The following is a 72,089-nucleotide window of genomic DNA, read 5'->3' as shown; positions in this document are numbered from 1 at the left end:
TAGTTTTGACAGAAATTATTGTAGACAACCTCTTGTTTTTCAGCATTTAAGGACACTTTTATTCTCCGTCTCGCATAGTAGGGAAAATCATAGTAATCCACCAGCGGTAAAAGTTCATATAACCACTTTCAGCTGAGAATTGTAGTGTACATAACGTTACTATATATTTAGATAGTACCATATCTTGCCTGCTATATTCGTATGTATTCTATTAGAGCAGAATTATAGTACTAATAATAATCTGTCTAAGCATTTAGTTTTGTTGGTAATGTTTGAGTACAGTAGTTATGCAAATTTCAAACTTGCAATTTTCATTTCTGTTTGTGCTTAGTAGTGACATACGGTAGCGGTATTGTAATTAGGATACGTCTGAACGTATTTTAAAATTATTAGTTTACTGTACAGTAGTATACGAGTAATATCTCCTTAGAATCTATTGTGGTTATTTTATTATTGTAGAATATTTGTGTAGTATCGGTATAGTAGAGGCAGGACGAATAGAAGTACATAGTGTGACGACTTCTGCTGTTTGATATGTTCCTACACTACGCGGCGCTGGTGTAGGTAAACAGGGATCAGCTGTCCCTGAACATGTCATTTTAAATGAGATCTGATGTGAATTAATTCGGAATTTATCGTTTAAATAAATTATTTAAAATCGCGTGTTTATTATTGTTATGTTTCAGGAATGTGCATTCTCTTTACTGACCGATGACTGTGTTTATGTGCGATCTGTGTTTCGTGCAAATTTCGATTATAATGTCCTTGTTTTGAAAGTAATATGTGACAAATTCGTAGGAAATATTTTACATTTAGTAATGATTTCATGACATTACTTTTGAAATTGGTTCGTCAGTTTCTTAACGAATATGTCAAACGGGTATGTGTGTATAGAGCTATTTCATTAATACACCACGAAATCAAACTCAGTTGCAATTATCAGCTATAACCTATAAAAAAACACATGTTCGACTGTTGGTGTACATGCTGCGTAATATAAACACATTAAAACTCTGCAGGTACCCTCATGATGTTACGTACCGGTATGTCATACATATGTAATTCGTACATAAAAAAGTTAAATTATATATTAACATGCTCAAATTAATGAATCTTATCATCACTTCACCACATCAGTCAGTTAACTGGACACCTTGGACATTTTCCGGGTATGTTTTGCGGTCGTACAAGCTTGCATTTCTTTCCGTACTTCTTTTGTTCGGAAATAAAATCGGCATCGTATGTAATGAAAAATTAATTTTGGTACCAAGTCCTGGGCATGTTCAGTACAGCACCCAAGTCTATAAGAAACAGTAATTGAAGGTAAACTATCCAGGCATTCTTGAATTATTTCACCCCATATGCTTCTTGTACACTAATATTTCTCACAACAACTTCCTCTACATGAGAAGACATCAATAATAATTCACTCGATGGATAAATAAGATAGTTGGATGCGTTAAAATATTCGTCTAGACTTGTTGGTTCCTCCTCTGTATAGTTTCGCATAGAACCAATACATGCTGTACAGCCTATCACTTCGCTTGCATCTTTAACAATATACCCACAGAAATGATGAATGACATTAATCTTTGAACTGGTGAAAGGAGCTATTTGTTCATCTTCCCAACTTGATAATGGTGGACCGAGTTAGTTGGCCGTGCGGTTAGGGGCACGCGGCTGTGAGCTTGCATCCAGGAGATAGTGGGTTCGAATCCCACTGTCGGGAGCCCTGAAGATGGTTTCCCGTGGTTTCCCATTTTCACACCAGGCAAATTCTGGAGCTGTACCTTAATTAAGGCCACGGCCGCTTCCTTCCAACTCCTAGGCCTGTCCTATCCTATCGTTGCTATAAGACCTATCTGTGTCGGTGCGACTTAAAGCACCTAGCAAAAGAAATGTGGCTGATCAAAGGTAAGCGTGCTGTATTTTTTTTCCTGAGCTGTACTTGTGATTTTGGCATTCTCTTTGAAAACCAGCTTTTGCCATGGTTCTAATCTGACTGAAAAATTATGTTAAGGGCACTATCATTTTAAGGCCACTTTAAGGCAGATGTTGACGTGGGATAGCCTTCGACCACTTTGAGAATAGAGTGGGATCTTTTGGGGGTGAAACAAAATTGACGCTTATCATTCGAATGTTTATTGTAATGCGAATTACAACCCGGGACATTGCAAGTTGTAGGCATATTCACACGCGTTAGTAAATTGAAACATATGTCAAAGTATACGTCCTACATCTCAAATGCATAATCTTTTTCACTTTTCAGTTCATGAAAAGTTAATGCCAGCTATTTTGAACTTATACAACTGGAGAATGTATAAAACTACTGAAAAAGACCACAAACTGTTTGCACACTTCCACAGTAAGCCGACGAAAAGCGCGCGTACTTGGCCCTTTTATCGACAGCAGCGCTGCAGGTGGCGGAGAACATGTACACTGTGTCTGTTAACATGTGATTCAGAGGGAGTCGTCACACTATTCATTTCTATTCGTCCTGGTAGAGGTATCCGTATATAATCTCTTACTAAAATTATGTTGTTGTTATTAGTATAGGGTTAATTGCAGTTTAGAATTGTGTAATTCTTGTGTATTGCTTACGGTATTCAATAATTAACAAGAGTTTTTATCCTGTTAGCGTGTTGTTGTACAAAAATAGATTACGACGAAGTAGTATTTTAGTGTAGTCGTATATTAATTATCTTATTTTCGTGTGATCTTTGAGTACTATCCCAGAAAATATATACCTCAGTTAATTTTTTGCACATAAGTTATTTTATCTTATTTTCATTTTTTCCGTAAAGAATGGCTAAGGAGTGTAAGTGCAGGAGCTGTGGGTGTGACGAGGCATTGAGGGGTATGAGGGAGGAGTTGGAGAGTTTGAGAGAGATCATTAGGATTCTCACGGAAGACAGGAAGGAAGATAGGCCTCCCTCAAACAATGTACAGGTTACAGTAGATGTACAAGAGGGAGATGAAGGAAAGGGTTGAGTTGTAGAAGACAGGTGGTCTCATGTTCAAAGGGGAAGTAGATTGCAGGCTAAGGCTAAGGGCTCTATTCAGGATCAGATTCAGGCCAGGTGTCTGTGCTAAATCGGTACGAGTCACTCCAGGTAGAACAACAGAGGGAAGATAAGGAACAGGGAACTGTTGCTGAGATGTGTGGAAGCAGGAGGAAGGGAATAGGAAGGAAAGGGAAATGTCGAGTAGAGGATGAAAAAGACAGGTGGAACAGGGTCATGGGAAGGAGGAAAGGGAGGAGGAAGTAGACTCTGCAGCCATAAGGAAAGATATGGCAGGAGGGGAGGGGATCAAATGAGGTGGGTAGGGTTGAGGCTCTGGTCATGGGGGATGCCATCGTTAGACATGTGGGGAAAGTGTGTGGAGGAAAGGGAACCAGGGTAGAGTGATATCTAGGAATTAGGTTGAGGCAGATGTTGAGGAAAGTAGAAAGAGTGAGGAGGAGAAGGACAAGGTGGTAGTGTTTCACGTTGGTACTAACAACGTAAGGAGAGCTGACATAAGTACCAACATAGTTGGGGATGTGTGGGATCTGTAAACGCAGCACGGGTGAATTTTAAGGAAGAATACGGTGTAGGTGGGATACTGACTGGAGGGTGATTGGGGATTTTAATGGAAGTATGAAGTGGGTATGTGGGAAACTGGAAGTAAAATTTCTAGATCCTAATGGGTGGGTAGGAGATAGGGATCTGTGCTCAGATGGCCTTCACTTAAACCGCAGTGGTACGTATAAGTTAGGAAATTTGTTTGGAAGGCTAATAGGGAGGTACATTCTGGGAAACGGGCTGGCCTAGGGAGCGGTGATAAGGGAACAGGGAACTGGAAATCAAGTAGGGACGACATGAAAGTGTTAGTGTTGAACTGTAGAAGTATTGAAAGAAAGGAATAGAATTGAGTAATTTAATATATATATATATATATATATATATATATATATATACCAGATATTGTAATAGGAGTTGAATCATGGCTGTGAAATGATATAATGGATGCAGAATTTTTCTCACGGTACTGGAGTGTGTATCGTAGAGATAGGATAGGAATGGTGGGTGGGGGGTATTCATTCTGGCGAAAGAAGAATTTGTAAGCTACGAAAAAGTTAAAGATGAAAAACATGAAAGTTTAGATGTAAGGCTCATTTCTAAAGATAATAGGCAACTTGACGGTTCGAGACGGCTCTGGACTAATTCCGGACACACCCTTTCATTTTTATTGGATAGTTTTAAAAGTTACAAGAAGCGCATTATTGGCTGAAAAAACAAATACAAAAATTTCTGATTGGCCTGATTAAAAACTTAGTCAAGGCGGAAGGGAATTTTGAAATTACCTAGGCAATAATGGTCTTCTTCGTTACACACCGAACACACTTGAAACATGACGCCTTACCACAAAACTAAGATATATTTTAAAATCACAAAGGTTACACGCACGATCATATAACAAATTTACACAAGTGAGACAAAAATATGTGCACAAGGAAATGATAAAGGCGTACTTACATTAATTCATACATGCCTAGGTAAGGCAACCGTGTTTCGAACTATAACTACAACTCACCAGTAAGAAATAAAATTTACATATTCACATTATTACAACTACATATTTACACTAGAATAACTATAGTACAACTACAGTACGTTAATAAAAGCATAATTCCCGAGGTGGGGAGGTTTTTTAGGGCGTCACCCTATACCAGTCTGCAGATGCATTGTATTTGCATTGGTAACGTAAGCCATTGGTCGAGACAACGTCTGCCTTCGAAACCTGAAAGCGTAGACTGACGCACTTCCAAGTTTCCCGCTAGGAGCGACACGGACTAGTCCCGATACTCGCCCTGGTGGGCGCTGTCTAAACACACACAGCAGTAGCTATATACACTCATAGATGGCGTAGAATTTCGTGTAGCTGTCCACAATACCGTAATACCATTAGGGTTAATAACATGCAGAATTACTATGTGACGAAAGGTCCAATTCGCCAAATATAGACAGAGTAGGCTAACAGTTCAAAGCGCTCCTGCACTAAATTAGCAGAGTCCACCAGATACAAAGTTCATAGTAGAATTCCAGTCTCATATCATCGTGGTAATATCACAGCTCCGTTTAGGCCGCGAATACAAGGTCCATTGAAGAATGCAATAATTCACCAAAATTTATAAGTACCGATAAGAGACACAATTTAAAAATACGCCGCATAGACAGTTGATTGTCCAAAGTATATCACATAACAAGCGTATTTTGTTAAATAACGCTTCATGTGTTAGGAATTAATGTTATAAATTTCCGCTTCTGAATTGACCAATGCCACACCCGAAGTGTAGGGGTAGCATGCCTGCCTCTTACCCGGAGGCCCCGGGTTCGATTCCCTGCCAGGTCAGGGATTTCACCTGGACCTGAGGGCTGGTTCGAGGTCCACTCAGCCTACGTGATTAGGAGTTATCTGACGGTGAGATAGCAGCCCCGGTCTAGACAGCCAAGAATAACGGCCGGGAGGATTCGTGGTGCTGACCACACGACACCTCGTAATCTGCAGGCCTTCGCGCTGAACACCGGTCGCTTGGTAGGCCAAGGCACTTCAAGGGGTGTAGTGCCATGGGGTTATGAATTGATCAATAATAATAATAATAATAATAATAATAATAATAATAATAATAATAATAATAATAATAATAATAATAATAATAATAATATCGGCAGTCATCTATTCAACATACGATGATTTAATTCATCCATTATTCAATAGCAGGGTGCTCTAATTTCTCTAGTGGTATATTAGCTTTAAGACAAGACCTCTTGGCAAAATTATCCCTCGCAATAACTCTTATGTTTGCAGCAAAATTACGAGGGAGAATCGAAAAGTAAGTTACACTTCCAAGTTATGGCTATTTATGAAACCACCCACACACAGGCACCACGGCTATGACAACATACAATGTAAATTCACTTTTCCACATAATCCCCAAGATACTCTAAACATTTATCGGAACGGTCAACCAACGTTTCGATTCCGGATGGGTAGAAATCACGTCCAGTGCTTTGTAACCACCTGGAAACAGCTACTTTCTCCTTTTCAGCGTTTCGGAATCGTCGTCCATCGAGATCCTTTTTCAGCTTACCGAGCACATGCAAATCGCATGGCCCTAAGTCTGGACTGTATGGATGATCTTGCCATACCTGCCACTTGAATCGCTGCAGTAGTTCGGACATTTGGCGGGTCGTGTGAGGTGTGCGTTATCGTGTATCAAAACCAAACCGGTGCTCAATTTCCCCCGCCGCTCTTCTTTCACTGCCTTAGGTAACTGGTTCAACGTTTGACAATACGAGGCCGAATTGATTTTCATGCCTTTCGTCATAAATTCCGCGTGAAGCACATCCTCCATGTCAAAGCACACTGTCGCTATTACCTTTCCTGCTAAAGGTTGGACCTTGGCCTTCTTTCGTGGTGGTGATGTGGTGCGATGTGGTGTTCACCCATTCCATCGATGTTCGCTTTATTTCGTTTCGGGGTAAAGTTGTGGGCCCACGTTCCATCACCTGTGATGATTCACCGTAGAAATTCTTTGCACTCCAGAGAATACCGTTACAAAATTGCCAGTGATGTTTGGAAACTTTGCCCTTTAGAACATCGATGAGCAGCGTGGGACCCATCTTTGACACAGTTTACAAAATCGAAGGTGCTGGTGAACAATGGACAATAACCTGCCATACGAAATGTTCAGCATGTTGGCAAATTTCTGCAGTGTTATGCGCCGATTCTTTCTAATGATACCATCCACAGGTCAACATTTGCAATGGTAATGAACGTTGTGGGCCTTCCTTAGCGAAATTCGTCCGTGAGATTCGTGCGTCCGCGTCAAATTGCTTACACCACATTACAGAACCTCGATGGGAAATTGCACGCTCACCATATACACCAGTGATTTTACAATGAATGTCCCTGAAAATGAGGCGTTTAGTCCATCGCAATCTGATCGTTGCACGCTCCTCCAATTTGGCGTGAACATCCAGTTGACGCGCCATTGAGTCTAGCCCGCTCTGCACACAAAACACGTCGGGACACCACACTAATCTTCCTATCGGACGTGTTAGCAGTTACTGTAGATTGCTCCACATTGGCCACGGTCACAACACACAGCGTGCTCTCGCGGCGAGCTAGTGTAACTTATTTTTGATTCGCCCTCGTACACTGCACTATACTCTTCCACGCCTTGTATATCACGTAAGGTACACAATGGTTTAAAGAATTAAATCATGAATAGTACGGTGTAATATTTCCATTAGGAGCATCATCAAGTCACTGAGGCCGTCGCTAACGCTACTAAAGTAGTGGTGACCACCTGACAGTGCATTTTCATATGCACTGTGTGTGTGTGTGTGTGTGTGTGTGTATGTGTAAGCGTGAGATGTCGCGAGTTTCTCACTAAACGTGGAGGTGCCATATCACCCTGCCTATTCACACGACCTAGCTTCCTGTGACTTTCACATCTTTCCAAGAATGATTTCGTTTTCCTGGAAGACAACTTTGAATTAATAAATTAAATAAATGCAGCTTAGCAAGAGGCACCCGTTCGAGGAGGGATCCTCGTTTGGACTATGTGTATGTAAAGGTAGCATCCTGCTTCACAGAATTTTCACCGAGAACGCTCAGAATGTTTTGAGCAAGCCTCGGACCTATAGGAGCATCGGAGGCGCACGCCCATTTCCCAGCCGTTGCGGGAAACAACTTGGCGTACGAAATCGAAGTCAATGGGGAGCTATCAATATTAATGGGGCTTATGGAAAAAAGTAGATCCGGTTGAGTCAGCAAAGATGATGCACCTGGATGTATTAGCAGTTAATGACATTCGGGTAAGGGGAGATGATCAGGAAAAGATAGAGATTATGAAGTGTACTTGACAGGTATTAAAAAGGGAAGTGCAGAGTGTGGTATATGACCGTTTATCGGGAATACTATTGCACGCAACATATTTTATTTTACGCACATAAATGAGCGAATGATGTGGGTAGATTTTGCAGTTGGAAGACTTAGGACGAGAATTATCTCAGTTTATTTAAAATGTGAGGATGCAGATGAGGATGACTTTGACAAGTTTTATTAAACATTGATCGACATCGTAGTCAGGGTCAACAGCAAGGATAGGACAGTGCTAATGGGCGATTTCAATGCGAGATTTGGAAATAGAACTGAAGGATACGACGGGGTGATTGATAAATGTGGTTAAGATATGGAAGCTAATAGAAATGGGAAGCGTTTGTTGGACTTCTGTGCTAGAACGGGTTTAGCACTGATGAATACATTCTTCAAGCATAAGGCTATTCACCACTACACATGGGAGGGTAGGGGCACCAAATCCATAATAGATTATAGAATAATATATTTAGTTCGGAAAGTCTTGCAATGCCTAAACATTGATCACATTGACATTTACAACCGAGATAAGTTCAGAAAGTTAATCAAAACATCTGACTCTCTCCAGTCACTAACAGCTAAATCATTGCGTCCAGGAATAGGAGTGAAATGGACTCAAGAAAGAAAAGACATCCATGGCGCTAGAATGAAGGAATACTGAGCTAAGAGGAAGAAAAAAGCTCACCGGAGTTAAGAATCACGTGGTCCATCGTAGGCTTAACCGAAGAAGAAGATAAAGAATCGACTTAGAATTCAGGAAATCTGTTAAGAATTTAAGATGAAAATAATAATAATAATAATAATAATAATAATAATAATAATAATTGTACCAGCTGGTACACCTCTACGCCGCACATTTGAATTTTCCGCCTTAAAGTCCTCCTCTACAGGAGAAACTCTGAACTTTAAAAACTGGATCAACTCATAAGTTTCTCAGATGTCACTACCGTAACTTTTGTGATTATGAAGTTGTCAATACTGTGTGGATTTGAATTTGTTTTGTTTTCCATTTGATCAAGAAGTGTTGACATTCTCTTATAGATGTCTCTACCAAAAAAACTATGATCTTGCATCCTGGGGCGAAGTGAAGGAACTTTTTTGAAGATATTTTGTACTCATAACTTTCCTTATTACTAAATTTCGTTCTTTCACTTGTGGGTTGGCAATATTAATCTTTTCTTTCCGCCAGTTTTGAAGTTAGCCAATCAATTATTTCTGTAATTAATTTTTGACCAATCGTGTCTTTCTTCTTCGATTTTGTGTGTGAGTGTGGACTTAAGCCAATAAACGCCTGTGGGTGTGTCTTAATTATTCATGAATGGTCTCTAATCTTCCCCGAGGATATAAAAACTGCTGATTTTCTTGCCTCTTGCCACATCATCAATATTTAACTTAGTGTATGGACATGTAACAGGAGGCAGGAAGGGCCTCTTTCTTCAGGCAGCAGTTCTTCAGTAAGGTAATGGCCGCTTAACATCTTTATTTCTTGCTAGCTCAGCAGTTTAACCCTCGAGGAAGGTCCGAAACCCTTACTATGTAACCTAACTTCAAACAAGTAATTCTCCGTCGCTTTGGTAAAAATTTCATATATCTTTAACCGTAATGCGGGGATAGGGAGTGCTTTACCCTCTCGAGCTCCTCTCCATTTTGATTTGAGGTGACTACGTTTTCGTAACCGATTTTCTACCCTTCCTTAATGTGTTAAATTTATTCTGTATACGAGTCACCTCCCTAGTTTGGGAATAGCCCCTGTTTCATCGGCCGAGTGCCTCTTAGGTTTTAAGAAGTTTCATGTAGGAGTGCAAATTCACGCCACCATTCATTTTGCATTTTGGGCCATTAACTTAACCTGTTATTTTTCTACTAAGGCCCAGTAGGTTGGGTACAAGATACCCCTGTTTCTTTGTAAGTGTGCCTTGAGGACAGTTAATGGTAAAGTCTGTTGTGGCCTTTGATAGGCTCAGAAAATTGAGAGCGGGTCAGCTCTTTTATATGCGGCAAAAGTGCCTCTAGGAGGCATGATATGGTTTTTTGAGCAAAGGCTCCTTGAATGAAGGGGTTTTCTGCACTTTGAACAAAAATATGCCTTGGTAAAGTTGAGCGGAGAGCTCAGAAATGGTAAAAAGTGGGGCTTGAAGCCCAGATTGTTACCGTGGATTAGAGGTCGAGTTGGATTCGAATTATGAACCTGTCCGAACTGAAACAATTAGGCCTAAAAACTGTGGACGATGGGAATCGGTGCCGGTAAAATACGCGGGCTTCAGAAAGCAGATAAAGGACGATTGTCACTTTCCTGTTTTAAAGAATAGGTTTGAACCCCTTGCAAGTGGCACTCATGAATCTGTAGATAACACCTCTGGAATGAATTTGTTGGATGTTCGAAGTGAAAGTAACAAGAATTTTGTAAAACCAAGTTGCAAAACCTCGCGGAGATCTGTGAAGATAAAACTTTTTGCCGATAGTCAGAGGAGGAATATTGCTACAGAACTAATTAGAAACAGTATGCATGATGTTTCTGCTGTGATTAAGCCTGGTGCAAATTTTAATGATAAAACTTCAGAGAGTAAAAAATACTGTAAACATTTAGGAGCTACGGGGATTGCTGTTTATCTAGCAGGGACTAACGACGTGGGAAGAAATAATGCAAGAGGAATGATCTCTTTCCTCAGATCAAGACTACAGGAGTTGCATCACACCAATGTTGCAGTATTTTCGGTTCCTCATAGACACGATCTTCCGGCATGGTCTTGTGTTAACAAGGAGGTAATCAAGGTTAATTAAGAACTTTTGAAAATATGCAGGCACTTCAAGAATGTAAAATATGTAGATATAAGTAATTTAGGAAAAAGATTTTGTACCTGAAATGGCCTGCACCTAAATAGGTTGGGAAAAAGGTATATTGTAAATAGTATATTAGAGTTTGCTAATGCAATTAAAGATGTAGAGTGTAAAACTTTTCCCATTCCTCTAAAAAACTAGAGAAAGTGACCGATGTCGGTCGGTCTGTTGTGTTAGAGTCAAGGAATTATATTAATGCTTATGGTAGTCTAGACGGGTTTTATTGGGGAATAGTATTAATGTGCAAGGTAGACAGACAAGGTTAGGTTCTCATCAGTTCACTAAAATCAATGAACCTGTAGAAACAAAACTAGAAACAATCATGATCAACATTAACTTACAGTCAATTAGAAATAAACTGGATGAATTAGACGTAATACTCAATAAAACGCCTACTGATATTTTGTGTGTAAATGAGCACTGGATGACTAAAGATGAGACCAATCTATATATACCTCACGATATTCAATTAGGAAGTATTTTTAATAGAGACTTCCCCCTAACACATGGTGGAGCTGCAATATATGTTAAGAAATCACTTAAATTTGAAGTAATATATTTTTTTCTTTTGCATTAATAACCTATGTGAATCAGTAGCTATTAGATTGTGTGAATATGATTTTGTTTTAGGATCTGTGGATCGTGCCCCTAACAGCAACGTAGATTATTTATATCACAGTTAGAGAGGTTGATTTATTTAACTTGTAAATATGATCAAAAGATTGCTATAGCTGGTGACTTCAATATAAATATCTTAGATGTATCACAAAATACTCAAAACTTCCTTAATATTTTAAGATCGCATGACTTATATTGTACACATGGTGAACCCACAAGAAATAATGCATGCCTAGATAATGTTGTGACCAATGTACACAAATCATTTTATAAATGTTTGTTTCTAGGACAAGATTTATTGTCAGACCATGGTCGTATTTGGGTTGAATTTAAAAGTAACTGTAAGATAAGGGTTTTTGATTCATTAAAAGAATTAAAATGCATCAGACATGTCATATCAGTTAAAGGGGTTAATGAATTCGAAGACAAATTAATAAGAACAGACTGAACTAGCCTTTATGCCATGAGTGATGTCAACTTTGCATTTTCTTATTTCATTAACATGATAATTATATATTTTAATTCAGCCTTCCCTGAAAAATTGTAACTATTAAGGGCAACAGCTCTAAGCGAAGAAATAGGGTTAAAACTGATTTACGCCTGATTTGGGTAAAATGCGTAGCATTATGTTAGCTTATTATAATAAGTATAAACTAAATAATAATTTAGAGGATAAAGACATTTTCAATAACTACAGGAAATTATATCAAAAACATATACATGAGGCTAAACCTGCAGCAAATGGCAGGTATATCTAAAGTGCGAACAATAAATGCAAAGCTGCATGGTCTATCATAAGAAGTGCTAGTCAAACTTCACATAACAAAGATTTGATTCCTCTAGAACCTGATCAGTGTAATAGGTATTCGAACATTAGACAATAGTGCATTTAACAGGGTACTGTCACAATGTTTAAGGAAAAAGGCATTGTATAGTGTGGAAGAGTATCTAGAATGTGGTACCGGTATTTCAAAACTGACCTAATATAGGTAGCTAAAATATTTTTTTCTAATGACTGTAATGGCTAAGATATTGTCTGTAGATTATTTTTATTATTACTGACAATATCTAGTTTACATTTTCTGTACTTGATGGTAGAAGCAATAAAATATCTAAGGATATCTAAAAAATACCCAAAAACCCCAGAATCCAAAAGCTTGCTGACGTTCTTGACAACGGTGGATTGTTTACTACCTGGGGTAGTGCCAATGATTGATCATTCCATCATGCTTTAATCGAATGATTCGGTTTGGGGCCGATGCCTAGATATCGACGAGAAGTAGCCCTATTATTTGTGTAGGCCTAAATTTTATTGTACTTTGTCTTATACTTTACCTTATTCTTTTTTATTAGAATGCAAGTAACGTTTGCATGATATATCACAAAACAACTACTTAAAACGCAAACTACCGGGCGAGTAGGCCGTGCAGTTAGGAGCACGCAGCCGGGAGATAATGGGTTCGAACCACCCTGTCGGCAGCCCTGAAGATGGTTTTCCGTGGTTCCCATTTTCACACCAGGCAAATGCCGGGGCTGTACCTTAATTAAGGCCACGGCCGCTTCCTTCCCATTCCTAGGCCTTTCCTCTCCTATCGTCGCCATAAAACCTATCTGTGTCGGTGCGACGTAAAACAAATAGCCAAAAAACGCAATCTCATATCTGTACAGATATAAAATCTGTATTTGAATTCTGAAATTTGGCGTATGTGCTTGAGGTATGTTAAAGAAATTTTATTTTATAATTCACAAGTTATCGCTTTTTGTTGTTTGTCCAACCGTGGTCCCTTTTCTCTACTGGGTCGGGTATGAGGTGTGATGAATCTGTCGTGCCGGGTTTTTATGATCGGATGCTCTTCCTGACATCAGCCTCATCAGAGGAGTTAATGAGATGAAACGGATGACGTGATATATATATTTATGATAGTAGGGAGAGGGTGAAACCCGGTGCCGGCACATCACCTATTCCTCTCCAATAGCACCAAGGGGTCTGCTCACGGCTTAACGTCTCCATCCGACGGAAGAATCCCCATCAACAGCGTCATATGCCCTTACTCCATATGAGCACTGCGGAGAAGTTTGGAATTTAATCCAGGCTTTTGGCACGCAATCTAGTGATTAGAAATTGTATACCACCACCTCTCCTACCCTGCCGGCCAACATTCTGATGGTGAACATTTTTTCGACCAACGGGACTTGAACCGGCTAACCACGGTGTCAGACCGTTTACACTTCAGTGCCTTAACGATCACGGCCACCAGGCGGGCTCGATCAGCAAAATCTGGCATAAACACTTTCCAATTTATAAGATTGTATTCCATCTGGCAGCACAAAGTATTCAGTAAAGGCTTCTCTGATCTTTTCTCTTGATAGCGGCTTGAGGAAGTTCACCTCTCCCTCAGTTTCAAGTTCATCTGTCCGTCACAAACATTCCTCGCTTATCAAAAAATTATGTTAACAAGCTTTTAGTCAGTATAACGTTATCAGTACTCTTCGGCAGAACATTGTATGTTATATAATACCAATTACATTTTAGGTAAGCAAATATAACGTGTTTTCCACAACACTTCGAGTCCAACATGGTCTGTATAAGTTAACTTTTTATAGCCGCATTGTTCGCCATTTCTGCTCAGGTTATGACGTCATAACAGTACTACGAATACAACAACGTCTGTTTTATTACTCTAATTTATTTCAGGATGACACAATAAACGCACCCACCATTCTGTACACTCATGAATGACCAATCACTAATTGCTGACTATTTACAAGTCTCTGTTCTATTCACACAGCAGGCGGTCCGGCTCATTGATATTATCTGGGGATGGTTTAAATCCTATTGAGAGGCTCGCCTTTACTTTCACTTCTCCTATAGCCGGTTTCTGGTACACCACAGTTACCTGTGAGTTACCTAAATGCGCTTGTAACTTTAAATGCGCTGTTAAATTTAATGAGTTTCCGGAAACTTAAATCGAGATTTATAAGTCCTGGTAATAAACAGTGCAGTTATCGTCATGTTTAGTATCTGTCGTCCTCCAATAGATGTCTCTACGCAAATGTTTTTAGGGTTATTTTGGTAATATCTAGTTACTTTTACTAGCAGAAGTTTTCTACAATGAAAAATGGTTAGCAAATATGTACACAGTCATCTCAATCAATCTGATTAGCATGTAATAATCTCTCATAATATGAATATACAGTATGTATGATGAAATAATACAAACATTATATATATTTCCCGTTCTTTCTTATTCACAGTACGCAGTCATCGTCTAAATTGCACCTTCATCGTTGTCGTCAGTAAAATTATAAAAATACACAGCAATTTCCAAACAGATCACTTTTCACTGATTCAGAACACAACAAGCGTAAACGAAAAAATCCATACAAGAAAACGTGCAGCACACTTTGGAACCTATCATTCCGGTACTGTAGTTCTGCACTAATTGTGCGATATCCATTTGTTCCCGCTGCAACTGTTGCAGATTTTTTGTAGATTGCAAACAAACCGAAAAATCCTACTTAAAACGCGCATATGCCGTATCTGGACGCCGAGTCTTACGTACAAAATGTTGCTTATTCCCGTTCGTATCTCTCTGGGAACTCACTCATTTATCATTCTTCTTTGACATGTAATTTCACCTGATCAGATGCCAAACCCTTCAAGATTTCCATTTTTTCCTGGCTTTCATGGCACAACTTTGACAACACGAAAGCATTACAATCTGCGATCTCCAACAGCCAAAAGAAAATTGCCATATCACTCAATTTTTCATCAGTACTGTAGTTCCCTAATGTACTCCTCGAACTGAGAATTTGTAGTTCATAATAACTGTAACGGAATAATAATAATAATAATAATAATAATAATAATAATAATAATAATAATAATAATAATAATAATAATAATAATAATAATAATAATAATAATAATAATAATAATAATTTCGTGTGGCTATTTCTAGCCGACTGCAGCCCTTGTAATGCAGACCCTCCGACGAGGGTGAGTGGCATCTGGCGTGTGTAGGTAACTGCGTGTTATTGTGGTGGAGGATAGTGTTGTGTGTGGTGTGTGAGTTGCAGGGATGTTGCAGACAGCACAAACACTCAGCTCCGAGCCACTGGAATTAACCAATGAAGGTTAAAATCCCCGACCCGGCCGGGAATCGAACCCGTGACCCTCTGAACCAAAGGCCAGTACGCTGACCATTCGGCCAATGAGTCCGACAACGGACTAGTAATTTCAGGTTTTACTTACACTGAGCACGCAACATGCATTGACAAAAATACTCTCGTAACTGCTGACGTGAAGTCCACTTGAGAATTTCAATCGACCCTAGCGAGCTAACCCCGACCTAGGGTGTGAAGTGTCTTCACACAGATAAGATGACATAACCTACAGCTCCCTGAAAGATTTTGAATTAAGTCCAGATGTTTTATGTTCACTGGGAGTCTATGAGACCTCACGTCACCGGTTAAAGAATATAATAACATTAAAAAAGCAATGAAAAATCGATATATATTATTCAGCAGGCTTCTATTAAATGCATACCGGTACCCAAAATATTTATTAATACAAATGTAAATATTTCATAATTTCAGACTGGGTGTTAACTAACTGTTGGTGGGACACATGAATCAAAGCCTGACGAAAGAGATCTTAACATTAATTCTACTGTACACAGAAAGATCAACTTGAGCTTCATGAAAATTCATTTGATTCGAGTTCTATTTTATTTGACTATTCATTTCCCGTATTGCAAGATACATCTACATTAGAGGCGTCATACTCCGAGAAGGCTATAACCTAAACAGATGACAGGGACAGATGACACCATTGAAGTGGAATCAGTGACTAAAAGCCAGTGATAACGTGGAAGTAAATGTACTGACCAAAATAATGTCGACTCCAGCACACCCAAGCACGTTAGAACTACAATGAATGACTGTAAATATATTATAACCAGTTCATTATCACGTATTAATGTTTCGAAACTAATATAAGACCTAGTACGAGTGGCGCCTCATAGCGGTATATGTTGGAATCAGTTCTAACATAGAGTTTAGCTGCAGTTACTAGTCGTTGCGCAGATAACTGTGAAGAAGCCGATAACTGTTGTTTCGGAAACTCGTTTTAAACATATCACCATGTTAAGTCACTGATAACTACGCATCTACAGATAACTGTCATTCCAGAAACCGGCCACTAGTCCAGTCACCCCACACCGCAGGTGAGTGCAGTCAACTAGGTTTGATGGCAGAGCTATGGGCCACACAACACAAGATGACTATTCGTTAGTTCGACTCCAGTAATTTACACAGTGAAACAGTACTAAGCAGCAGAACAGTTCTTCTAAAAAACGACTGTTAACACTGTTCCAATTACTTTCACGAAAGCTACTCCAGACGCTGATTTGCACGGCAGTTCTCAGTCTACAGAAGCACACACACAGTACTCTAAGGCAGTATAATCTTCCGTTCCATAGGTCGTCTTCAGTCCAGCCACTCCGACACAACAATAACTCACTCACAGCGGCCTTGTGTTTATACCTCGATGACGGGCTACTAGTATATTCAGGATTCGGCTGAAGATGGAATTAGACGATGGGAACGATAGAAGAATTGCCGCGGCATGTTCTCGGGCGGGCTTGGACGTTCCCCGAGCTGGCTTAGTCATCCCTTTCAGTAAATACCAAAGGGGCTGCGACAAAGTTGACGGTCGCTGGAGCACGTAACAATACTGTTTTACAATGGGAAATCTATATCAGCCAATATGACGTCCGGTAACACAGTATTTGTGTTTGGTAGAGGAAGATTAGTTAACGGAAAGACCCGGGATAAAGATTGCAACAGAAATGGGAAATTACTAGATTTATGCGCGTAAGATGTATTTTATATTTTGAATGGTTGGTTGTTGGAAGATGAACGTGGAAAGTCAACCTATATAGTAGAAAATGGGGGCAGTAAAATTGCCAGAATTGTATGTTGTAGGGATAGTTTACAAGTTATCAAAGAAATCATAATTAGGAAATGGGTGGAAGCAAATCATGTAACAGCGACTAAAAAATGATGAGCTAAGGTATAAGAGTTGAAACGACGGTATTCGATAGCGTAAAGGAGAGAAAGATACCTAGGAATCGTGGGCGAGTGGAACTGGGGAATGAATTAAGAGAGTACTTCCCTGCAGAGAATTTTGAGATTTGGAAAATAGGTGTTGAGAAAGTGTATAGAGTTGAAGAAGCCCTAAATAGGATAGAAAATTGAATAGCAAGGACAGGAATAAGTATGTGGTTCAATCTAGGTAAATCGCAGAAGCCCTAAATAGGATAGAAAATTGAATAGCAAGGACAGGAATAAGTATGTGGTTCAATCTAGGTAAATCGCAGATAAAATGTGGGTGGTTTTGCTGGCAAGATGTAGTGTTTACAGTGCACTATGTCTTCTTGTATGGGCTAGAATAAAATTGTTACTTTCATTGACCTGTCTCAGTCTTATACTTGGCTTTGACAATATGAAAGTGGCTGAGGTATGAATGACGCTATTAATGCCATTCCTTATGCAGCCAGTCCCTGCTATGAATGGTGTGAAAATGTCGCTCATAAGGTCGGTTGGTGCACGCATTTCAGTGGGCTTGGCAGACTGATGTGCAATTGCAACTTCTGCCTCAGTGAGGAAAGCAACGGGAACTACCTCACTCCTCATTTCCCTAGTATGCCTCTTCAGTGACACCTAGGCCATCTATGACAGCTAATGGTGAACCTTTTGAGGATCCAACCAGCCTTCGGGCTGAATACCCAACATACACATACATACATAATACCGTACCATATCTGGGCTTGAGCAGGAGACCCGATTAAACGAAAATAGCAAGACCTCACATGGGATCGCCATATGTAACCTACAACATCGGCATCATGAACCCACATCAACAGCACTGCGCAAATGTAACTTTATCATCAACCATGAATGAGACAGTATCGATGAACCAAGACCAACTACAACCTATCAGACCTTAAAATAATATATCAAAATCGAAAAAGTATTCAACCAACTTGCATAACCCTACAATGACAAAATGTAAGTACCGTAATTAATATTCGTTGGTAAAACAACCACACATTACAAAAAACACACACAACATTCATAAGAGTGAAATGATATACTGCGCTTAGTAAATAAGATATGCAGTAACCAGGCCAACTTTAAATATCACATGACTCAGTAACATAACCATCCAACACTTGAAATTGACAACATTTAATTAATATTTGTTGGTAAAAACGAACAGTGCACAGGCAACACACTACAAGAAAAAACTCATAGCACTGAAATAGCGTAACGTACTCAGAAAATAAGGAATTCAGCAACGAATTCTACTTTAAATATGAACATGACTAACATAATCCTACAGCCAGTACACTTGAAAATTACAAAATTAAAGCAACATTTGTTGGTAAATCACATCAATACACAACACGTATGTATGTTAAGTGCTCAGCTCGGAGGCTGGTTTGATCCTCAAAAGTTCCACCATCAGCTGTCATAGGTGGCCTAGGTGTCACTGAAGAGGCCTATTAGGGAAATGAGAAGTAAGGTAGTTCCCCGTTGCTGTTCTCGCTGAGCCAGAAGTTGCTATTACATATCATTCTGCCAAGCTCACTAAAAAGAACACACCGACTGACTCTATGAGCAATATTTTCACACCGTCCATGACAGAGACTGGCTGCATAAGGAATGGCATTACTAGCATCACTCATACCTCGGTCAATTTCATGTCAGTACCAATATTGTTTTTTCTTGCTAGGGGCTTTACGTCGCACCGACACAGATAGGTCTTATGGCGACGATGGGATAGGAAAGGCCTAGGAGTTGGAAGGAAGCGGCCGTGGCCTTAATTAAGGTACAGCCCCAGCATTTGCCTGGTGTGAAAATGACCAATATTGTTGGTCTGTAATTGGACATTATACATTTTCCAGCTAACTCCTTCCTGGTTGCCACCGTTTCGCCCCAGTGTGCTTAGTTGGGCTCATCATTTGGTAAATAGCACACCTACCAAGACGCATAGCTAGTGCATACCGTGGAGGTCATTGCGTAGGCTACTGGAGCCACCAGCTGTGCCCATGCACTATGAGAGAAATTGATACCTGCCAGGCCATCATGTTCCCTATGGGAATCAATATCTATATCACTTTCATGTTGTCAAAGAAGCCAAGGATGAGACTGAGACAGGTTAATGAAAGTATCAAAATTGCTGTAGCCCACACCAGAAGACATAGTGCACTGAGAACACTAGGGCTTGCCAGCAAAGGCATATTACATGAAAAATACAAATTACCCAGCACAGTGAAATAACATGCTATACAAATACACATTCACCAGCCACATCGTACTTTAAATATACAATTAAAGGTGTACTTATAAGAACATCAGGTTATTTTCAATGACACTAATCAAGATTCGAGACAAACTTAACTGACACATTTAAAAAAGCTTTTCAATCTGTCGAGCACACAAGTTAAATATGGGCTAAATATTACACTATAAGATACCTGAAGAAACAAATTATTAAACAAAGAATGGCATGCTTCATTCTTAAAAGAACATCAGATTCTATCAAATCACATTCAATATTTTTAAATATTTGTTTACTTTGTCCAAACACCTACGAATATGAAATTTGGAACTTGCGTTAATAAAGTTCTGCCTTCTCCAACTCCACCATACATTGTGAGGTGCTTTACCACTAGTGTGTTCTTAGTAATACTATTCATTGTAGTTGCTATCATTATTATTTCTCATATTACAATTAATTTTTTAGAACTACGCAAGGGTTCTTAATGAGCATTTAATGGTCTGCCTATTATACTGGAACATTTAAAATAGAGAGACCTTGTAAGATCTTATTTTTAATGATAAATGATAATCAATTCAAGGATCGTCGCGAATGGCGACGACGGTACGTAAGTTCAGAGAACCTACTATAGATAAACATAGCCTAACCCACATTTCGGACGTTACCTCCTGTGGGATTCATTAAGCGCTAATGTAACAAATGTGAACGAATCAATACTGGAAAATAGGTCTTCTTTCTTAACAAATTAAACTGACATGTTATCTTTTGAAGAGGATCATTTACTGCTAAGTTTCAACACTTTGCGTCGCTTGGCTTTTTGTCTTGGTTCTGCATTTGCAGCATCACAGGTACTTCTCTTGAAGTTTTTAGGCTGAAGTTCCTTTGCCAGTTCTTTTGAGACACTTGTTTCCTCAAGAGCTTTACCATAGTTATTGATGAAAACACTTGCTACCACATTAATGCACTTTTTAATCATTGTTTTCAACTTCATGCTACACTGACAATCATCATCAAGGTTGCCTACACTACTCTCAATTAACTGAATTCCTAACGCTACCAGTGCCTCTCTTTGATTGTGTAACTTAAGAAATTCTGGTTCGTAACTGTCACTAATTAATGCTTGGAAAAGTCTGAAAATGTAACAACACAAGGACATGACCATAGACGATGGACACTTCAAACCACCTCCGTTCACCCTGCAACATTTTAATGCAGTCATCACACTTTTTACACAATATTTCAATCACTTGCATACTGGTGTAACTAGCAATGCACACCAAAATCCGCAGTGTTTCAAGGGGAACCGAGATGTGAACTACTACTTTTAATGCAGACTCTAATGCATCTAAATAATCAATAATTCCATCATGGCTATTGTTATGGACATTGCGGGCAAAGTCTTTCAAAGTAAATTCACCAAGTTTTGCAGACCTCATCTTCAATACTCCTAACACTTTGAGCTTTCTTTCAGACTCAAGAATTTGTTCCACAGAAACAGTATAAGTGCAACCACTCAATCTTCTGTAGGCACTAAATCTTCCCTCTAAACTTTCTGTCTGCAATTTGGCATTAATCACATAAGACCAGCGGTACTTCCTGAAAATACGAGTATATTTACACAGTTCTACCACTGTGGTAAGAGTGTGTGTCAAAGCAGTATATGTATCACTTGTTAATCTTCCTTCTGTTTGTGACATGTACCATATGTCTATGTATGTTTTTAAACATAAAACTGAATTGTGCCATAAGAAACTTCCACACCATGGCTTTTAAGCAATTCCAAACCAGCAATATTCTTAGGGTCAAAGATTTTTACTGCTATCGATACATTTTGTCTCTCTATTGGTGTTGGATACAGAGCCTTTCTAGATACATTTTGAGCAATTTTTAACCACAATCTCTTCTCTGAGTGAAACAACTCTTTGAGGTCTGAAAATTTGGCCTCAGTAGTTGTAAATTTACAGACTGACTGTGTACCAACATCACCATTGACCACTTCACTTAAAACAGCAAATGTCTCATCAATGAAGGTTTCATCTGATCTGTTCAACCAATTATTTCTAATGCACTTGAGAATATGTACACTGTCAAAAGGAAAACACAGGAACTTACATGGGTCTGCTGAATTTTGAATAGAGTGTTTCAAGTTATTTCTACCACATAAAAGCTCAAACATTTTTCTGTTGGAGCGATGGTTATCAGCAATCAAGCAGACTACATCAAAACCTAATTCAACCATGACTTCTAAAACTTTAAGTGTGAGATCATGCAGTGTTTCAGAGTTCATATTCTTCACCGGAAAAAGACCAATTACATCTTTATAACTGGTTAATTGTAAAGGACCAGCAAGTCTATTTCCCAGACATAACTTTCTATGAGATGATGCGTGTTGCATGGTTTAGTGTGTTGAAAAATCTGCATTCATTATAAAGGAAGAATCTTCTAAAGTACGGGTTCTCTCTGACGCTGAAAGCTTTGTATTCAACTTATTTGAATTGTCAAGATATTTCTTTGTTGTTGTCAGTTTTTAATAATCTACTAACTAATTCCCTGAAGGAAATAGGACCTGAGAAGAACCTGGAATACTGGGAAAGTACAGCAAATTTTATAGAAATAATCTGTACGCGGTGGGACATAGTAAATTTCAAAACCCTCTGGAAAGGTAAACGTTTCAGGAATCCTTTCCAGGAGCCTATAACCACAGTTTCATGTCAAATTAAGTATTTGGATAAATTAGTGCAATGATTAGATAATTATAAGTCTAGTAATTGTTATGGAAGATCAGTAAGGAGCCACACACTGCATTGCCCTCTCTACAAAGGGTTTATCAGAAATGGCAAATTATTTTCTTATTGATAAAGGTCACAGCTTTTTCTTGTCTGGAAAAGTGCAGACAGATAACATGGAAGCTCGGTTTGGTAAATATTGACAACTTGCTGGTAGTCAGTACAAAATATCTCTCAGGCAAATATATGAGGTTGAAAATAAATTGCGACTTCAGTCTGTTATGGAACTGGATGCTGCTATTGCTGATTATGCAGAAGACAAGGAGTGTGATGTTGGTGTATTTGTGCAATTTTACAGCAGATGAAAATGATGTGGATGGGATTGAAGAAGAATGTTGACCTCTGTTACATTACATCAGTGGACACTTTTCCTATGGTGTAATGAAACGATACATCTGCGATTCCTGTGAAGTTTTTATCCGCATTGAAACAGGTAATAGTGGTGCTGCCGATTGAAGCTTAATAAATGTAAATGGCAGGGGAGGATTGTGTCATCCACACAGTGATGTGGAACTGTGCACATCATATTGTTTCATAATCATCAATAAACTCTTACAGAAGAATTTCAAAACACAGTTTTTATATCATTCCAGTTAGTTAAATGTGTTGTTACAAGTAACTATGACTTGTTTGCCCTCTGAAATGTTTATGGGCCACAAGTGCGACAGCCATACGACAGATTTCATTCAGCGGAACATTCTTCATGCAGCTACCAATACATTGATTAATAATTTTGTAAAGGACTTTAATGATGATGCTAAATTTAAAACTCTCGCCTAGCATAAACGAAGAAAACTAATGCAGTGAATTGTAGTGTTTAGTGCTTATTATGGCAATCATTTTGTAAATAGCGTACACTCTGCTTTTAGTGTAAGAACTGTGACTAAACTTAAAAAGCAGACAATTAATTTGCATATAAAATTATCTGATATATTACTTAAAATGCTCTATGCACATGTCAGTAATTGATATTTTAAATTTCTAGATTGAAGTCTATGCCATGTACTAGATTTAATTCATCCAACCTTACGTTAGAAATGATCAGTAATACATCCTACATGTTTTGGTACGGTAATTGCTCGTTAAAAATATTGAACCAATTGGATGTGTGTGTGGTAGCTAACTGTAAATTTGATTTGAAATAATCCGGTCAAAGTGTTTACGAATGGCATGACTGTATGATTGTAGTGTGATTGATTGTGTATGCCAGTTTTTCGTTGGTGTGTTTTAAGTTGTTCTTGTTTTAGTGGTAAGCTTGTGAGTAATGTACTCTATCATGTTATTAAGTCAAGTATGTGGAGTCATTGATTGTGCATGCCATTCTTATAGCTGGTGTGTTTTAAGATGCTGCCGTTCTTGTTTAGAAATTGCTTTGTGAAATATCTTAGCCTATGGTTTCATCAGTACATACTGTAAAATCCGTGGGTTACTAATTATTTCACTTTTCTCTTGAATAGAGTGTGAATATTTTGGAAACTGCCGAGTGAAGTATAGGCATAGCCGGGTACCTATTTGTGTAAAATTTCGTTATTTAAACATTGGTTATTTTTTTCGAGTAATCCTTACGTTACAAAATTATCAGTAATATATATTACATGTTTTGGTACGGTAATTGCTTGGTAAAAATAAATATTGAAGCAATTGTATGTGTGCGTGTTAGCTAACTGTAAATTCAAACTGAAATAATCCGGTCAAAGTGTTTAAGTTACGAATGACATGACGTGCGCCCATAGCCTGTTCTTGACCTTAGCGCCATGACGTCACGAATCATATTGCAAGGCCTTCTCTATCGGTGGTGTTGCGTAGACGCTACTAAATGAACGCGCTCACTGCTGCCAACCCTCGCAAAACGCGGGATGCAAGCCAGAGGCCTGTGTCACTTCATCTTTGCAGTTTGAATCAATATTCCTGGTCTCAAGTGTTACATTTCATTATCATTCATTACTTTTCTGTCTTCGTATATAATTAATAATAGGCCAAACGACGTCATGAATTATTATTTACTGTTATAATTTGCAGCCATGCGTGGCGCATGTTCGTAGAGAGGTTTGTGAATATTCCTTTACTCCTACGGACTCTTCCGAGCTTGAATACTCTTCCCACACCCTTCGGCCCTCCAAAACCATCCACCGGCGTGCTTCCCCCTTACGTCTATCTCCCCTCACCAACACTATGTACTGGGATGGAATCTCGAGAGCCCGTGCCATATCTTCAAACTGAAAAAAAAATTCCAGCGAACTGTGCGCTATAATTCAGTCACCTAAATTTGATATTTCCTAACAGTCTTCCTTATTGATGAAAATTTACAGATTTACGATGAAATGTAATTTTCTTAGCGTTATTCGAGTCCAGAGAATCGACAGAATAAAAAACCTGTTCGTTCTCTAGGGAGGACATCGTCCGGTGGTCCTTACGGGCCGGCCGCTTCTGTTCACAACACTTCAGACTTCACAAATAGATTTTACTCCGAACAAGGTGGCAGCGCGGTTTGTGTCACGTGACTGTGAGCTTGCATTCGGGAGATGGTTGTTTGAACCCCACCGTCAGATGCAATGAAGATTGTTGCGTGGTTTCCCATTTTACCCCAGGAAAATGCTGGGTTTTTAACCTGTCCTGTCCTAACCACTTGTTATCATTTCCTCGCCGAAAACCTTCGATGTGTTAGGTCGTCGTTGAATCACTAGTAACAGCACCCTCTTTGCTCAATTTTTTGGTGACGTACGGGGCCGCTTTACATGACGCGTATTGCATAACCTTGTCAAATCACTCGGTTAAGTAAGAAAGGAACATATTCTACCAGGGTATTTGGCTTAAACGAAGCTCAGGAACTCTAGCTCGAATTCAGTTGTAGGGAGAGTTTGGAAACAATTCTGGCTTTGAAATAACTATTTACGATTCTGAAGGAGAAAAGTTCCGAATACTTCTCTTCCAATTAATAGCCTGTTTTTGTACTGAAGTGCACATTCGAAATTTACATATTTGAAGTCACAAAGTTTCGTCCGCAGGTAGGGTCTATTTAACTAAGGCGTTAAAAGTGAGCTCTGTTCACCCTGAAGTACGCAGTTTCCATTCACTGTCAATGAAGGTATAAATTTAGAGAACAGAATGCCGTATTTCTTCAATACACAAAGGAAACTAGAAGGAATATCTGCAAGGAATACAGAAAACAAACAAATGAAAAGGTCTAAGTGATGTGGTCTGTCTGTTTGTTTCTTAGGTTATTGCCATCAATATGACCACCGAATGTTATGTGGTTATAGGGAAAACGCTAAAAAGGCTATGCTTGGGGCCAGAATGAGGCGTATATATTAGGATGAGTAGTCTGGTAGTTTGTCATTACTTTCCTCACAAGAGATTTGTGACCCCCGTTGAGGAGATAGTTTTGGCATTGGAATACGAGTAGGTCAGGAACTGTTGTAGGAAATATTAACTTATCAATCTTTGTGGCGTAGTCACCATTGTTTTTGGCATTCTATTCCCGAGATGGTGGAATCTGTTTTCCAAATGTGGATGGTGGCAATTGGGATTGTTTTTAGAAGACAGTTCCATTCCCAATTTTTGAAAAATTACGCACTTTTTATCGTAGATGAAATGTAGGGTGAATTAATTGTAGTCGAGTGATTGAGAAAAATCTCTTTCCTTGCGTTAGTCCTGTACAATCGCATGGTCCACACTACATTTCTACCTTTTCCCATTTGTGGGGTCGCTGGAGTCACCGGGGCTCATTTTAATTTTGGCTGGTATTTGAAGGGCGGATGGCCTTCGTCAAATAAAGTAGAGATAATACGCGACACTTCCGGATATAGCCTTGCTAAAATGGGAGACAATTTGCAAGTGGCACTCCTAGTGGTGTGACCTGAAAATTCGCGCGAAATTCAAATACCAATGGAAATATTTGTATATACGGAAATGGATAAATAAATTACGTCTAGAAAGAAAGTGTTACTAAAATATTAACTTCAAAGTTGCTAAAACAATTCTGGATACATGAATGAAGAATTATTTAACAGTCTATTATTTAAAGACTTAAATTAGACATATAATCAAGATGTGAAATGGACTGCTGTGAACGGGCTTGATCTTTTATTTATGCATTACTTTTTTTAGCCTTAGCATACCTGCTTGAACTTTCACGGCTAGACTTGTCTTTTTTCTCATTTAAAAGCATTGTGTCATCACATTAGGACACTTGTCAATAAAAATATCTGCACATTCCATACACACATGATTCAATGAATTTACATTTAAGAGTTGGACAATTTTCCTTTTAACTTGATGCCTACTAACAGAAAGAAAACCTATACATTTAGCCACAAAAACATTACATTAGGGTTTAGCAAATTTGCATCATCATTACATTTCTTAAATCACCGATATTTTTTTCAGTGCTTGACAACGCATTACGTCATTCCAAATGGGGTAACTTGGAACACAACCAGCCACACACATATACATATGCATTTTCCTGAATGAAATAAAAACCCACATATCACATACCGGTATACAACAATACATCAGTACTGAAGGTTAACTTCTGCATTAATAAAATAAAATAAGCTTATTATATTTAAAGCCAGTTAAAATATGGTTCGTGCAGGTCAGAAGTGTAGGAAGCAGGCCTTGTATAAAAAATCTTTGTAACTGGAAGTATAAATATGCAAACAGAGTATTTACTTCAATTTTCTTGTCACGAGGGAAACGAAAGAAAGACGGCGAATCCTTCTGCACTTCTTAGTTATTGCAGCCGAACGCAGCACATATCTTTCCACTCATATTGGCAGGAGATATAAAGGAATGACGCACGCTACTATTAATTTATGTAAACTTATTGCAAACGCATAAATAACCCTAAAAACTTCACAAACAAATACACGTGCTGTTATGACAGAATCAGTAACTCCAGGTCACTCCTCTAGACAGGGTTCTAATCTGTGTTCCTCGATATCTCGCAGAGTGTTGCGTATTGTCTCTACCAAATTTCCCTCCGTGTCGCTGTGTGATTTTCTTCGACCGAGTTTTGAATCTCGGCTCTAGCCACCAACTTATCCACTGAGATATAATTTCATGCCGAAATAATTGACTGTATGATTTTTCTTAACCATTATGTTAAATAAATGTTTCTAAGTATTCGTTATCTGAGAAAATCTTTCATTTTTTATTTCAGTAGTTGTAAATTATCTCTTTAATTGACTTGTGTTTCTGCCGCCAGTGCACTCTTGGGGCAATGTTTGTAAGTAAAATTATTGGACCCTTGTGGTTAATAGACATGTGCAATCAATGTGCATATTTATTAATTTTATAATTATTTTAATTATAATTTTAGGTGTTAAAATACTACTTATCTTTATTATTTTATTTTTCTCTAAATGACACGAATATTTTTATTTTCCTTATTTCATCATATTTTCCTTTATGACCTTATATAATTATTGCTTTTTCTGTAATGGTCACTTGCTGAATGAAATAGCCATTATATTAATGTTACAATAATTTGCAATTAATATTCAAATACTTTTGAAAAAAGATAATTCACGGCGTTATTTCTCATAATAAAGAAACTCTTGTACCGTATTTGACTCTAGTTGTACATCCGTTTGGGAATGACGTGTCAACTTCTTGAAGCTTGACTTTGTCCTGTGAATACGTCCATTTTGTGCTGGCGTCTACTGAGGGTTGGTTCGTATCTGGATATCGTTCTTAGTATTCTGCGAAAATGGTGAAGATGGATCATGAGGTAAGGATGGTACGTTGTAATAATATTACGCAGTATCCTTTCGTGTGTATTTCGATTAAAATTCTGTAATTTATTGTGTATTAACTTAATAGGATCTTGGTTTTTATTCGGCTACGCCGCCCGGCCGGGAGCGTCATTAGTCAGGAGTAGGATATTAGTTTTTCATTTTCTGTATTAATTGGTTAAGTGTGCATTTTTTTTATACTGTATGCTACCTGGCTATGACGCGTGATTTGAAAGCGCATTTATTTACGGTTTCGGTGAAAATTTTGAATTCTAACGAAATTAATGCTTTCATTTCCTTTTGGCGTCGGGAAGATTCGTCGGCTCTTCTGCCTTCGTATCTCCTTCCTTCATTTTCATTTTCCTTAATTTTTCGTAAATTTGAGTTGGTCAGGATCTTTATTTTTTCAAGCTTGCTAATTTCAAAGTTTAGGTAAACTTCTGAATGTATTGGGCGTGATAGAACAGCGGACATTTTGTATTGAGCGATTAGCGTTACCCAAGCCACATCGTGACTGACGGGTGAAGTCGGATCCCTAGTTGGAAATTGCTACGTTATTAATCGTAGAGTTGCAGAGCCCTAATTTGGTATCTCGGCTAAGTTATGTGGAATCTTTCATGATGGGGTATCTTTAACGTGAGTTGCTAACCTTTCCTCAGTCCCACATCTTGGGTTGTAATTTCGGCCATAATGAAAAATGCTTGTAGTTCATGGCTGGTAGTTTTATCGCCAAAAAGTAATTTGTCCTTTTTGAGGACAACTTCAGATTCGAACTAGGTTATCTGGGGAGTTTTCAGGTTAGGCGGGAAATGTAAAATATAACTAGTCTGATCTCGGTAGCATTGGTTATTTTATACCTTATATGAGGCGACTTGGGATGATGGTACGTTGACAATAATGCAAAGTTGTATGAACTTTCTATGTAAAGTCTTCGCTGCCGTATTTGAGCAGGCTTTACGGAACCTTTCGTTGAGTTTTCCAGTCAAGATAGGAGGATCAGAATTGAACTGCTAGGTGTTTTCCGGTGTTCGGTTATTTAGGTGCATACCAGTTTCAAATTTCCATTGTTCGTGTACCTGGGATTAGGATTTACGCGGGCTTCCGGCATTGTGTATTTGCCAGCGAAGTTGGCGAATGAGAATGGAGAAGTTTTCTTGTTTTTTTTTTACAAGCATTCGTGTTTCGGCTGCGGAATTAGAGTGCTGTTGAAGGTAATTGGTTATATCGGAGTTAATTGTAACTTGTTCGTTTTGGTCTAAATTCATATTGTACTTTTCTTATTACAAAGGTCTTGCCCTGTTGGGTACTTTTACTACATGGGGCATTATTTTAATTAAAACTATATTCAATTCAGTACTCTTTTGTATTGCTGAAGTTACTCTCCACTACAAAAACTGCCGAATTTGCTCAGGTTTTTTTTGGGGGGGGGGGGGCTATTCATTGGCTAATTTTGTAGGGTATCCCTTCAGTGTTGCATTCTATGCAATGGTAGGTAGTATCATTTAGTGTGCATTGCTGCAATTTGGTGTTCATTGTATGAACTTTCTTATGCATGTTTTCAGATTTCGTAGTTTTGATGTTAAAAGAAGCTTCTTACCCCCTTTAGTTGCCTATACAGAACTGTGTGTATAATGTCTAGTTACAATATCTGTATGTTCAGTAGTCAGCCCTAAGATTGGTTGGATTCTCAACAGTTCTGCCATCAGCTGTAATAGATTGCTTAGGCATCACTGAAGAGCGTACTAGGAAAATGAGCGAGCTAGTTTCCCGTTGCTTTATGAACGGTAAAATACTCTTCGAGGATTGCATGGGACCATAAGAATTTTTTAAATTGAAGTTTCTGCATTGCACAGAAAATCCTTTAATATTTAATGTTTTAAGTCAAAAAATAATTATTTGGAACTTGCCTGAATCTGTCTATGCAAGACCCTATCAAGGTTGAGGTATTTAGTACTGTATAGTACACCTATTTGATTACTGCGCTTCATTATTACTTACAGAATGATGCAACTTACACTTTCACTGGGGACACAGGATGTACATTCCTAAACTTATATCTATAAAGCAGTCCAGTACTCAAATACTCTTAAGCTTTCTTCCTCGCATTTAACAAGGCATCTTGTTTCCTCTTTATAATCGTGTCCTGAATGCAGTCCTGAGCTGAGTACATTAGTTGGGAAACTGTGGAAGAGGTAGATGTAATGGGATATTTGTTTACTTTGCAAGTGCACTGTGGGCCTATTTGGGTTTGGATTCTTAAAACTTTTTGCTAGTCTCTTGGTCGCATTCTCAGCCTTTCTCACTGCTAGAAGGGCTGAGACGGTTGAGACGCTGGCCTTCTGACCCCAACATGGCAGGTTCAATCCTGGCTCAGCCCGGTGGTGTTTTTAGGGGCTCAACTAAGTTGGCCTCGTGTTGGTAGATTTATTGGCAGATTAGAGAACATCTGCGGGACAAAATTCTGGAGTATCCGAAACGTCAGAAGTAGTGGAACATTATTATTATTAGAAGGTGTTTAGCTGCAAGGAAAATGTGTTGTAATTTATCGTTTAAGGTCAATTATATCAGTACTTGCTCCCTCACTACCAAACATACATGCTTGGAATGACTGTCCTACTTTTCATGGAAGACGTGGTCAGGCGGTGCAAAAGGTTGCCAACCTCTATTTTTAAGAATATGGGGCTAAGGGCGGAAAGGTCTAGGTAGGTTAGGGTAGGGCCTGGACAAGACTATGGTCTGGGTTGGTTACAGCAAGGACCTGGACGACTCACAACTGCCGAAAGACTAGTTTGTTTACATGCTTGCTGCCAACCTCTGTACTTAGGAACTGAGAGAGTGGTGCTTCGATTAGTACTTTTACATGCAGGATTTGGATGGATCTGAGTACACTTTTCGTATTTAAAATGCCATGTAAACGGGGACTTGCTTCGGATTGTCTCAAGGTCGATGCGGTAAATTCTGGGAAGTATCTTACTCGGTTCAAGTTCCATGTAAATGTGGATTGTACTGAGATAGTATTGAAAACTACTGCGCCCACACCCCAGGTTTCTTCTGTTGCAATAACAAATATAAGCCGGTACATATATTTGCCTATATAAATGATCAACTGCCATCATATAAGATGGTCAGTCCTTGCGATTAACAAAATCGCAATAACCTTCTGTTGAGGTAAAATTGGAATGTGTTCCATCTACACACCAATTTGGAGTACCACACGCTTTCAGAACCGAAAGTTATCTCCTGGGCTTCTACTGCATTTGGTGTTTTTAAATTCTAAGAGATTGATCTGTTTTACTAATCTGCATCGTTTGTATGCATCGATGTTGCCTGGTGGATTCAATATGATATGCAAGTGCTACATGTAAACAGGGATTGTATTCAATAGATAAGTGTACTCAAATCTATCTCAATCCCATGTAAATGTACTAGATATTTGGTGGTGGCAACTTGTTGCACAATTTGTGAGTTCTTGCCGTGTAGACGTGGATAGAACCAGGTCAAGGCATTGGGCTGGAGTTTTTTTGTATGTTGTTTCCTTAAAATGTTAAATTTTCTTGCACTTTTGTTGTGCTGGGGTTGGTAACTGATTACCATTGAAGACGTGCATTTCCACTTAATTATGATATAAATATTATCAACCAGGCTGGAGTAATACTGACGAAACTATTGGTCTGGATTGGTTATGTTAGGGCCTGGACAAGTGATAAAAGGGCATAGTTTACTGAGCAAACTCAATTTGTCTGCAGTGGTTAGGGTGATTGCAGTGTGGTCTTTGGGCTTGCCAGGTTGCCTCATGAGGATGAAACGGTTTTCACATCTTTCCAACCAAATCTGTGCATGAAACCAGAAGGGGAAACTAGACATGTTGAGAGGGTGTGATATTTCAGCTATGTTATTTGCAAGAAACGAGTAATGAATAAGGTGTCCTTTTAACTTGCTGGATATTTACAGTGCATCAAACCAAACTTTTCTTTTGCCTAACGAGCGACTGTTGCTCATCTTGAAAGCCTATAGGTGAAGAGATGGTTGTGTAGTTGTCACAGCTAACTCTTTGTAATTCTTAGCTTTCTAGGCAGGGGCTGATATCTCAGTTCAATATTGTAATCGCATGGGCTTGATTGACTGGACCTGGGGTGAGCCAGGCATGCCACCCTTACACCTCACGGCCTGTTTACACAGGGATTCTTATTCCACCCCTTCCTGTCAACTTGTTTACCATGACAATAACATTACTCTGCTTTAAGCAGGATACACCAGATTTTTCTTTGTTCTTCTCGTTCCCCAGCATTGCCATAACATCCCTCAATTTTGAGCAGTTTCGGTAATTTTCATATTTTAAACTCCCGCGTGTTCCGATATATGATGGGTCGATAGTTCTAATAACCACAACCGGAAGGCGGTACGGGTCAGGGTGGGCCAGCCATTTGTCCCTTAGCTTAATAGAACTCGCAAGCGAGTAACCTAACCTCAGAGGTGGAATATCATAGAAGTCTGCCTGGGGCAGGACCTGCGTCACTGTTCGTGTTGTTACGTAGTAGTGCTGGTTGGTTGTATGTTTATTTATAGACCTAAATGTTGAAAAAAGTAATGTGGTGCAGTGTTTAAAAGCACTTGTCGGGAAGAATTTTGGTGTTTTTATAGGTGGGCTGGCATAAGGTTGCACTTGACTGTTAACTTGTCAGTTGTAAGCCATGTTGACACCATTACAAAAGTGAACTGAAGGTCACCAGTCAATCAGAATCACAAATTTACTACTTTTTGTGTCGGATGCAGTTAAGCATCCTAAAATTGATCTGCAGGTTTATAGTCATTGCAAATGCAGATAATACATGCTCTGCGTGTAACTTTTTGAATGCCTGAAAAAGTGAATTGGAAAGAAAAAAGCATTTTTCTAAAATGGACAATTTACAAGGTTTCAGGTTACCAAAGACATTTGAACTGTCCTGCAGCATAGGTGACACCCTCCTTCTGTTTTGCAGCCTCCTTCATTTTGGTCAGTTTCTCCTTCCATCGACATCCTTTTGTTTCTCCATTGATGACCGCAGACTTTCGTACTTCCTGTGACTGTCGCATCTTTTAAGTGCTTATGCTGGGACAGGAGATACTGAAGTTTGCATTATTCCTGATTTCAGCTCTCGTGTGTTGCCTATCATGTAACAATCACGGCATTAGTTCCCAAGTACAGAGGTTGACAGTTTCACAACATTGTTCCCGAGAAGGCCGCGAGCATGTAAACAAACGACTCTTTCCGTGCGCAGCTGAATGTAGCGTAGTGGGCTGCGAGAAGTAAATGAAACTGATATCAAAATGACTTTGTCTTCAGAACTGTATTTTACAACCGATGCTTGTTTCATAAGTAAAATTATACAATTTGATAGGAATTCATTATTCTTTTCTACATTTATAACCAAAGTGGGTAACGCCAATACAAGTAAAAGCCCATAAGACCTGTAGTCTTTTCTCAACCCTGGATGCTCTATAGTACTTGCTAATTTAAAAAAATCTCTCATAGTTTATCAATCCCACATGATGAAAAGAATCAGATATTAGTTTCAAATGTTCCTACAGTTTGATTTCCAGGTTATGGATCATGCAGGCTGACAATGAAACTAAATGGTTTGTGGCAGCTCATAATTTGTATTTGCCAAAGCATGTAATCGTTACAAGAGAACTTGCTGAGTGGCTTGGCAATATTCGTATGCAATCGGTTACCACTCATACCGGGTGGCTGTAGTTGATATGCTGTGTATGCCGCCATGTCCCACAAGAAAGCCTTGCTAAACTTGTGCAGAGAATTTTAGTCGGCATGTTTTAATGCTTCGCAGTGTCACACGAATGCTTATTTCTGGACTCTTGAAAAGCGTGGTCTTAGGCTCTTCGTATCAAATGCATTGTGCAGGGAAGCAGCAAGAGTATTTAAAAAAAATATTGTAAGTTAATTATGGAGTTGTAAGTGCATTTGTTGTATTAAACGTGCTGGGTGGGATCTTGCTCGGTCACAGATCAATCTGCCAACCTTCATCTAGCTGATTTAATGGGTCAGGGGAGTGCATACCTGCCAACTTTGTTTTACAGATGGACAGGATAATTTTGACTTACGGTGGCGTGCACAAACTAGCGCTGTTAACGGAGCGGAGGCTCCGGGCGCTTTCAATCAGTGCCTCCGGAGAACCTCCGATTGAATTACAAGCGTGTAGTTTAAACTTGGTATGGGAGAAGTGAACGAGCATTTGTACAAGAATTTGTCGCTATTAGTGTGGGAAACTATGCCTCTCCATTAGTACTTCTGTTATTTACAGAAGCATTCTTACGTACAAACATAATTATGTAACAGAACCTCCGGTTGAATTACAAGCACGTAGTGTGAACTTGGTATGGGAGAAATGAATTCGCATTTTCTCAGGAAGTTATAACTTGCCACTATTATCGTGAGAAACTAGGCCCCTCAGTTTATACCGGTATCCTTATTATTGGACGATATTACAGATAGCATTATTACGTACAAACATTGAATGACGGCTCGATAGCTACAGTCGCTTAAGTGCGGCCAGTGTCCAGTATTCGGGAGGTAGTAGGTTCGAACCCCACTGTCAGCAGCCCTGAACATGGTTTTCCGTGGTTTCCCATTTTCACACCAGGCAAATGCTGGAGCTGTACCTTAAGGCCACGGGCGCTTCCTTCCCACTCCTAGCTCTTCCCTGTCCCATCGTCGCCATAAGACCTATCTGCGTAGGTGCGATGTAACAAAAACATTGAATGACAAGCGCGTAGTGTAAACTTCATTCAGGAGGAATGGACAAGCATTTTCACAGGAATTTTGCGTGAAACTACACTCCTTCAACTTTTTTAAAATGCTATATATTCGGGGCGTTGATGTTTAAAGATCTTTTGCCTCTACTTGCACCATATGTGAGGAAACCTGCGTGTATTATGTAAATGGGCGGTAGTGTAAAATGTTCAATGTGAGGAAAGGAACGTTAAGGATGACAAACACCCAGTCCCCAGACCAGGAATATTAATAATTTAAATAAAAAAACCCCGACTTGGCCGGGAATCGAACCCGGGGCCGCCGGGTGACGGGCAGACGTGTTGCAACCTACACCTTGAGGCCGGTTTTTAAGCCGTTTGTGCCATGTGTTACAGCGCAGCACTTAGACTTGAACCGCTTGATTTCCTCTATCCGCTCGTAAATCATCCCTTCTGCACGTCTCGTGTTTTTTACATATGTCCAGAAATTAAAAGCGAATTCAAATTTAACTTGAAACCACTGTTTTAGCGCCAATATAATGTGAATATTTCCATAATAATGAACGAAGTGTACTGTGTAAGTTCTGCACTGGTAGGGCCTGCACTTTTCTGATAAACAACTGAACTTATTTAGATTGTATCTACATGGTTTATACCTACAGGTATATGGGATATGTATTGTCGATATAATTGCATTTTCTTGATAATGAATGAGAGGATGCATTAATTATTCTGAATGACTACATTCTTTGTTAAGGTGTATTATATGGAATATCGGTGATAAATTTTTGTGTATGTAGGTAACGATTTTTATAGGGCGCCTACATTCATGGACTTAAGTTTGAAATTTCAGCCCACTACGTCCTTACACTTGAAACTACTGTTGCGAATAGGAGGCGGCCCACCGGTTAACCTCCGGAGCTCCGTAAGTGCTTTGCCTCCGTCGGTAGTACCGGAGATCACCGGAGGAGTGCTGTAATCGTATTATCTGATTCAATCAACAGGAGGTCCGCCTCTTCACAGCGCTAGCACGAACCAACAGTAAGTTCTACTTCCGTAGTAAAGTAATCTTGAAGTCAGCAGAGACTTCCATATGAGAGTAAATTACTTCTGAAGTATTTTAGTCCTTTCAGATACTCCTGGACTAAATTACTACAAGAGTAAAATGCTGAAGAGCACCATCTTGTAGTTTATTTCTAAAGAAGTAAATAACGCACGGATATAGGTTAGAATTTACTCTCACGTCATGCATGGAGTAAGCTAAGTTTAGACTTGTTTGATATCGTGCCGTATATGAGAGGAAAGAAGTTTCAAACGTGTTTCAAAGACAAGGATGAATTATGCTGGTTCCCCTGTGCAAATGCATAATTTTTTTGGATTACTGTAGTTTGCCTTTTTAGATGCCGTATACTTCTACGGAATGTCAGGTGCCCTTAAAACATTGTGGCTTATCAAACTTTCCTATGACGAGGGTATGAAGTTTCTCGGTTCTGTGTGCATTGCAACACAGTTCAAACAGCCTCACCCTTGTACGATTCTCCGGCTGGCACTTTCTCCTATAAAACCATTTGGGCTTGGCATTAAAAGAAAGCAATGCAGTTTAATCGGCAATGGCAATATTGTTCAGTGCCTACGAATTGAGTTTTCGAGCCACGCTTTTTCGTAAATTGTCGGCATTGCCAGTGTTGCGGATTCTGCCTGCTGCGTGATATTATGGAGTTCCTTTAAAGTTGAATACAAGAGAATTGAGATTTCATGTAACTTCGAAGAATATTGTAGACACTGAAGTGGGTGTAAGTGCAGAAAGCTACCCCTCCACGTTCCGGAAGGTGTTCTATTATGACACGGATAAATTTTGAAATTAAATTACTGTTACTATTGTTATAAAATGTAAAGGCAGTTTCGAATTAAGTCTTAATTTCGGTAATGGGGCTGACATTGTACTTTGTCCTTGTTTCGAATTAAGCAATTTAATAACATGCGACACCATATCATGTTTCCGGGAACGAGAGCTGCTTTGAGTTACATTTAGAATTGAGGTTCAACTGTATACGGGTTTGGCAGTGGGTGGGTTAATCTTAATATTTCTTGTTATTATTAATTATTGAAAATTTTTTACTGAGTTGGCTATGAGGCTGGGGGTGTGCAGCTGTGAGCTTGCATTTTGGAGATAGTAGGTGCAAAATGCGTTGTCAGCAACTCTAAAGATTGCTTTTTGTGGATTCCAGATTTCCACTCCAGGCAAATGCTGGGGCTGTTCCTTAATATTAAGGCTATGGCTGCTTCCTTCCCACTCTTGGCCCTTTCCTATCCATCATTGTCTTAAGACCTGTCTAGTCTTTATGTCTGAAGTTTTCTTTCCATTTACTCATTTAAACATTCTGATTGCTTGTTTTAGGATGGCAAGAACGAACCTGAGCATGTCCGCAAACTGTTTATTGGTGGACTTGACTATAGGACCACTGACGAGTCTTTGAAGAAACATTTTGAACAATGGGGTGAGATTGTGGATGTAGTAGTCATGAAGGACCCTAAGACTAAAAGGTAAGTAAATGAAGTAAAGTTTTAATTGATCAGGTTAGTTAAGCAGAGGTTAAATTATTGCTCAGTTACTTGCAGTTTCTTGCAAATATTAATTACACTTAAAAAAATCCTGTAACTTTGAGAGCCAGTTGAAAACAAACCGGTGATACTTATTCCACCTCTGCAATTAGATGCTTCACGAAAATATTCCTGCATTCAAAGCTCATTTTTGCCTACTTTGTTGGATGTGATCATATCTCTAGCTTTGGCATCTTGCAGTACCTAACACCGAAGGGGGGGGGGTGCAAAGTGTGTTTGTGGTAGATACTGGCATACCTGCCAACTTTCCTGATTTAGGCGTGAGACTCCCGATTTTCGACAGTTTCTCCCGCCTCCTGATTATTCTATTTCTCCCGATTTTAGCTTTTTTGTGAACTTTAAACATTTGTTTTCAAATCCTGCCATTTCAGCTTTTTACGCAAGTGACCGGAAGTCCTCGGCTCATTGGCCACTTTCAAATGAAATATCGACGTTTATTAATTCGAGAAATGTGCGCGAATGTGCGATGTTTATTGATACCTGTATATCGCGACGCGTATATCGATTGTCATCTCTCGTTCTCACGTGCTATGTTTGTATTCGATCACACCAGTCTAGTAGAGTCGCTTGATTTGGAGTCCTTTTAAGTAATTTAGTGGCAGAATTTCAAAGATAGCAACTAGTGACTTTTCTAGAGATTTTAGGAGCCATTTGGAGACAATTCTGGTGAATTTTAATTTATTACATGATAAAAATAACATTGCGCTCGCATAATCGCGCGGGCGCGTGATGCAGTATATTAATGTATGAATTTGCTAAGTAATGGCATCTGTGTGCATGTCTGATTCACACGTGTGGAGCATGAGTTCATACTTTTTTAGAAGACTTATCATACACTGATTATCTCACATACTTCCTGTGAGGGAATAGAGAAGTGTAATTTTTAAGCCTTGTAGCCTCGTTTAGAAACAGTTGTTTTGAGACAATAAGTGTTGTAATAGTCTACCACAGTACTCCTGTATTGTGCAAGCATACCTGCCAACTTTCCCGATTTAGGCGGGAGACTCCCGATTTTCGACAGTTTTTCCCGCCTCCCGATTATTCTATTATTTCTCCCGATTTTAGCTTATTTTTTGGTGAACTTCAGACATTTGTTTTCAAATCCCGCTGTTTCAGCTTTTTTTACGCCAGTGGCCGGAAGTCCTTCACTCATTGGCCGCTTTCAAACGAAATATCGACGTTTATTAATGCGCGAATGTGCGATGTTTATTGAAACCTGTATATCGCGACGCGTATATAGATTGTCAATCTCTTGTTCTCGCGTGCTATTTTCGTGTTCGTTCACATCAGTGTAGACGATTCTAGAGACTAGTCGTTATATACGGAGTCTTTTTTAGTAATTTAGTGACAGAATTTCAATGATAACGACTAGTGACTTTTCTAGAGATTTTAGGAGCCATTTGGAGAAAATTCTGACTAATTTTATCTCAATATAAATAGAGTTTTGTCTGCACATTGCTCAGAATTAAAAAAGAATATCTCCATACCAGCCGTGACCGCAGTAACAAGGGGAAATGCAAGTTTTAATTTTCCGTAATTTCTGTCTGTATGCATATATATATGTATGTATGTATGTACGTACATATGTACGCCCATCACGAGAAAACGGCCGAAGGGAATTTAATGAAAATCGGTATATAAAGTCGGGGAATAGGTTGCTACAATCTAGGCCATAAATAATTTTATTCACGCCAAGTGAAATGGTAGTTTAGGGGAAGGCCTAAGATGTAATTCTCAAATATTTATTTTTTTATTGGCCCTGTTAAATACTAAATAACTAAAGTTATATATTATTAAATTTTGTTTCGTTTATGTCTTATACATTTTTACCGTACCGGCTATGATAAGAGAGATTAATGAATTTGGATTTATGTTGCTAAGCCCATGTAAGCGCTGAGGTACGAGAAAATGGGAGAACAATTTAATGAAAATGGGTATGTTATGTCGGGGAATAAGGAATTACAGTCTATGCTATACATAATTTTATTCACCCTGTTCGAAATGGTAGTCAGGGGAAGGTGCCAGAAATTTAATTTTTTATTACCTATCTTAGTCTATCGAAAATTACTACGTAACTAAGTAATAGAGAATACAGTTTCCGATTATTTAGGTCTTCAGTTTTAGTGTACTGACTAAAATGAAATTAAATTGTGAAGATGATTATATGAATGAGAAAAAAGTCATGAAGGAACGATCGCTGGAATAACACAAGAGGAAGTCATGAAAGAAAGGACTCGCTTTACATTATATGCTCTAATATCAGTCAGAAGAAAACTAAATGTGAAGGCCTGCAGTATAGAAAGCTCATAAAATTGATCAACAATAACATTACATTGGCCATTGTTTGATGTAATGTGCTTTGTGTATTCTTCTGCCATTCATCTCTGATGGATGGGATTACTGCTGCGTACTGTTATTGAGTATAACAGCCTGCCTGAATATTGGCGGAAAGTAACAGGGAAGTTAGATGTCGCTCTTCTTTAGCATGCTATTCCTCTGGTTCATAAATTTTCTGATACTACTGGTACGTAACACACTGGATCAGCATAGTATTCCAGCTATTCAATCCCTACTCTGGGGTGGTGATTGGAATGAGCAGTGTGCACACTTAAAGGAGTGTTCACAGCTGTCTGCGTCCTGGTCATTCTAGCTCTGGAACTTTGAACTGTTAGATCGACACCGTGTTTTTTTGGTTAAAAGTAAGAAAATGTGCCGTTTTTCATTTTTTCGAATATTTCATATGACAGCGTTGCTTTTAATCGCAACATTCGTACTGACGTCATTGTAATGACCTATGTTGACACTTCAGTTGGGAAAACTGTAAGGACAATCTTTGAGAATTCCGTAGCAAAGCACGAGTACATCAGCTAGTTATTTGATACAGATAGTATTGCGCTTTGCATAATCGCACGGAAGCTTGATGCAACACTATATTAATCTATGCATTTGCTAAGTAATGGCATCTAAGTGCATGACTTCACACGTGTGGAGCATGAATTCATGCTATTTTGGGAAATATTATCAGAGACCGATCATCTCACTCACATACTTCCTGTGAGGGAATAGAGACGTGTAATTTTTAGCATTGTAGCTTCGTATGGCAACAGTCGGGCTTTGAGACAATAAGTGTTATAAATATATCATAGTGCTGTACTGTGCTAGACGTAGAATAAGCAGTTTTGACCAATAATGTATCTCCTGATTTCTCCTGATTTTTCCTGATTTTCATATCAAAACCTCCTGATTTTTGGTTTTGTAAAGTTGGCAGGTATGTACTGGGATTGTTCATTGGTGTTGGGCTGTGATTACTAGACACCCTTGATTTTCATGCAAGATTCTGAGGGAAAGACTGTCATTTTAGTTATATTACCTCCTAAACAAAATTCAGATGTGAAAATTGATATAGAGGAACTTAATACTGTGTGGGTACATTTACAGCTGCAAGGAGGAACACAGTATGCTGCCTACAATAATTTGATGTTAAGAATTAATGGTAAAGAATATTGTTAGCCTTCAAATTTAGTGAAATATTGATGTAATTAGTTGGATGGAATGCATACCTGCCAAGTATTTTTTTCCGTAAAATGTAGGGATTTAGTTTTACGGTTGTGGGGATTTTGAATATCCGTGCTTTGTTAGCCTTCCAATAGTGGCTGGTAATAAGAGATGCAGTGTCTGAAATTAGACCTGTAAATGTATCGATAATCACATCACCGTGCTTTTGTCGCCTGTTGGACTTCAACTGCTGTTTCATTCACCGACTTGTTCCCAAACAAGTAGCAGGTTGTGATTTTGAAGAAAAGAAATCCGTTAAAAGTAGCAGGCTGTGAATTACAACTACTTCAATAACTGTGTTGTGCTTCGTAGAAGCTGTGTAGGGCTTTGTGTAGGTGTAACATTGGCGGTAGTTCTGAAACTCGTGGAATTGTGATGAATTTGCAAGAGTTTTAGTATTTCTAATGGTGTTCGTTATGAGTTCTGAGAAACTGTCTTTCAGGGAGGCATATTCTGCCTAATTTCCTTGTTTTATATGATCACGGAAAGTATTTCCAGTGTTAAGTAGAAACTTTGTGTATTTAATTTCAGGGGTGATCATAACATGTATTTGGCTTGCATTAGTATTGTTTATAATCTTGCTGCTTGCTGTCATTTTTCATTGTCTTCAAGACTTGGCGGCGACGCATGCGCGTGTTAGAACATTTCTGCTTTAGGATCTTCTGGATTTCTTTTTGAAAGTTGGCAGGTATGGGAATGTATCTGAAAGACAAGCTTTGTTATGCCAGTATTTTGAACTGCAAAAGCTGTTTTGTGATGCCATTTTTCTATTTCCTAGTGACTTGGTTGAGGTCTGTCGTAGTGGTACTAAATCATTGGATTTTTCAGTGTCCTTAAATTCATTGCTATAAACATTCTAAATTTTAGGGAAACTTCGGTTTAAAAAAATTAAATTTAGACGTTTCTGCCCTTAACCATTTTCTCCTCAGAAAATATTCACATGTGGCTGTTAAATTTTCTAGTTACAATACAGGGTTAACAATTAATCTAGCTGAATAGAATTTTTTTGCTTCCTGTGATATTAGACCAGTCCACTTCCATAAACTTCCCCTTCAAGATTTCCCAATAGATAAGTTGAACGTATTTAAATCGGGTAAATGTGGGGAGTGGGGGGGGCATAAGCCTTTATTGATCTGATTATCGAACACCACCTGCAACAGTTGCAAAAAGCTACGTGCTGCACGAGCTCTTACAGTATCCTGCTGGGCATAGCCATTCCTTTCTCCCAATTCAGCACAATATGGTTCAGAATGTTGTGAATATAACAGCCAGAAACAATTGTCCTAGAAAATCATCTGACAATTCATTGGGCACTAATAGCGCACCATACACCCACCTCAAAGTTGTGCGAATGTCTTTGCTGTAAAATGTGATGTTCCTCTAAATCCCAGATCCTATTCTGCGAATTGGTGTATCCACTCTTAAGATAACCATACCTCGTCATTCATAAAAGCTGGTCATCACCAGCACTATCTTCCTGCCAATCCCATCTTGGCATCCAAGCTTTCTAAAACAATTTAGAAATACCTCTTGATATCCTCGTTTTTTGTAAAAATCATTTACACGGGGAGTGTACGGTTTGTGAAACATATAGGAATCTTAAACATTCCATCTATTAGTGGGGGTAATTTTTCACTCTCGTTGCTGTTGACATGAAACTGTCAGTCTTTTACCTCTTGTGTCCGTGGCATTTTTCTCTGCGAACAGCATGTTTTGTTGGATGGGAGCTAGATACACTCCGGTTTCATTGGTGATAAAAATAATCCTTAGCATATCCTTCAAGAAGTCGAGGTAAAGTACTTTTTTTTCCAGTACAGAACTGTATCGACTACTGCACTCGCGCTGCACGTTTTGGAACGAAAGATCGCGCTGGTTTTTTAAACAACCTAAGCAGCTATTACGAAACATGGAAATTAACCAAACCCGGCTTAAGTGAGACTTCTCGTGCTATTTGTTAAACTATGTTCCTGTCAATTTGAGGGTTTTTTTTCTCAGCTATTTCATCAAAATGTTAAGTTCCTTGTACAGCAAGGAACATGTCTTCCATATTTTAATCCCAGAACTGCACTACTGCGCTCAGAATAGCTTCCTACTGTTTTGATGCCAAACAGCGCAGAGGGTGACAAGTCTCAATTTTTTCCAGTCTGTGACAAGTACTTGGCTATCCCTTTCATCAGTCTATCTTTTGTTGAAGTCTGCTTATGTTTAGCAGCCATAATGAACATAGTCTGCAGTAACTTGCAGTTCAACTCATCAGACACAAATATCTCCTAGCACAGCTTGCAAAACAGCAGTGAAGGAGGCTGGAGGTATTCTGAAGCCTGTGCCCTCCACGTGATTTCTAAACAGCAATTGGTGCTGAGACAAATGCATAGCTTGTGTAAAAGCACTGCGCTTACAGGTTATGGCAGCTGACCTTACTAGAGACTTAAGCATTGAAGTATCGTTAATAGATTCTCATTTTTCAGATGACTGGGCATTGGATATCTAATTTGAGATTTATACATTTTTTTTGAATTTAGATTGCCGTTATGGATGCTCAGACATGCCAACTTTCCGGATTTAAGTGGGAGACTCCCAATTTTTCATCTTCCTCATGATCTCCCGATTTTCAGAGCAGTATCAGTAAGTTTCGTATTTTACAGAAGTGCTCGTGTTGTCTTAATATTTGTTTTGGGATGTTCGAGTGAATCCGGGAAGGGACCAATGTTCACATTCTGTTCTATATGTAGGTGCGATTGTTCAGTTACGCATGGCAGGAAGTGCAGTATACTCGAGCATATGCCATACCTGCCAAGTATTCCGTTTTTTCCGTAAAACGTACGGATTCTGAGTGTTTTACGGTTGTACGGATGAATGTTATTGTACGGATTTTGAATATCCGCGCTAGGTTTCGCTTCAATAATATAAGGAAAATTGAGAAGTTTCCACCTTATCAATACATTATTTTATTTACTCTAAAGTGGTAAAATCATTCAATACCGGTTTCGATCCCTATGGGATCATCCTCAGTTGACACACAATTAAATATTTATAAAAACATCACATGTAAAAGATTGTATCTGGTTAGACTAGTTCAGTTCAATTAAATTAAATATGAAAGTTGTTAGGTGGTTAGTGAGAAAGTATTTGTATGTGTGGCACGTGACCACATTATGTCTAGGCTGATATACATTGAGATCTTACATTTGTTCTCAATCATTGTTTAGGATGTTACATTCAGTATAGTATGGTAGTTCTAAAACTCATGGAATTGTGTGATGAATTTCTAAGCAATTGAGTAATGTATGTAATGAGTTCAACTAAGAAATGATATTATCAGTCTTTTCGTGAGGCATATTCTGCTTAATTTCCTTGTTTTTTACGATCACGGGAAGTTTTGCAGTGTAAAGTGAAAAGACGGAGCACTCATCAAGATGTAACTTTGTGTATTTAATTTCAGGGGTGGTTATAACATGTACAGTAAAATCTCGATGCATCGTTCTTCAGGGTGCAGGGGGAAAATTATAAATGCGGGCAACATAAACATAGGGGCAAAGCAAAATAATAAAATACAGGTACTGTATTGGGACATATTTCGTTTTGAAAATATAAGAACAATAGTGGCGCATGGCCTCCGGAGCCGGGTGCAGGCAATCTATGCGCATATTAAAATGCGGCCCTACCTAAGATGAATTCTAATGTTTAATTCTGTAAACAGGCAACCTCCGAACCGCTGGAATTAACCGAGGAAAGTTAAAATCCTCGACCCAATCCAGTCCCCTTCATCCAAAGACCAACACGTGCTAACCATTTAGCTCATACCAGTATGAAAATATTGCAACCATGATGTAAGCCTACGAGATGAAAATAAAAAGCGTGACTTTTACGCCGTTAGTTTCACTTTTCTTTATACATTTCGTAATAATTGAAAAACCTTAAGTTCGGTTCTTTTATTGCAAATTAAATATATACTTGAATATTACGGCAATAACCTGTATTCAGGTAAAGATTCCGTAGACCCTGTGCGAACGATAGGTTAGATACCCAACACGGCGTGGGTCCCGCAGCTCAGCTCGGGCGATGTCACAGAGGTTAGAAATTCAACGCAGCGCGTCTCGAATGTCACAGCAGCTTGAGCGAAGCTGCCGACTTAGGAACTAGTTACAAGACTAGGCTATGAGAAAATATTATTGGTCTGGCTTGGAAGTTCGGCTTGTAACAAGATTATTGGGCAGAGGGCTACAAAGTGGTCAACAGGTCTCTAGCATCCTATACATTCCACAAGGTGACGCGATTTATCACCCTGTGAGTATATACGACGAATCTGGCGCACTGCGCCATTTTCTCCTTTCTTCAACAAAGTTGGCAGCCCTAGCCAGCCTATAACACAAAATGGTGGCAAATTTGAGTTTTACACTGTCTACGTTTTAATTCTTGTAAAAATATTTCTAGGGGTCGGTTAGTGGGTTGAGAAGCATTGACACTACGAGGCTCATAGTGAGGTTGCGCGTGGATAACCTGCGCATAGCACTCCAGCCTACAAGATCCTTGTTCAAGACTACCAACTCCGAATCGCTCGTACATTCTCACAACAGGTTGCCGCTATTATATGCTAAGAATATTGAGCAGTCCCTCTAAATTCAAAGAGATGTTGCGTATATTTTTCTTACGTACAATTGATCAATACGGGAAAATTGTGACTGAGGACGAATAATATTTCGACGATCAATGCGGTAAAACGATAGTTCGAGAAACGATAGATGCGGGGAAATTTAACATTGGTTTATATGGAACCTTTTTTTGGACCGAATAAATTCAACAATGAATACGGAAAGCTACAGTTCCGGGAACGATGAATCGAGGTTCTGCTGTATTTGACTTCTATTAGCATTGTTTATAATCCCCCTACCCTTGCCGCCTTTTTTCATTGTCTCAAGACTTACACATGCGCGTATTAAAAAATTTCCGCTTAAGGATCTTCCGGATTTGTCTTTTTGAAAGTTGGCGGGTATATGCAAACGAAAAAACATAACGAGAGTGTGCAATGTGTAGAAAGAGGAAACTAAACTTTATGTAAAATCCAAGCTGTTAATCCTGTGAGGGGTTACATTGCACATTCCTATCTACGAAATGTCGCTGTAAAATATGTTGCAAATGGAACATAATTGCTTTTACTTGAATGATGTGAAAAATCTGCAGTAAATTAAGAAATAGTCTTTATTAGAGAAATATAAATACATACTTACGGCCTGTATAAGACTCCTGTCTTATTTCGCTGCTGCTGCCGTCTTTTGTTAATTTCTTAAGGTCCTGGGCTACCACCGAGAAATGGGAGTGCTATGTCTGTGGGCTTTCATCTTTGTCCATATGACTAGAGCCTCCAGTTGAAACAGCAAAATGGAGGTCGATAGCATGCCCGTAAGAAAAATAGCATGATCCCTGGACCAATCATTTTTTTTGTTCGAATGAAAATAGCATGATCCCTGTACCAATAAATCACTAGTCCAGAGTTCTTATTATAGACGTTGGCCATAGCTTTTTTTTTTTGCGTATTAAATCTTGCACATCGCGTTACAATTCAGGAAATGTCATTCAGACCTGAAGCAATAAAACGAAAGCAAAGAACTTCAGTTAACACACACACAAAATTGTTTTAAAGTGTAAAACAAGACACGTTACTGTGGGCAAGAGTACTTGTAAAGTAGGTATGAATAATATTCACCAAAAATAAAATATTTCTTAATTTACTGCAGATTTTAGACTACAGCTGTGCTTGAGCAATTATGTTCCATTTGTGACAAATTTTAGTGACATTTCATAGATGGGAATGTGCAACCTAACGCCTGCGAGGAATGTAGAGGCATTTATCGTAGAACATTACATACATGTGAATTGTGCTGATCACGCGGAGCCTTTGTTTCACGAAATGTTTCCTGATTCTAAAAATTGCTAAACGATGTGGGTGTTAGAGCGGAAATTGGCTATCATTACAGAAATGTGCATGGAAGGGCGAAAATCGTATTACATTTGCAGGTGAATGCATTTTCTGTTGCTACTGATAGTAGCAATAAAAGGGACTTTTAAAATGTATCCCATTATAACATTTTTTCGGCCTGGGCTCAACGAAATTCAGAGTTGTCTACTCTCTGCCTAATTTAGAAAGGGATGCGACTGGAGCTAACATTGCCAATCTTTTGCTCCCAACTTTTCAAGATTTCCGCATGGACTATTGGGAGCTGGACTCCCAGTCAGTCATCCTAGAACGAAACCTTTGACCAAGACTGATAATAGCGGCTAAAATGTGCAAAACCACATGCAACATGGACATCACACATGTGGTACGGAATAATCTTTACATAAGAGTCCACATTGAATGTCGCGGGAGAAATAGTACTTATGCTTTAAAGGTAAGGCGAATTTTTGCTATCCTGTCAAAAGCCCACAAGGACAGTTGGTCTGGGAGTGTATTTTTGCATCACAGAGGTCATCTGGACTGTCAATGGCACTCAATGTGGATGCGAGCAATTTGGAGACGTTTCCACTTGCATTTTGCAAGATGACTTCGCTCGTTGCTGCAGACTTTTGGAGGAGAGTCCTATGATTAATATTTGTACTAAACATGAAACGGTGTACGTTCATGGTTAATTCTCACACATTTCTACATTTCGGGTAAAATCCTTCCTTTGACAAAGTGGGGTTAGTGTTAGTGGTCTGGAAGTAGCCCTGATCTCAATCATATTGAGAACTGTTGGAAGGTTATGGGAGATGTCTCCAAAAAGTCTCAGCATGAATGGGAAATGTTGGAGATCCTTACGCGTTTGGTACAAGTGTCTTGTTTGTAAAGGTGAAGGATTGTCATATTTCACCACACTCGGTTAAAAAGGAAAACCCAGTCATCAGTTTCACTAAAAAAAATTAAAACTATGCTGCCCATCCACTTATTGAGGTCAGTTTTTTAGGAACTACTGAAGAATGTGAATGCAAGGTTTGTGAAGCCACATGTTATTGAAAGCTCCTCTCGCCTTGTAGATTATCATATTCTAGTGAATCAAAAGGTTGATTGTGATCTGATAGGGAACTCTGCATTTGTTTCAGGGAACACTTGGGAAGTCTGTACCATGTTGTCACATGATGCTTTCCTCACAAATTTCATATCAAAGATGAGGTTTAATTAATGCAGGAGTTGCAAATATTCTATTAAAGCATAATTTTCTAGCCTTAAGTTTTTCATTAAAAAGTTTTCTAACATTGTGACGAGTGAAATGGAACATTTAGATAGATCTGTAACATTCAGCTCTAAGAAACCTGGCAAAAGGAAGAATTGATGTTCAGTGGGCATTGGTAGGTCAGACGAAATCAGCTGATAGTGTACTTAAATGACACACTCTAAGGTGATGCTTGGAATTTTATAAATTCCACGTGCAATACGAAATGTGAAAGGATTTTTAGCAGTCATAAAGACATAGAGTAGATCCTTGCTGTCTGAACAAACTTTGAAGAAACATTTAACTTTGAAATCAGTTCAGCGAGGAAAGTGCTTTGAGCCAAAATTTAGTTCAGAGTTTCTGAAGAGGGCTAAGTTGGCTACTATGAGTTGAACAATTAGTTGTAATGTGATCACTATGTTGAAGGATAAGTCAACAGTCGTACAGTTCAGCTATGTCCAGCATTTAGTGTTCACATATAAATGATGAAAAAAATGTCTGCGAAATAGAATTGTTAATGTATTGAATTAAAATGAATTAGTACATGTTCTGTTATCAGTGATGTCAATAATACATTGTGATTTGCTGCCAAATTTCTTCAGATTTTTTACTTTTGAAAGTTGGCAAGTCTGGATGCTGTAAAATGCCGGTGGAAATCTCAATATACGATATGAAATTGATTTTTTAATTCCTAATTTATAGTTATCTATTAACCACCCCAACTAAAATGGTCCTAACTCCTGAACCATTCATTGAAATTATGTACTTTAAACATTATTTTAATCTGAGCCCTACAGGAGGTTACACTTACATTTGAACTAAAGTTTTGTATCATCATGAACTAACATTGCTTTAAAGGGCAAATTGTCAGATGAGTACTGTATATGCACTCGGACTACTTTGTAGATCTTGCATAGTTGTTTCGTATGCTTACACTTGGATCAGTTGGACTGTTCAGGCAGTGTAAATCGTGGAAGTTACGACCATACCTGCCAACCCTTCCGATTTACCCGGAAAGTTTCCGTTTTTTAACTTGTCTTCAGATTTTTATTTATTTTTACTTCCTATTTTTGAGCAGTATAACCTCCAGTACGGTTAGTACTCTTCCCCTAAGATAAATTGTGTGCTTGTGTAATTTACGCAACCTCGTTTTCAAGCGTACTTATTTGATGCTTTTTCAATGTATATTACTAACCAACAGCATCTAGAATAAATGTGCTATCTTAACTGATGTGAAATACTGTTCAAAAAATTAGGGGAACATGTTTTTGTCTGTACCATGCACTCCAAAACGATACCTCGCACCCAGGTATATTACTAACTAAACCTTCATTCTTTACCGTTGAAGTATACAGAAGAAAATCGATGTATTTGAGTTAATTTCCAGAACATAAAATGGAAATGGCCAAATAGCGTCTAAAAATAAGTCCTGGATGTGATTTTTTTCAGTTGGAGAACTTCAGTATGCTGTATGTCCCCTACAAGCATTTATCAGAGCTTGGTACCTATGAGGCATGCTCTGTAGTAGATGCACGTTGCAGTTTAGGGTCCCATTCTTCAATGAGAGCCCCTTTGGAGTCTGCAACAGGACACCCAGGAACGCTTTCGTAAAGTCTATCTCACACATGGCATGATGGGATTAAGGTCGGGACTCACTGGTGGCCATTCAATTTCTTAAATGTCCAGTTCTCACAAGACAGCTCTGATGTGTGCTACATGAGCCCTGGCATTGTCATGGAAGAGTACGAATTCAGGGCCAACACCATATGCAGCAACCAACACATGCTGCAGCAGTATCTGCTTGATGTACCCCTCCGCGGTAAGATTACCCTAGACAAGATCCGTATACTGAAGCCACCCCAAATCACCTGAACCTTGTCTGAATCTGTCCTTCCTGGACAGCATTTGAAGACATGCTCGCAGAAACGGTCTAACACTGGTCTCCATTGGCGAAGTTGCTAGTTTACTAATGTGGGCATGGGCAAACAGGACAGTTGTAGGATAGGATGCTGCTGCGTTAAATCGGGCACTCGGAACAGGACCACTATTGAATCCAACTTAGTGGATTTTCCGCTAAATTTGGCGGAATTAGAAGACTGTCGGCGGAGAAATATATCATTTAGCGGACAGCAGAATATTTGGCGGAATTCTAGATTTATTATAGCAGTTGGATTTGATGTTACGAGATCATGGAATTATAAACTTCTAATGCGTGGGGAAAAGTTACTTATCTCTTAGCTGACAAATGACAGATAATGAAACTGCGGGAGAGCAACATTTATAGTCGTGCTATGAAAGACCAGTTTAATGAACTGGCCTTTTTTGTGTGTGCCCTATGACGTTGAGGATTCACCTAGTTGGCACCCGTCAGTAAAACGCCTAAAAGTTTTAGCTTGCCTGCTCACAGGTAGGTGGTTAATCCCAGTCAAACTCGCAGATAAGGTGAGTGCAGACATTTACTATTATTATTATTATTATTATTATTATTATTATTATTGCTCGTTATTTGACATCGGATTTCTTGGCGGAATTTTAGCGGATTTTTAGTAGTATTTATCGGATCTTGAAAATATAAGTTGGCAACACTGAATAGGACGCCTGGGTTGTAGGGGCAATTCTCTTAATCTGTTCCTTACTGTCTGGTCACACCGTGACTCCAGTGACCCTCCCGAGGTCTTGGGAGTTCTGGCACTTGCTGAATGCTGCAACGCACCGATGGTCGGATATCGGGTCATCCTGAGGGGTTGTCATGCGTCCACAATCTTGTCCAACCCTCCTTGTTGTGAACTGGCCTGTCTTATTGTAGCGATTCCACAAGCGTTGAATAACTGACGGAGAGACATTGAGATCCACAGCAACACAACAAAAAGTCTATCCTTCCTGCATTGAAGTGGTGGTGCTCAAATGACCACAGTAGTCTACCTCACGACACATGGACGCACTGATATTGTTTTTTTGTTTAAGGGGTGACCTGACAGTTCACTACCAAATTAAGTTCACACCAGACGTTACAATGCATGTTCCTTAATTTTTTTAAACTGGGTATTGCTTCCTAGATCATATTTAAACCATCTGTAGCTGTATTATCCATGCCATTTTATTGAAACAATTTTTTAAATGAGCCTGCAGAGAGGTCTGCTGATGTAACTATAGTTTAAGTGTAGCTACCTAGACAGTTTGGTTTTATTTCTTAATTACATTTAATACTAGGTTTCTTGTGTGTATACTGTAAGTGTTCTTCTCTTTTCAGGTCGAGAGGTTTTGGTTTCATCACTTATTCTAGGGCTCACATGGTTGATGATGCTCAGAATGCAAGGCCTCATAAGGTGGACGGCAGAGTTGTTGAACCTAAGAGAGCTGTCCCTAGACAGGTTTGTTTTATTTTCTCTGTAACTAATTTTGTGGTCATTGAATTGAGTTTGTTTTGTGTAAAGTGTATAAATAAATCTTGTTCTCAATTGGTTATTTTGTGGGGAATTCCTAAGCTTTGCTATTGACTGTTTGAGTGTCTTCATAATCCATATGTTCCCTAAAATATGTCAAAGATCATTCAGGCCATTTAGGTTTGAAATGCATTGTGGATAAGCAGTGAAATCATCGGGAGTAGTCGAGTCAAAACTGCTTAAGAAGTCTTCTAGTGCATTTCCCGCAGCCAGTCTCGTGAAATTAGCAATGAGAGGGTATATTTTGGGAGCAGAAGATAACTGCACCCTTCTTACCTGTTGGCAGTATGAGTAGAAGTTACAATTGGAGGTATGCAAAATTGTGATGGAAGGGGCTAAAAGAACTCCAGGGAATATTACTGAAGGATTCCTTCAAATTTTTTCAAAGTTCTGTTAGGAGGTCCTTTGGCTGCACGAATTGATAATTTGTGCCCAAGTGGAATCACTTGCAGCACATTGATTGCAGCCGAAGTGTCTTCTACCTGAAGAGCTGTGAAATGCTTCAGTACATCGTTGGATGGAATACTTATATCTTGAAAATATTTGCTTGAGGTGTATAAATAGGGAAGATTTTAGGTGAAAGATGAAGATTTGTGGATTACAGAATAGCTGAAATCATTAACATCGGGGAAACAAAAGTACTGATGAATGAGCAGCAGGATCATCCCGATCTTCAACTCCAGGGAAGATGAAAAATAGGTCTAAGGTGGAAAACTTCAGATATTTCATTTACTTGTGTGTTTCACTTATCCAAAAATGCAGTAATATTCATTATAATTCACTGTTTCAATATCTGTGCTTTTTTTGTGTGTTATAATTACACAAGAAGCTCTAGAATAATTGTATTGCTGTTTTTGCAACATGGTCTTTCTCTGGGTATTTCACTTAACCGCAATTTCACATTCTCCACTGAAGTGCAATATTTGCGGCACCTTATTTCAGATTTTATAACTACTTTATTCTGAACACGGATGGCTGAGTGCACTTTTGTTCTAGTATTGTTGAATTTGCTGATCCTTCTTGTTAACTGACTTCATGCCACTTCCAGTGAACTGGAGTCAGATCTGAACATTCCCCCAAGTGTAGATCTACTTTAATCTGTCATATTCATACCTTTGCCTCGCTGTCATTCCCTTTACTGGTCAAATTGTGCCAAATTCCTTGATTTAGTCTACCCGTCTGGTCTTATGTAAATGTAGTTAATCCATAACCATTAGCACTTGTTATTGCAGCATTGTACATTTAATCCTGAATCTACATTGAATGTGTGTTCTTTCAGGAAATTGGTCGTCCTGAAGCTGGAGCCACTGTGAAGAAGCTTTTTGTGGGTGGGCTGAAGGAGGATATGGAGGAAGATGACCTTCGAGAATATTTCAAGTCGTTTGGTACAATAATTTCCTGTGCCATTGTCACCGATAAGGAAACTGGGAAGAAGAGAGGTTTTGGTTTTGTGGAGTTCGACGATTATGACCCTGTGGACAAGATATGCTTGCAGAGAAGTCACCAGATCCGTGGGAAACATATTGATGTGAAGAAGGCCTTGAGCAAAGCTGAGATGGCTGGTGGTGTTGGTCCTGGAGGCAGAGCAGGTGGTCGCGGTGGTCCACGAGCTGCAGGTGGCGGCGGTGGAGCTGGAGGTTGGGGTGGCAGAGGCGGAGGTGACTGGAACACTGGTGGTGGCTACGGTAGTGGCGGCTGGGGTGGTAATTGAACATGTCTTTTGTTGAGACTTACCGATTTCGTTGATTCGGGGTACGAAGTTTCAAGTCGTTCTCCTTCGGTTTGTGTTCATTTCGCGGAAGTGGGATGATCAGCTAACTTGTCTCTCTTGTAAAGTTGAGTAGTTTAAGAGGGATAAGTTATTCGTTACTGCATTGAGTGAAATTGCTTGATACATCCTGCACTTGTCCTGCCGGAGTGGAGAATCGATGGTGATGCAGAGTAGAACACGTTGAGCTAAACAAAAAGGTGGCTTTTGATTTATTAACCTACCACCCTTGCGAATCTCTTGTGTTTTGAGTTTCGACAGTGAGTAGTTACAATAGGAGGTATTGCAAGATCATTGGAGGAAAGAGCTAAAAGAACCCTGGGGAATGTCTCGGAAATTCTAATTCCTTTGAAAATAATTTTTTCAGTACATATCCAGATAAATACATCGGTTTTAAAAATATTTATTGGGTGTAAATAAGTAAGGTAGTTTTCAAGTAAGAAATGAATTAGCATTTGCAGACTAGGCCAGTTTGACTTGGATGGAGGTTAGTGCAGGTTGCCAATGATTTCAGCAACTTTACGCTGTTGCTTTTAGGCGCAGGCAAAATCTGAAAATATTTAGAATCCCAGCACCTTATATATTTCATAGGCATTCGGGAGTAGTTTGAACAATGTCGGATCTGTTAAAAATGCGTCAGAATGTCTAGAGTTGAACCAAATTTCATTTAAAAAAAATAATTCTGTTATTAAATGTGCTTCATTCCTTGCACAGTGTTGCAGAATTAATGATCCTGGAAGTTGAGCAAGCATAAGTCTCTTGTAGCTTTTGACATGTTCGTGGTGTTTTATAAGAATTTGTACCATCCCTAGGATTCATTGATATAAGTTAGCAATAAGTGATATTTTGTATACTTGTATTTTTTACTCTTTAGATAGTATTGAAGTTGGGGATAGTTGGATGGTAATTTGATTCTCCACCTGATAACTGCTGAACACTTGCCTATCATTGCATGCGTAAACCAGTCAGATTTAAAGACTAGCAGCTGTTGGATTAGATGCAGAGAAGTTATTCTTGGGATTTTAAACCAGTCTGTCTGCCTGTAGTGTTATGTAGATAATTGACTATTTCAACTTATCAAATTTTTTTCAAATTTTTTTGCTGGATATTCTAAACTTATGTTTGGTCTTTCAAACCTAGTACTGGCTCTAATTGAGCCATAGTGACATAAAGGGGGTTAAGAATCAAATTAAGGAAAGACTTTCTGTGCAGCTGGAAACTTAACTGTGGTGCACTTTTCTCTCCTCAGCATTTTATACCCTATCTCAAATTACCTGCCACTACTACTACCACCCTATCAAGGTCAATAACTAATTCTGTAAACCTTAAATATTGTATGAATATGATCACAAGAATGAAGATACTAAATATAATTAGTAAGATTAATGTACTTGCTGATGTAGCTGGTGGAAGTAAGGTAATAATTTACTTATTATCCTTCACCCTTGAGTTAGCATTCTCGAACGTCATAGGTCACTAGGTTTTTATCCGTAGTTAACGAAGACAAGTATAGATTTATTCCTGATGTATTTGTCACAACTGATTTCTTTTTAGCTGGAATATTACAGTACAAATACAGTGGAACCTCGGTTCTGTTTTTGGAGGGACTGTGAATGAAAAACGTACAAAATAGAAAATCCAGGAACGAATGAACCATCAACAATTCAGCCAAACATTAAAAAAGTGAAATTTGTGTTGTTACAAACGCCCATAAACCTGACCTAACTAAATCACCTTTGGGCCTTCCGCGTACGGGGCGACTGCTACTCAGTTCGAAGGCCTGCAGATTACGAGGTGACGCATGGTCAGTGTGACAAATGCTCTTGGCTGCTATTCCTGGCTCTCTAGACTGGGATCGAAATTGACTATTTTTAGCTCCTCAAAGGTAATCTTACAATGAATCTGCCATTGTAGTTTGGTCACCGGTATACTGTTCGTAGTCAGTTTATGGAAATCTTGTACCATGTGAATTAGGCTTACATTGACTTCAAAGGTTTCAAATGTATTGATTCTCAACTTCAGTGTGTTGTGTTCAATTCTGCCCATCGCTAATCATGAATTGGAAAGAGTAAAAATATAAATACTTTCAAAATTACGGGTTATTTGTGACCTTCAGCTCAGCTGGAAAGTGCGCTCGCTGTAAGTCGGTACGAGTGCGAAATGATACAAAGTTTTTAAATGTAACGTTAGCAATTAAAACCACTGCAGTTTTTGACGTTTTAACACAAACGTGAAATTCCCAGTCGTGTATTAGGGCCAAAAGCGTAATAGGCTTCATGTATGCAAGGTAAATCTGCTCTGGTCTCGATAGCGTAATTATATTAAAATTCTAAATTAGTTCCTTAAGAGGAGCAGTTTTGATTCCTGCCTGAAAGCCCAGAGACTAGTGCCCTGGGGAAGGTGCCGACAGCCTGTTCAGCGATACACTCGAAAAGTAACAAGACGTGACAGTGGTGTGGATTTTTTGCAAGTACGAACATTTGAAGAAACTTTTCTGTCTTAAAGTAAGCTGTCGAAATGCGCCGTCTCCTTCGTATTATTGTGGACACTGCTTCATGATTTCAGAGGATTCTCTAAGCAATACCACCCGAATGCGATGCTAAGATGGTCTCTGATAAAAGTGTGCTGCCGGTTGCTTTTCCAGTATGCTACAGTACTTGCTCAAATTACTGCAATGATGGGACGTTAGAACACCAAAATCCGTAAGTATGCCGTAGCCATCCTTAATTTCTTCGAGGAAGGGATAATGCAGGATTTTTACGAGACTTAATTAGGATGCTCGCGGGACCACTTAATTTGAATGATTAATACAGGAAAACATAGCTTCCGGAACGTACAATCGAGGTTCTACTGTACAGGCATCGTACGTACCTATGCGCTGAGCCAATGTTTCCAAAATAAACTTAACTATCATTGTTCTGATGGCAACAAATTTTATAAAACTAATATTTAACAGTAAGACATTGTTCAACCACAAAGTAAAAACATTGTTTTAACACAACAATGCGTGGAATAACTAATTACATAATTAGTTTTCTACAAATTTCAACAGTTAGACTGGCACAACTTCATAATGTGATTTTCATTCCTGTCCAATATTCATACCAAGCCTGAGCTCTCGGTAAGAACTTGTAATGCTCGAGCCATCCAATTTGGAAAGTATTCTACACTGGTGTTCGATCAAGGTCTTCCAAATTCAGGTGGGAAGCTTTCAGAATTCCTGACACAAGAGACCAAAGGCAGCTTGAATTTCTGCAGTTGAGTCTTTCCTGCTAGAAATTAGCTTTTTAAGTTTTTCTTCATCCATACGTTCGTAAATTTGATACCTTATCAATGAGAAAGTTTCTGGACATCTAGTGGAGTGCATGCTTCTATTGCCTTGACCCTGCACTTGAGGTAACTGGTTTCTTATTGTATTTCAAGAAGGCATCCTAACGATTGTAGACAGTGCATGAATGTTAAGTGTTGATTTGTATTTACGTTCTATCTAGTTCACATAGTCCTGTAATTAAATTTTGGAATGAGAGCTTCCAAAGCATAAGCATCATTTACTCCAGTAGGTCTCTTCAGTTTTTTTCAGTGAGCAGCTGTCTTTGTAATGAGCCCTCCGTATTTGTGCTTAGCAGTTCCGAGTGTTCGTCATTGTCCCAACAGTTTCAGAATTCTTTAGTTTTCTTCCATTTCAACCTGAAATGTCAGAAAACGCTACCCTTCTGAAATGCCCTGAGCATAAATGTTCGGGTTATTTCTATACTACAGATTGCACACTGATGAAAACTCCAGCTCGCTGATATACTTGCAGGCTTGCACATGGACAAATGCCCCAGAGGTTCACAAAAGTGTTCACACTAACAAAATGATTTGAGGCTAAAACTTCACTAGCCAACAGTTGGGGAGGGGAAGGTACTGACGGGCAGTCAATAAGCACAGTCCTATGACATTAAAAATTTGTAATTATTTACAGCCCAAATAAAAACTAGTAACCTCTCACGTGTTAATCACTCGACCGACTTCCATAGCTTCCATAAGCCGTGGAGCTACTACACTCTGAACTTTACATTTGACATTTTTAAAAGCCTGTGGAATGAAGGCTTTGTCTTACTATCCATTAGAGACTGGGATGCAATGGCAGTTTAGCTGTTGACATGTTCCCTTTGTAAAGGTATAATGCAAAAGTGTATATTAAAATACTTTTTGCAGTGAAAAGTTAAAATTTAGATTGAGTGGATATGTTTATGCAGAAATTAACATTACACATTTGTAAAAATTTTGAGGAAAAAAGGGTAAGCTGTTAACCTCTTTTCCCACCTCCGTCTTGCAGGTCATTTGAGATGGAGTTTAGTGTAAAAGAGCTATACCTAGTCTTGAGTTCTTGCATTCAGTGCACCTTGCTGCCCAAACATAAGGCCAGTAGTCTTTGTACATTACTCTGTTTTGGCAACCTTCAGGAATAAATTTTCTTCCTAATAGGTGGTGACCCCTGGGACAGTCAAGCTGGAGCTGGTGGTGGTTGGGGCCAAGGTGGTGGCCAAGGTTATAGCAGTGGTGGTGGTAACTGGAGCAGCGATAGCTTCGGCGGTGGATACCAACAGAATTATGGAGGTGGCCCTGTTCGAGGGAACTTCGGTGGAAGTGGTGGAAGACCAAGCCCATATTCGGGTTAGTATGTCAATCATACCCTTCTTTTAGTGATGCGTTGTTTGTTAGGATTCTTAAATGTCATTTATTTTTAGGTGGTGGAGGTGGTGGCTACAGTGCAGGTGGCGTAGGTGGAGGTTATGGAGGTGGAGCACGAAGATACTAAACCTTTGCATCTAATTTGCTGTATGACTGAGGTAAGATGTTCGAATGTTCATAGTCTGGTTTTGAAATGTGATCTGAATCCACATATCTTAGGCAATATTAAATGAGACTTAGGCTACTTCAAAGGATATCAGTTTTAGATGTTACATATGTTATAATTGAATGTGTAATTGTTTATATTTATGACGGGGTGTCAGTTTTATAATATAGCTGTTGATTCTTGTTAAGGTGTTAACTAACATGTTTTGTGCATTTCTTGAACCTTCATTTAGGTCCTACCTTAGGCTAACTGACAGGACAGGGCAGGCATAGTGAGTGAAGGCAATGACAAGGCATGGCAGGCTAATGAGGCACAGGGTGGCAGGATTTAGCAAGCAGATTTAGCCAACCCCGTTCAACATTCGCCAGGCATAGAGACACAGTGTAGGCCATCCTTACAGCCCAGTCACATCAAGACACAAGTGGTATATATCTTGTCAGTGGTTCTGAGGTTTTTGAGTTGTATGTGCGGACAATGTTGCCAAGTGCACAGCACAGAATTATGTAGGTACGTGGAATGCGTTGTGTGATTGCGTATTGTAGTCTACAAGGACCTCTTGAATTTGGTGACTGTTCCATTCTCTTTACTTTATTCAGTACAAAGGATACTTATATATATCTCATCAAAGATAAAAATAGAATGACTGTGACCTTATAGGTTTCATTTGTAACTTTGTTTTTAATTTGTATTAAATGTGACAGTTGTAGATTAATTTTTACTGATGGAGTTTTACTTTGTGGTCTATTCTCCATGTCAGCCTCATATTCCAGAATGTATCAGTATTATTGTAGTTAAAGGGCAATCCTTTAGCACAGGTAACCAGGTAAGGTAGAAGTAGATGCATCTATTCTAAGTTCCTTAGAGCAGAACTTTTCTACAGGTGTTTGTATTACAAAACAAAATGGGTTACTTCAGACTAGTTTCAGTATAATAGGGAGCAGATATTCTACTTCTAAGTGCAGGGCATCTTGAAATTCTGAAAAACTCTTGCATCGTCGCAAAGCTAGATGCTAGTGGTATTTTGGATTTTGTCAAACTACTGGGCAAAGTGAGGTTATTCAGTTGGAAAACTTTGCAGGTAGGCCTCTTACATAAGGTACAGGGTGATTTGGGACCAAACACTTTTTGTGACTTGCATATGGTAAATGATTAAAATGGATCCTTTCCTAAAGTATGTTAGCAGAATGTCTGCCTGTTACTTGGGCTTTGCCATGTCAATGTGTAGACATGTTGCAAATGGAGAGGAAGCTGTAGGAAACGGTGATCATATTATAAAAGACTCTTAAAACGTGCAGTGTTTATTGGATTGGGTGTACGCTCGGTCATGTGGATGTTCTGCAAAGTAATTTCCAGACAAATGGTGGAATTGAAAGATGTTGCATACTGTATAATGGTCATACAAAAATTGCACAATGGTGTCACAGGCATGTGTTCAGTGCAATGAATCCATCTAAACATGAGATTAGTGGATTTTCTGGAGGAAATCATTTCAAAATTTCAAGGAATGTGTTCATTTAAAATGGCATAATTACTGTATATTACGCGCATGTAATCGTATTGTAATTTTTCCTCAGTATCATATGGTACTAAAATTGTTCCATTGAAATGTTGATCCTTTTACTGATAGTTGTGATGCCTTAATATTGCATTGAGATGTCTTGTACAGACCACCACTGGGTGGAAATAAGGTGGTTCCCTGGTTCCCTTTGTAGAGGGGGGGTAACTGTTATTGAACGTGCATGTTTGTCCATCTTTGCTAAAAAGTTTTGCACTGCAGCTTTGTGATAAAAGGGAAACTGCCAGAGATCAGGAATGTGTATGGCATCCCTAATCGAAATCTTGTGACAGGATGGATCAAGCTTTACCGTAACTGCTGTGGAGGTCAGTGCTCGTAAATTCTAGATGGCTGGGATATTTGTTGGGCATCTCCTATATCGACACAAGTTTTGGACCTCGATGTTAGTGTGGGTGTAAATGTGGGTTTGGTGTTTCGTCCTGAGTAAATTGCCCTGTAATTTGAAGTCTTCAGGTATTAGTCTTTGATCAGTTGTATTGTAGTTGTAATGGATTGTACATGTCTGAATTAAATAACTAAGCTGAGGTTCAGAATTTAGGTCACTTAATATATTGCATTAAAGTGGATTGAATCACTTAAGTGTAGTGGCAAGCAAATAATTACACTTGGGTAGGATTTCTTGCAAATGTATCCCCAGAATACCATGACTAATGAAGATGTCTTGTCTCTTTTCGTTTCCTGACGGAGTTTTGGCCTTCATGCAAGATTACCTTATTGCAAGCATTGTTGGTGTCATCTTGGAAAACAGGTAGGTTTGTAAGGTGACACAATGACAAATATTAATTTGTAATATTGTGTGAACAGCTTGTACAATGTTCATTAAAATTTTTATATATACAAGGCTCTTGTTTTACTAAACCCTCCAGAATTTTACCTTCTGATTTCCTGTCCTCTGCTAATTTTTAAAAGTGCATGTAGAGAAGAGTTTCTTGTTAAACCATGAAGGGACAAATGTTCACATTGTAGATGTGATTCTTCAGTTGGGCAGGATGGAAATACACAAGTATACTTCATGTATCTTACTACCTGGAAAGGAGTGCAAATAGGAAAGAAAAGTTCAGAGAAATTCAAACCTTACACAATAGAGAACTGGAAAATTCTAAAGAATGTGCTTTCCTGGTGCTTATCACGAAGGTGTTCAGATAGGATTTTGCTGCAGTGCGACCCTTTGGTTACTTTATTCAAGAGACGAATTCCTAAGCAGTAAATAAATTTCACTGAGACTGTCTTGTTCCTTTCATCAAATTTACATGAATCTTTTTGCCTGTTGCTCTCAAATTTTATCAAGGAATTTGGAGGAACTATCAAATGTGGTGGCACTGACTCTTAACACTTTAGCGTCGACGTGTACATTTGCTTTTTCCGCGGTAAACTGCTGAAATGCCGTATACATTTTTCAGGTTGTTGTGGGCTACGGATGTTTGTAATTTCATTCGTAGATGATAATCAAAGACATATTTTATGTTCAAAGTTACTATTTTTGTGTCCCCCCATTGGGGTGACATGGTTATTAGGTTGACTACGCAACAGAAAGCGCATGTCACCCCTACAGGGGTGACGGCCTTTTTACCTTTGTTGTTGTGGAACACTGTGTTCTGTACTGTGAGCTGTTGATTTACGCGCCTTTCAACGAGTTCCTTGTAATTTACAGTTTTATGACAAGAAATTAATTCATGTTATGTGTTTGTGTTGAGTAAGCCATGATTACCGATAGAGAGATAGAACAACCTGAAAAGGGTTCGAGAGTTGAATCAAGAGATGTTGACATTTAGGATTTGCAGTGTGATGCCACCTTTTCAGAGTCAGAATTCAACAGTAGTTTGTGTAGTGAGGACACTAGCAAAGATTCCGGTGCTGCATCGGGCAATGATTCAACCAAATCAGCCAGTGACAATTACTGGGGAACATTCCCAGGTTTGCAGAAACATTTTTTTAATTCACACGTAGCCCCGGTTTACAATTTCATCTGAGTGCTAATCTCAACCAGTATGTAAGAATAAAGCAATAATAGACTCCAATCCACATCATTTTCCTTGCCATTAATAATTGAATTCTGATGGTTGCGTATGTCACCCCATATGGGGTGACAAATGTCAGAGAAATTCCACTGTTTGTTGCGCAATGCTCAGCGTGCTGAGAAAAGAATGGGCACTGCGCTGCACTCTATGAACACCTTACGTGAACAAGCAATGCAATACAACAGTGAATGGTAGCGCTAGTTTCGTGCGACAGCCTAAAGTTCCAAGACCTGGACACACTGCCGTGTCACCCCATGAGGGGTGACATACTATATTTTGTATGAGGGTCCGTCACCCCACATGGGGTGACATTGTCTTCAAAGTGTTAAGACCACAAGTAATTTACAGCTGCTCTCCTTGATGTGGTTCACAAATCAAAAGCATGATGTTAGGGAACTGTTTTGGTGACCACTTTTGAACTCTGGAGGAAAAAAATTCTCATAGCAGTCTTAGGTGTTTCTCCGACCCATTTCTGGAATGGTGATAACATCCGCTGTTATTTCGTTTTAGCTGTTACCTAAATCTTCACTGCATTCCACGGCAGTATAGCAGCTATGTTTTCAAACTTTACATTATTGGTTTGCAAGTTTAATAAATATACATTCGAGGCCACCCCTCGTGCTGCTTTTTGTGCATTAGATGTTCCGTAGATTCAGGCGCATGCACGCAAGTAATGCATTGAGGTTTCTGTGCAGTTCCTATTATCTTCTCTTTGCCATGTTCATGGGTGTTTAAAAGGACTGTTGGAAGTTTGACATGGTTTGAGGATTTCTGATGGAATATGCACCCCAGTAGTACATGCCATGCATGGTCCGGTTTGCACTGAGCCTTATAAATATACCATATCTATTCCCTGTTATTCAGGGTGTCCACCTGTATGGGAGGCAGGGAATTCGATAATTAACGGGAAAACCTGGAAATGTCGGGGAATTCAGGAAAAATTTGGAAAATTATTCTTCTGCCCGATAAAATTGACATACCGTATTTATCCGTGTAATACACATTTTTCAGTTTTTATAACATTAATCTAGGGCATGTCTTTTATGCCAGGAATAAATTTTAATGAAAAGTTAGTGTGACCTCGAATGTGAAGTAATCAAAAATATCAATAGCTTGATCAATGTGTCCTGATCAATCGAATTTTCAATGTTTTCATCTGCTCATTATTGAATGTTCTGTGTTGGGGAATGGTGAGGTCGATGAATTAGACCTATATTGCGTTCTCAGTTTTTTCCAGTAATGTTTCCAGACTGATACAGCTTTGAAAGTTCAACTGCTCAGAACAAAAGTTGCATATACAAATCACTCATGGTTTGGCTCTATTTCCATAAACAAGTTCTTGAGATGGGTAGCAAGTGCACACATTACACCGTTGGGTTTGACGAGTCACTGAATAGTTTCTCAGATAGGCCAAATGGATCTTGTAGTTCATTGTTTCAATCCTGATAGTAATGAAGTATGCACTTCTTATTTTGATTCCATGTTTCTTGATCACTCTACCTCCTCAGATTTGTTAAATTGTTTCTTGCAAGCACAGCAAGGACTCTATCTAAAAATAATTACAATTTGAGGGGTTGGATCAAATAACAGCGTTAGTAGACTTACGTTACCTTGAGAAACAGAAGCTTGAAGTTTATAAATGTTCTGAGTTAAAAGTAATATCAGGAATCAACCTGAATTTCATTTAAGGACATTTAAAAGAGCCAGGAAATGCATTTCCCAAAGAATTTTAATGATCTGTTAGCTAATAAGAAAGACAAGAGTTATTTAAAATTTAATTTTATATGCTGTTATTGCATGAAGAGCAGGAATGTTATATTTTGCCATATATCAGTATTGATCAGGGAGTTAGGAAAGCATGATCGGCCACTCGTGACCTTAGAATGACAAGGTTCTATCTGCCATTTCTATTATTTGGAGAAACTTGCATTTGAAAATTCAAACCATCATAACTTTGTTCAGTTTTAACAAACACTTCAAATTTTCTGAATTACCTGAGACACACAATAGACACAAATGCATTGCGTCAGAAAATCAATATCGTTTCAATTTTACCATAAACTGAAAGCGTAAAAATGCAGTTAGAACCTTGTCTGCTCAAGATAACTTTAAATCTTAATTTGACAGGGTTCTATGTGCTCTTAAAACCTTGTCTTGTTAATTTCACAGGAATAATACTGTATAATGCCTTGTTTGCTATCCTGTGCAATGGAATATTTCAGGTAAAATTTGCAGCTTTGCCTGTTATTACATTTTTTACGTTAAATATTTCAATTTTTCATTGGGATGAAGTAATTAAAACGAGAAAGCCAGTTAATTAAATGTCAGAAATTTCAACGTATTATATTTATTACAAGAAGCATACAATATACCCATATAATGTTCATTGATAATAAGTTACTCTGAACTAACATGATTGGAACTTACAACTTTTACGATTATAAATGCAGGACTGTGTTGTAGTATGCTCTGTCTTGTAAAGGCATGAATTGAAACATGGCCTTTATATCTTTCTTCTTTTCTTCTGTAACCTGATATATTTGCTTGGAGACTTTTGGCTTTAGTTCCAAGATTGAAGTCACACCTGGAGAAGTAGACTGGGCATTCATCACTTTCTGTGTTGTTCGGCGCACTGGCTTCTGCAGCATCTTTAGGTTGACAACCTGTGGCTGAGAATCAGGAGAGTGGCTGAGGACAAACTGAACTTCATGTAGTATCTGACTAAATATTATAGAACTCACTTTCGTGAAGGGAATCAATTTGTAGTTCAGAAGCTTCGCAGGGGTACCAAAGTCCTTAAAATTAGTGTCCTTCATTTGCACAATCTTGTAAGGTCTTGTTCTATTGATGCCTTTCAAAATTCTGATTAGTCCTAAGGGAGAGAAGAATTCATTAACCCGCATGGCTTTTTCAATGCAACTATGTACGTTGTCCACTTCCTGAATACACGAGTGACCTGGAGTGGCATATTTCATTGTGATGTGCTTCACATCAATGTTGTCTCTCAAAAAATCTAACACAGCAAACGAAATATGCGCATTCCTATTATGTGGAACACACGAGTCGCTCCATGTTATCAGTTCATCAATATTGTTCTCTGCAATTACTTGATCCAGTATTACCCTGAATGCACTAGCGATACAATTTCCTGTTCTTCCCGATTGTACCTCAGTCCAGAGAGCACAGTAAACTTGTCTTGTTGTTGACAAAACAGCAGTCAAATTATACGTGTTCAATTTTCTCCTATAAAAGAAAGAACTTATTTCTGCCCTAGGACAAGCAATCACATTCTGCAGATCAAAACTTAATACAGGTATATCCTTGTTTTTCCTGTCTGTCTCTGTCAGCTCGAGACAAAGTTTTATTCAGGAAATGCTCTTCGTATTCTGTTTTCTGCTCTATGGTTGTTAAATGTTGACCCTCCAAAACCTTATAAGATTCACACAGATCGCAGCGATCACTCTTCGATCTTTGTTCTTGTGCACATTGTAGACCGGCTTCTGTGATATGTTTAAAGTCCCTAAATAAAATTGCTTGCAAACTCTTAACATTCTCATTTCTTACACTAAAAGGATACTTAAATGAAAATCCACGCCAGGATTCCTCTCCTGGTTTTGTAATTCTACTTCTCATCAATCTCTCAGTACTAGAAGCAAGGAAATGGTATTTTTCATTTTGGGTTAAAGAATAATAAGAACTAAAAAGTGCATGTCTTTCAGAAGCACAAATTTTGGTACTGCACTTAAATTTGCAAGTGTTCAAGCAGTCCTTTGTGTTGATTACCTTCTTAGCTGGTACATATTTTCCTCGTTTGCTGGTATAAGCACGTCCTGCTTGGTGCCTTTCCTTTTGAATATTTGCCTTCCAGTTTGTAGGACAAGGGATTGTTTTCCTTACTCTATTCTTTTTGTTGTTTCAAATCTTCTGTAGTTGGGATAGCATCAACTTGAACAGGACAACAGGCAGTGTCTGCCTCTAAATCTTGGTTATGAGTTGTCTGGTAGTGGAGATCCAAATCCCTAAACGAAAGGCCATAAATTAGTATAATAGTCACTGTATCCTGGAAAATTTATTCATATTAGAAAAATCTAATAAACTACAGTACTACGACCTTAAAATTGTTCGAAGTAATTACCTTTCAGGAGATTTGCGGTTGATTTTCTCATTAGGAGCACTGTCATATTTATCTGCTCGTAGCATTCCACCTACTTCGCTGCCTTCTAAAATTAGCTTACTGGTATCACACTCTGAGACTGCTGCTCTGATATCTGCTTTTGCTGATAACTGTAATCTAGGAAAAACGAGCACGTATTTCAAATATAAGTCATTCAGCAAATCCCTTATGCCATGCTAACACTAATACTGGCACTAGTAACAATTATGTCAATAATATATTATTGCGTCCTTTCAGCTCCAGTACCCTTAAGTTTGTATTTATCCCTCATTAACCTTATTAATGAATTAGAAGTCCGTTCCTCAATAAATTCTTCCTATTGACGCACATTTAATATGTTCAGATTATCTTGGTTTTCTACAATATCACTTAGTCTAAACAATAATATACCTCTTGGAAGGCTTCGATTCTCCTTCATTGTCTGAAGTCTCGTCACCTGATGGATGGTATGAATCAGAGGAATCAGTCACTAAGAACACTACTTAACAGTTTATTAATGCGATCTGAATTGTATTCGAAACTCATTTCTACGACAGTAGGCCTATAATATATATTCACAAGAACAATAACGCTATGAATGTGGATTGCGGGGATGGTGATTGTGCAGATGTGATTGGATGAAAATATTATAAACTGTGTTTCTATTGGATCACTGGCTTACGAACAGCCAATCACTGCTTTCCGCTCACATGCAACAAGGAAGTAAAAATGACAAGGGTGTATCTGCTAGCCGGGAAAAAGGTGAAACAAAACAAGGTTCTATCTGCTCCACACTCGCAGATAGAACCATGTCTTGTTTAAGTGTGATTATAAGGTCTGCAGATAGAACTTTGTCACACTCGTAGTTTCCACATTTTCTCACAGATGGCATGATAGTGCTTGTTTTCGAATAGAACACGTCAAATAGAACCCTGTAGTGTAAAAATATAACTTTCACAAATTTTGTCAGATAGAACCTTGTCATTCTAAGGTCACGCACTATCAAGGAACAAAAGTGGCAATTTATCCCACCTCAATTCTCCAAAATGTCTAAACTTACTAAAATTAAGAACAAATTCCTAAAACGGATACCAAAAATTTCTCAACTTAGAAAGGTAAAACCAAGTTTATTCTTTATTTAATATTCACCTTTTTCATTCTTTTTGCGTAAAGGGTCGAGAATTTTGTTAGTGCGCTCCAACTATGGTATGCTACGGTAATTGACCCCCCCACCCACTTCCCCCAACAAATAATTGAAATGTAATTAGTAACTTTTTTTCTGAACGACTTTTATTCCTAATTTCATTTACAAAATGATTCTCTAAACCTAAAAGAAAAGGAACAAAAAAAATCAAGTATATAATAGAGATTTAGACGTGTGTCTTGTTTGAAATACTCAAATGCATCATTGATCAAAATCAGGTGGATTCATCTTCACATGCTGCATTAGCAGACTAGGGAATCATTACACACAGACATGACTTTCACATACCACTTAACATTTTCATTTTATTAGTGAAATAACAACCCTTTTGTCTGCTTTTACACCACTTTCTTACATCATGTAGCCTCAAATCATTAAAGCTGTGACTCGGATACAACACCATTATGGTAATAAAGTCGCACAAACTTATGTATCATGAATCTGTTGCTTTTAGCAGAGGGCATTCTTAGAAACATAGGTCAAAGTGCTGATACCCAGTCTTTTATTAAATGTGACGCCACAAAACCTTCTCTTCCACGCGCCGACATCTCCAGCCAGAGAACGGGCGGCAGCTGAACATGCCACTCGTGAAGCATGCCTCATGCTATTGCATCTAGCTCATTTTCAGTGGATGGTCCAAATGTTAATAAAAAGTTCCTTCAGGATTTTGGTAATTTATTAGATGATCTAGATGTTCCTATTTTGTTGAACATTGGATCTTGTGACTTGCATAATGTGCACAATTCATATAAAAATGGCAGTAAAAGAAAGCCAGTGGAATATTGCAGAATTTCTTCGTGCTCTTCACTTCTTGTTTTGCTACGCTCCTGTAAGTCGTGCTGATTATATACATTATTCAGGTGCAAACGTATTTCCTTCCAAATATTGTGCTATAAGATGGCTTGAAAGTTTTAGTCATTGAACATGCTATAGATATCCTACCTAATGTCGAAAAATATGTTGAAGGAACAAACAAGAAAATGCCAAGCTGTAACAGCTTCAAAATGGTATCAACTTGGATAAGGTTCTTAAGGCCAAGTTGTCATTTTTATCATCACTTAGAGATTTGGAACCATTCTTAAAAGACAGATCTCCCATTTGCATCACTCCTTTATGAATCTTTCATTAACCAGGCGAGTTGGCCATGCACGTAGAGGCGCGGCTGTGAGCTTGCATCCGGGAGATAGTAGGTTCGAATCCCACTATTGGCAGCCCTGAAAATGGTTTTCCGTGGTATCCTATTTTCACACCAGGCAAATGCTGGGGCTGTACCTTAAGGCCACGGCCGCTTCCTTCCAACTCCTAGGCGTTTCCTATCCCATCGTCGCCATAAGACCTATCTGTGTCGGCGCGACGTAAAGCACCTAGCAAAAAGAAAAGAATCTTTCATTGATGATAAATATCATGACAAGGTTTAAGTCTGAGTCACTGCAGTCTTCAGAAGATCTAAAACGTATTTAGACAGTAAAGAAAATCTTCTGCCTGCATCTAAAATTGCCATAGGTTATACTGCTAAAGCAGCACTTCGTGTCAATCCTGGATTAAATGATAGAGATATATTAGTGTTTTGCACAGATTGTCTAAAAGGAATGGTAGCTTTGTGCAAATAGTTACTGGAAAGGTCACCGCTGGCATATCGTCATCATCTGCAGTTTCCAGCTGTTGGTCGCATCTGCTCACCACTAGCATATAAACTGACTAAATTAATTTCTTGTTTTGATCCAAGTAGCCTCTAAGCAGCAGTCTGCTAAGGATAGCTTTAAATGCCTTTGTTGAAAACAGATCGATCTTGGGTAATGAAGCCATTCATGTACAAAGGGAGTTCACTTCTGTTTGTGAGAATGCTACTTTGAAAGAAGTGAATTCTTTGTATTCTAAAGGCGAGAGGTTAGATCACTTTTGGCTTTGCACTGTTCTTCCAATAGTAAATTTGAAAACAAAAGTTGGCTTCATTTCTCAATTATTTCATACAAGTGCTTCACTTGAATGTGGTTTTCCTGTTAATAAAGAAATTATAGTAGAGAACATGCTACAAGTATCCCTTGTAGCACAAAGAATAATAGATAATTCTATCCCTGGTGGAATTGAAAAGGTCTCCATTAATAACATGCTCTATGCAGCAAGGAGTGCTCATGCTTTGTACGTTCAAAATCTAAAGGAGAAACTTGAAATATTGGAAGTAGAAGATTCTTTGCAAAAAATAAGAGAGGCTGCTTTGTTGCTGAAAGAATTAAAAGAAAAGAAGTGGAGGGTGATGGCAGAAGCTAGAGTCGTTGGTGGCTACAAAGAAGTTTCTTTGCTGAAGCAGTAATGGTAATACATGTAAAAAAATCTTAAAGTGAATTTAATCGGACTAAATTAAACTTCCAAGTTTTAATAAGCACATTGATTGCTCATTTATTTTGTTTGGATGTTAAGTTTTAAAAATGTATTTTAATATTACTGACACTTCCTTTATAATTGTTTTTTTTGTCATGTGTCAGGGAAAAAACTGTTTTTTTTGTCTGGAAAACAGGGAATTTTAAAATGTGGAAAACATGAACGTTGTAGGGTTTATAGATATATTGGGTAATTTACATAATTATGTAGCCTGTTTAGTTTTTATTGACATAGGGAACTATTGATTCACAATTAAGTATTTAATTTATTTTCCACCTAGTCGATACAATGATTGCTTAAGGCAATTTTTAATGGTACATGTTTCGTATATTATCAACATCTTCAGCCACATAACACTAAAATGTGGCTGAAGATGTTGATAATATACGAAACATGTACCACTTTTGACCATTAAAAATTGCCTTAAGAGGCGGCCGGAGCTGGAACGGCCGGCCACCAGCTCAGTAGTTGTTGTTACATGGGTCAAAAGTTTGTAAGAGTTTTTATAAGGAAACGGAACAAGGTAAAATTATTTTGCTTTTATAGCGTACCGTAGTCTGATACACTTTTCATTAGTGTAGAAGCATTTCAAAAAGAAATGCAAATATAGTTATAAAATGGTGGTTAAAATAAAGAATCTCCATATGAAATTGAGCTCTGAACCGCGATTTTCCTAAACTTGTTTTAAGTCAAGATGGTGTTCAAATTAGAAGTAAACTATACCGTAGGGAAGTTTATTTTTTTCTCTAAGCGGCTACTTTAACATAATATAAAATTAGGGATTCTTAATATATTTAATCGTGATTTTAATGAAGCTCTGCTTATTGACTTATGAGTGTCGGCCGAATTCTAGTGCTGGTAGTTCAGCCAGTTTCCGTCAGATGCCGCAGCGTCACAAAGCCTTGTCCTTGAAGAGGGATGATGACAGATTAGCTCTTACCCACGCAGGGATGTGGTGAGTGAGATCTTCAGCTGCTATCAGTCGCTTCCTCACCCGTACTTCATAACAAGCGGCAGTGGACACGCTGACAATACTTTGTTACGCGCTAGTTGTGGTATGACCTTTCAATAGCACGTTATATTTTGTCGTGTTTTATTATGCCGTATCTTTTTACTGAGTGCAATGGAATGGCAAAATGCTTGATTTGTAATAAGACATTAAACTTTATTAAAAATTTTAACACTGGGCGAGTTGGCCGTGCGGTTAGCGGCGCGCGGCTGTGAGCTTGCATCCGGGAGATAGTGGGTTCGAATCCCACTGTCGGCAGCCCTGAAGATGGTTTTCCCTGGTTTCCCATTTTCACACCAGGCAAATGCTGGAGATGTACCTTAATTAAGGCCGCGGCCGCTTCCTTCCAACTCCTAGGCCTTTCTTATCCCATCGTCGCCATAAGACCTATCTGTGTCGGTGCGGCATAAAACCACTAGCAAAAAAAAATTAACATTCATCGACATTATTCTTTAAAACACGCCGAAGAATATGACAAGTATGTTGGTGAAGAACACCATGAAATTGCGAATGAACTTAAAAAAGCTGCCTTATCTGAGGTAGGTGTTATCCGACTTTATTGTATTTTCTTTGTTATATTAGTGACGCAATGATGCTTACTATTCAAACTAAGACAATTAACTTATTTTTATTGGTAATTGTAGGTCGGAGGTGAATCGTCAGTTCGAATAAGCTACAACATATCTCACTAAAAGAATGGCTAAATGGCGTAACGTTACAGAAAGAGATGCAGTAATGGTTGAGAATACGCGTACTGAATAGTAGTTGCTACTAATGTTTCTGCATTATCTCTGTGTGTATACATTTATAAAACTATTTTAAGGTACATGTCGCGAGTAAAGTAGAACCATGGTATTTGTCAATTTGGGGTACTAATCAAAAGTAGCGAAGACTCACGGTGTTCCACACAAGATCGTACTACTCACAAGTATTGCACTTCGTACAGGGAACGCAGACCTATGGTGTTTCTCACACAATGGCGCCACTCACAGCCAACGCAAACCGGTAAGGTTCCTCACCTAGGTGTGCTAGTCATGGGCGCCGGTATTCCCGTGGTGTTCCTCACATAGTGGGTACCAATCACAGGCAACGCTGACCCACGGTGCCGCTCATATAGCGGTACAACTCACAGGCTACACCCAGACCCGCGGTGTTGCCCACATGGGTACAACGCACGGGTACTGGAAACCACCAGGCCAGCCTCTTTACTGCAACTAATCACAAACCTATTTCGTACCTAATGTAGTGGTACTACTCGCAAGTACAGGCAACCCATGGTGTTCCCCGCGTGATGGTACGAATCAAAAGTAGTTTCATGGTCCTAAT

The 72,089-nt window shown here is 38.8% G+C and overlaps 1 protein-coding gene across 3 annotated transcripts; it reads left to right on the top strand.

Moving 5' to 3' along the window:
- The first annotated feature begins 28,121 nt into the window (after positions 1–28,121).
- On the top strand, positions 28,122–59,136 carry LOC136866165 (heterogeneous nuclear ribonucleoprotein A1, A2/B1 homolog). Of its 3 annotated transcripts, none has more exons than XM_067142891.2 (7): positions 28,122–28,255; positions 37,405–37,550; positions 51,621–51,741; positions 53,093–53,516; positions 58,052–58,240; positions 58,315–58,416; positions 58,657–59,136. In XM_067142891.2, the coding sequence occupies exons 1-6, from the start codon at positions 28,235–28,237 to the stop codon at positions 58,383–58,385; spliced, it is 972 nt and encodes a 323-aa protein (XP_066998992.1). In that variant the 5' UTR covers positions 28,122–28,234; the 3' UTR covers positions 58,386–58,416; positions 58,657–59,136. The 3 variants fall into 3 exon arrangements, with proteins under 3 accessions (XP_066998992.1, XP_066998993.1, XP_066998991.1); XM_067142892.2 differs by having other exon boundaries at positions 28,128–28,264; positions 53,093–53,471; XM_067142890.2 differs by having other exon boundaries at positions 28,128–28,264.
- The last annotated feature ends 12,953 nt before the right edge of the window (positions 59,137–72,089 follow it).

Source organism: Anabrus simplex, chromosome 3 (genome assembly GCF_040414725.1).
Source record: "Anabrus simplex isolate iqAnaSimp1 chromosome 3, ASM4041472v1, whole genome shotgun sequence".
NCBI classification, from domain to species: Eukaryota; Metazoa; Arthropoda; class Insecta; order Orthoptera; family Tettigoniidae; genus Anabrus; species Anabrus simplex.
The sequence above is the reverse complement of the archived record's forward strand: the minus strand, read 5'-3'. Positions and strand labels throughout refer to the sequence as shown.

Bases quoted from the DNA above. Each gene is read 5' to 3' on its own strand.
- LOC136866165 (XM_067142890.2), top strand. From the start codon at position 28,235: ATGGTGAAGATGGATCATGAGGTAAGGATG. The intron at 37,551-51,620 runs GTAAGTAAATGA...TTCTCTTTTCAG, and splicing joins AAGGACCCTAAGACTAAAAG to GTCGAGAGGTTTTGGTTTCA. The intron at 51,742-53,092 runs GTTTGTTTTATT...GTGTTCTTTCAG, and splicing joins AGAGAGCTGTCCCTAGACAG to GAAATTGGTCGTCCTGAAGC.